Source organism: Rattus norvegicus, chromosome Y (assembly GCF_036323735.1).
Source record: "Rattus norvegicus strain BN/NHsdMcwi chromosome Y, GRCr8, whole genome shotgun sequence".
Taxonomy (NCBI): domain Eukaryota; kingdom Metazoa; phylum Chordata; class Mammalia; order Rodentia; family Muridae; genus Rattus; species Rattus norvegicus.
The window spans coordinates 4,921,821-4,993,909 of record NC_086040.1 but is presented as its reverse complement, the minus strand read 5'-3'; the positions used below and the strand labels follow the sequence as shown (position 1 = coordinate 4,993,909).

Below are 72,089 nucleotides of genomic sequence, written 5' to 3'. Positions count from 1 at the left end.
CAGGTATAATAGCTTATTAGATCTATTAGATCAGATCTGACCCATTCATGCAAAGGTTATAAAAATCTAAATGTAGAGATCATAGGATAGACTTAAAGCTCTGACAATAATGAAGCAGGAGTTCTGTTGTACATATTTGACCAATCAGTGGACTCTGCTCTTGTAGAAAAAATGCTGGAATGCATAGGATTCTATTGTTATGCATTTCACACTTATTTTGATGTGCTGTAAATATTTCTCCATATTAAATTAAAACAAACAAACAAAAACAAATAAATGACCTACCCAGACCCAACACAGAAAATGACTACATTTTTAATTTGAAATATTTTTAAAACAACATCCTTTTCATTAGTAGTTTCTGTATTTATATAGGTAGCTCTCTAGAGAGTGAGGCCTTGCCTCTTTCAGTTAAATTTCCAGAATATCAACTCAAGAACCAGAATGTTATATTTACATTTGAATTTGTGCAATAAAAAAATGATTCTCAAGAAATCCTGAGGTTTCATATAAACCTTACTAAAGCTAAAAGCACACATTGTACCTGACATGATAATAGTAGGAGATTTCAACACCCCATCCTAATCACTGGAGAGATCTTAGAAACAGAAATTAAACAGAGATATAGAGAACATAATAGAAGTTATGAACAAAATGGATTTAACAGATATATATATATATATATATATATATATATATATATATATATATATAACATTTCATCCAAAAATAAGGCTATACATTCTTCTCATAACCTCAGGGAACCTTCTACAAAATTGACCACATAATTGATCCCTCAACACACCTTAACAGATACAGGAAAATAGAAATAATCCCACGCATTCTATCAGATCACCACACACTAAGACTGATCTTCAACAATAACAATAATGACAGAAAGCACACATATACATGAAAGTTGAAAAATGATTTACTCCATGACAACTTGGTCAAGGAAGAAATAAAGAAAGAAATTAAGGACTTCTTAGAACTTAATGAAAATGAAGATACAACATTCCAAAACATATTTGACACAATGAAAGCAGTTCTAAGAGGAAAACTTATTGCTCTGAGTGCTTCCGAAAGAAACAGGAAAGAGCATATGTCAGGAGCTTGATAGCACACGTAAAAGCTCTGGAACAAATAGAAATAAGTAAACCCAAGGGTGGTAGAAAGCAGAAAATTATCAAACTCAGAGGTGGAATCAACGAAGTAGAAATGAAAAGAACGATGCAAAGAATCAACAAAACCAGGAGCTGTTTCTTTGAGAAAAACAATAAGATATATAAACTCTTAGCCAAACAAAACAGCAGTCAAAGAGACTGTATCCAAATTAACAAAATCAGAAATGAAATGGGAGACATAGCAACAGAAACTGAAGAAATAAAAAAAAAAACAACAGATTCTACTATAAAAGCCTACATTCAACAAAACTGCAAAATCTGGAGGAAATGGGCAATTTTGTAGACAGATACCAGGCAGCAAAATTAAATCAGGAACAAATAAACTATGCAAACAACCCCATAACTCCTAAACAAATAGAAGCGGAAAGTAAAAGTCTCCCAACCAAACAGAGCCCAGGTCAAGATGGATTCAGTGCAAAATTCTATCAGACCTTCTCAGAAGATCTCATACTAGAATAATCCAAACTATTCCACAAAATTGAAACAGATGGAGCACTTCCTTATATGAATCCACAATTACTCTTATGCCTAACCCACACAAAGATTCAGCACAGAAAGAAAACTTCAGATCAATTTCCCTTATGAATATTGATGAAAAAATACTCAACAATATTCTTGCAAACAGAATCTAAGAACACATCAAAAAATCATCCATCAGGATCAAGTAGACTTGAACACAGGGATGAAAGGATGGTTTAATATAGGAAAATTCATAAATGTAATCCATCATGAAATCAAACTCAGAAATAAAAAGCACATGGTCATTTCATTAGATGTGAGAAAACATTTGACAAAATTCAACAACCCTTGTGGATAAAAGTCCTGGAAAATCACGAATTGAAGGCTCATATCAAAACATAGTGTAAGAAATATACAGCAAACTTTAGCTAACATCAAACTAAATGGAAAGAAACTTGAAGCAATCCCACTAAAATCAGGCACTAGACAAGGCTGCCCAACTCTCTCCCTACTTATTCAAAACAGGACTCCTTGTCATAGCCAGAGAAACCAGACAGCAAAAGGGGGTCAGAGGGATACAAATTGGAAGGGAAGATATCAAAATATCACTATTTGCAGATGATATGATAGTATATACTTAAGTGACCCCAAAAGTTCCACCCGAGAACTTCTTAACCTGATAAATAACTTCAGCAATGTATCAGGGTATAAAATTAACTCAAACATATCAGTAGCGTTCCTCTCCTCAATGGATAAACAGGCTGAGAAAGAAAATAATGAAATCACACACTTCACAATAGTCCCAAGTAATATAAAGTAACTTGGTGTAAGTTTAACTAAGCAAGTGAGTGATCTGTATGACAAGAAGTTCAAGTATCTGAAGAAAGAAATTGAGGAAGATCTTAGAAGATAGAATGAGCTTCCATGCTTTTGGATTGACATTAATTATTAGTAAAGATGATCATTTTGCCAAAGCAATGTACACATTCAATGCAATCTACATCAAAATTCCTGCTCACTTCTTTAATAGAGATAGAAAGAGCAATTTGCAAATTTGTCAATGTCCAATTTTCTGAGGAACCTCCAGACTGATTTCCAGAATGGTTGTACCAGTCTGCAATCCCACCAACAATGGAGGAGTGTTCCTCTTTCTCCACATCCTCGCCGGCATTTGCTGTCCCCTGAGTTTTTGATCTTAGCCATTCTCACTGGTGTGAGGTGAAATCTCAGGGTTGTTTTGATTTGCATTTCCCTTATGACTATAGATGTTGAATATTTCGTTAGGTATTTCTCTGCCATTCGATATTCTTCAGCTGTGAATTCTCTGTTTTGGTCTGAACCCCATTTCTCAATAGGGTTATTACTCTCCCTGCAGTCTAACTTCTTGAGTTCTTTGTATGTTTTGGATATAAGGCCTCTATCAGTTGTAGGATTGGTAAAGATCTTTTTCCAATCTGTTGGTTTCCATTTTGCCCTAACAACAGTGTCCTCTGCCTTACAGAATTTTTGCAGTTTTATGAGATTGCATTTGTCTATTCTTGATCTTAGAGCATGAGCCTTTGGTGTTTTGTTTTGGAAATTTTCTCCAGTGCCATGTGTTCATTTAGCAAAACAGGAATAGTAAGATCCTGTCTATTGCCATGTGAGTCATGGGAAAACTGTGACCATCTTTGTAATAGTACATCTGACTTTCCTACTATAGAAGAGGCTTCAAAGTCAAACAAACAGCAGTTGCGAACTTTCATAAGATTAAGGTAATTGTCTTCATACTTCTTAATTTTCAACTGGCACAATGATATCTAGTTTCATCAATATCCATGCCAATGATATAATTTTGATCTTTTGATGATTAAATAATGGTCTAGAGCCTATATAATTTATTTTTCCAACTTTGTACCACGAGTATTGTGAACAGCGAGAAGATAGACATTCATGAAGTTATAACTGGAATAGACAGACTCCGTCAGGTACATATTCCTTCAGTGGTACTATTGAATCACAAATAATTTCAGTTTTCAGTTTTATATTAATTTCTTTAGTAGCTATATTAAGTTTAAGACCCAACAAACATATACCAGGGTTCATTGTTCCAGCAACACTATACAAACACTGTCATTTGTATTTGTACTTCACCAACGATTTGTGGGTTTAGTATTTTTTATGTAATTTTTGATAATTACTGTGCCATTATTTTAAGCATTTATTCAAATATATAGCATATTTAATTGCATTACTTTATTTCTGAAGAATGAGGTATCTTGTGTCTTAATAGATATCATTCATACATCAGATAAAGTGACAGTAAAGTTTTCTTTTCTTCATCGTTATTAACTTGGTATCTCTTAATTACACTCGATTGTGTAGATGTGCCATATTTCCTATATACATTCCTCTGTTGAAGAGCATCTGGGTTCTTTCCAGCTTCTGGCTATTATAAATAAGGCTGCGATGAACATAGTGGAGCATGTGTCTTTTTCATTTGGAATAAGAAAATCTAAAACTATCATCAACAATAAAAGAACTTCTGGGGGAATCATCACCCCTGAAGTTAAGCAGTATTACAGAGCAATAGTGATATATGGGTTAAATTAATGTCTGATAATGAAGGCCTTGGTGTAAAAGACCATTCTCTCACTAAGGGACTCTCAAACCCTGTTGTATAGGGCACTAGCATTTCAATCTATCATCTGAAGCAACTTTGGCAATGCCTTTATAACACTAAAATGACTACAGTCATTACAGGACTTAGTGTTCATCAATATCTCTTTTTCAAACAGTATACTTCTCATTTCATTCTTTGGTGTAACAAAATTCCAAATTCAATTTCATGTAAATTAGATGACGGTGGTGATGATGATGTTGATCATGGTTGTCGTGGTGGTGGTGGTTGTGAAGATGATGAAGAAGAAGTCAAAAACGATCTTTTGGGACAGAGATCAAAGCCCATACTATTTTCAATGTTTTTCCTTTCTTTAGTGTGTCTAGGATCGACAGTGAAAAATAATCGATTGTAAGTGCTAGGTGGGGTAGGAAGAGGTTAATCTCATCAATAGCTCACAAAATACCAGAAGAGAAAGCAAATTTCCAATGTACCAAGTATTTCTTCCTTTTTTATACAAATACAGAAGGCCAGCTTCCTTCTCCCCGTCTCTATTCTCTTTACTCTCTTTCTTCTACCTCCCAAATGGCTGTTTACTCTGAATTAGAAGCCAATTAGTCAACCGTAGAGGTACTGAAAGAATATCAGAAAGGCAGTTGCTGTCAGGACAACACTAGTACCATCACAGAAGAAGCTAGGACTCTCCAGATTACAAAAAATTTTCAGGCAGGGCCTAACGATGGTGTCACTGTGAACTTCCATGGCCTACCTGTTAAATAGCTTTCCTTACATTGACCAATTTCAAGAGGGCCCTTTCCAGGAGTGTCTCCTGTAACACAGTGGAGACCTTTACATACTACATCTCTCTAAACTTAAGTACATCAATTTATTTCATTATTGGTTAAATGTTCTGAATGGAGAAAGTTAATCAGGTTCCTGTCATGGGTAGAAAATATCTAGGAACACGGAGTGGAGGATATTCTTCTGGATAATAGTTTTATTCCCACGAATATTCCTGTGCCATACCCTTCAATATCTTAACTTTTCTCCGTTTCTCAAAGCAACTATTTTCCTTACAGACATTCAATAGAATGAATACTGTATTAAATTTTTCTACATTCCTTGAGAGGGGACATTATATATATATTCCTGAATGTGTAATCAAAAATTTCATTTTCCAATTCAATTTTTGCAATGATTTTTGCAGCAAAGGGGGCACAGCTATAGAGTGAATATAAAAGTGTAAATATTGTGTACCTTCTTCAAATGATAAACTCCCAAATTCTTATTTTCTCCAAAAATTAAAAGACATCATTAAAGTAAAGGACAGCATGTATTATAGAATGTATTGCTGTAGTCCCATTAGATATCACTTCTCTAATATTTACCTTCCTGTGTTCCCAGGAAGACACTTCAAGGTTTTGGATGTTTTACCATGATACTTTCTCCAGGGAAAACATAAGATTCAGAAGGATGTGCAGTATAAGGAATGGCTTGAGGTCAAGTGAAACCTCAGCTTCATTGGGTTCATAAGAACAGGAGAGAGCCTATTTGGCACTATCATTTGTGGTTTCTACTTTCTTGACTTTATTTCCCTGAATCCCTGTTAAAATTCCATCTAACTTGATAGCTGTAGGTTACATATATATATATATATATATATATATATAGACATACACATAGACATACACATAGACATACATATAGATATAGATATACATATACATATACATATAGATGACATAGATATAGATATACATATACATATACATATAGATGACATAGATATAGATATACATATACATATAGATGATATAGATAGATATAGATATAGATATAGATATAAATATAGATATAGAGATAGAGATAGAGATAGAGATAGATATAGATATAGATAGATATAGATAGATATGATATAGATATAGATGATATAGATATAGATATAGAGATATATATGATATAGATATAGATATACATATACATATAGATATAGATATATAGATATAGAGATAGAGATAGAGATAGAGATAGAGATAGAGATAGAGATAGAGATAGAGATAGAGATAGAGATAGAGATAGATATATGAGACACCAAAACTGGATTAGAATGATGAAGCTTAAAAATGGATGATTAAAAGAAATGGATATAGGTCTTTCCTGAGAGACTCACCTAGAGCATGTCAAATGGAGAAGTGAATGGTAGTGGCAAACGAGGGAACTGAAAACAGATATTTGATGGTAGATTTTGAGAAAGGATTATGAGAGCTGAAGGAGCTTTCAATCCAATAACAAAAACAATGCCAATGAACCAGAGTTTTCTGGTACTATACGGATATTCAGAGTGTACATGGATAGACCTATGGCACCAACTGCATATGTAGCAGAGAATGGCCTTGTTGGGCACCAATGGAAGGAGATGTCCTTGGTCTACAATAGGTTTTATTACCAAATCAAGAGAATGACAAAGGGCAGTAAGGGGGATTATACAAGAAGAGTGAGACCAGATACGGATCTTATGGGCAGGAAACTGGGAAAGGCAAAAATATTTGAAATGTAAATATAGAAAAATCAAATTAAGAAGGCAAAAAAAATTGCTAAAAAATAAAAATATATATTTAATAATTTAAATATAAGGAAACTGCCATCTAATCACACACATTGAGTGAGAAATCTAAAGGGTCACTATCAGGCAATGGGAGTCAGAGTAGTACTAGTGGAAAGACTGATATGATGAACTAGAAACACGTCTCACTCCCAAATTCCAGTATCAGACACAAACTGCACTATAGGTATCCAAATAACCGAGAAGTTTATCTCTGAGTTGAGGACACAATTCTTGTCTTTCACTTCTCCCTTAGGACCTTTTACTTCTGGGCAAAAAAATAAAAGCCATGAGATCTAAGAAAAAGAACAGTGCGATTCGTAACACCTGGATTTGGGATAAAGATATTAATGATATAAAATCTTTGACTTACAGGAAACACTAGAAGCAGGGAGGTCCAGATTCTTCTGACAGGCTATGAGGTCCTGATCCCATGTGTGGAAGGCTCAGATCAATTATTTCTCTTCAACGTACATACTCCTACAAACGACACAGTGAGATTTTCACAGGGTCGACATATTTTGTCCTTTTTTTTATACAAAGACAAAAGGCCATCTTCATTCTCCCCATCTCTGAGCTTTTCATCCTCTTTGTTCTCACTCCCAAATTGATGCTTCCTCTGAATTAGAGGCCAATTAGTAAATCCTAGAGGTACTTAAGGAATATCCGAAAGGCATTTGCAGACACGACAACACTTGTGACATCACAAGAGAAGCTAGGGCTCTACAGGATACAAGAGATATTTCATAAATGGCCTAATGATGATGTAACTAAGAACTGCTATGGCCTACGTATAAATAGCTTTTCTTACATTTACCAGTTTTGAGAGTGCCTTTTCCAGGTATGTCTCCTGTGACACAGGGTAAACCTTTAGGTACTCCATCTCTCTAAAGCTGGAGACTTCTCTTTGCTTCAATAGTGGTTACATGCTCTGATAGGAGAAAGTTATTGAGGGTCCTGGCATAGGTAGAAATGATCTAGTAACTTGGAGTGTAGGAGATTCTTCTGGATAATATTTTTATTCCCAGGTCCATTCCTGTGACATACAGTTCAATTTTCTAGGTTTTTCTCTGTTTTTTAAAGGCCAGTATTTTTCCTACAGACCTTTATGTGACTGAATATTGTATTTCACTTTCTTATTGTACATTCCTTGATGGGGTACTTTATTAAAAATTCCTGAATGTGTATTCAAAAATTATGTTTTCCAATTCCATTTTCTGCTATGATTTTGGCAAGAAAGTGGGCAGAGCTACAGATTGAGTATAACAGTGGAAATACTGTGTAACTATTTCAAATGATAAATTCCCAAATCCTTATTTTATCCAAAGATTACCAGTCATCAGTAAAGTGAAAAACCACATGGACTATATATTTCGTTTCTCTAGTCACATTTGATATCTGTTATACACTATCTATCTTCCTGTGTTCCCATGGCCAGACTTGAAAGTTTTAGATGTGTTACCATGATTCTTTCTTTACGCCAAATATAAGAAACAGAAGTAGGGGCATGGAGAAGGAAGGATTGAGGAACAGTGAAACCTCAACTTCAATACCTTCATAAGCACAGGAGAGATAATATTTGATATTGTCATTTGTAAATTCTACATTCTTTACATAGTTGTGCAATATCCATGTTAACATTCCACCTAACCACCTAACCAAAAAGCTGTAGGAGGCACCAAAAGTATATAAATACATATATATATATATGTAAATATATATATATGTAAATATATATATATGTTTGTATGTATTCATACACACACATATATGTATATATCAGCCACCATAATTAGATAAGAGTGATGAAGCTAAGAAGTGTATTCTGCCAGGAAACAAATATAGATATCACCTGAGAGACACAGCTAGAGCATGTCAAATAAAGAACTGAATGCTAGTTGCAAACCAGTTATCTGAAATGGATCTCTTGTTGTTAGATTCTGAGAAAGGATAACATGAGCTGATGGAGCTTTCAACCCTTTAAGAAAAACAATGCCAATGAACCAGAGCTTTCTGGTACTAAATCAATATTCAAAGACTGTACTTTGACAGGCCTATGCATCCAACTGCATATGTAGCAGAAGATGACCTTGTTGGGCACCAATGGACTTAGGAGGCCTTGGTCCTTCCTAGGTTTGACTTGCAGTTAAAGGAAATGTGAAGGGACAGTAAAGTGGTTTATAGAAGTGGAGAGGGACCAGTTAGGGATCTTATGGGAGGAATCTCTTAAAGGAAATTATATTTTAAATGTAATAATAGAAATTTGTTTCAAGAATACAAAAAGCATATATATATATATATATATATATATATATATATATATATATATATATATATATATGACATAAAAGGAAAGAAAACTGCCAGGTAACCACACCTGTTGATTCAGAAATCTACTGGTTCCCTGTCATGGAATGGTAGTCAGAGATTAATAGTCAAAGACTGAGATGGTGAACTCTCAACTAGAAGGACTTCTCTCTCCCAGAAATCAGTCTCAGACACAAACTTCACAATAGATATCTAAAGCATGGAGGAGTTTCCTTGAGCTACGGACACAATACTTGTTCTTCCTTTCTTCCTTAGGTCCTTTTTCTTCTTGTCAAAGAGAATAAAGGCCATGTGCTCTCAGGAAAACAACAGTGCCCTTCTCATCACTTGGCTTTTGGAATAATGAAATGAATGGTATAAACTTTCTGACTTCCAGGAACCATAAGAACAGTGAAGTCCAGATTATTCTGAGAGGACAGCAGCTCCTGATTCCCATATGTGGAAGGCTCAGATCAGTGCTATCAGTTCAGGAATACCACTCAACCCCTACCAAGGTGTCACTGAGCTTTCCCGAGCACACATATTTCTTCCTTTTTATAGACCAAGGCAGAAGGGCAGCTTCCTTCTCCCCATTTCTGATCTCTTCATTCTCTTTGTTCTCACTCCCAAAGAGCTGTTTACTCTGAATTAGATGCCAATTACTAAAACCTAAAGGTACTGAAGGAATACCTGAGAGGCAGATGCAGTCATGACAACACTTGTGACATCACAGAAGAAGATAAAGATCTCCAGGTTATAACATATTTTTCAGACAGGTCCTACTTATGATGTCACTGAGAACTGCCATGACCTACCTTCTAAACAGTTTTCCTTACATTGTCCAGATTTGTGTCTGCCTTTTCCTGGTATGACTCCTGTGATTCAGTGGAAACCTTTATGTACTCCATCACTCTGAAGCTAGAGAATTCTCTTTGCTTTATTAGTGGTTACATGTTCTGAATGGCATAAGTTAGTCAAGGGCTTGGAATAGGTAGATAAGATCTTGTAACATGTAGTGGAGGAGATACTTCTGGATAATAATTTTATTCCCAGTTACATTTCATGAAATACAGTTCAATTTTGGATGTTTTCTCCCTTTCCCATAGGCCAGTATTTTCCGTACAGGCCTTCAATTGAATGAATATTGTCTTTCACTTTCTTATTGTACATTCCTAGATATGGGACTTTATAAATATTGCTGAGTGTGTACTCAAAAATACTGTTTTCCAATTCCATTTTTTGCAATGATTTTGGCAACAAATGTGGGCCAGCTATAGAATGAGTATAACAGTATAAATATTGTGTACCTACTTGAAATGATAAGTCCCAAATCCTTATTTTATCCCCAAATTACCAGACATCTGTAAAGCAAAGGACAACATGGACTATAGAATTCGGTTCTCTGGTCCCATTTGATATCATTTCTGCAGTATCTTCCTTACTGTGTTCCATGAAGAGACTTGAGGGTTTTGGATATTTTACCATAATTCTTTCTTAAGGCCAAACATAAGATTCAGGAGGCTGTGCAGGATGTGCAGGAATGGCTTGAGGTCCAGTGAAATCTCAGCTTAATAAGGTTCATAAGAACATGAGAGAATGTATTTGGCCATGTCATTTGTGGATTCTACTTTCTTGACCTTGTTTCCCAGAATCCATGTAGAAATTCCATCTAACTTCCTAGCTGTAGGTTCCATATATATATATATATATATATATGTGTGTGTGTGTGTGTATGTGTATGTGTATGTGTATGTGTATGTGTGTGTGTGTGTGTATGTATATGTGTATGTGTATGTGTATGTGTATGTGTATGTGTATGTGTATGTGTATATGTATATGTATATGTGTATGTGTATGTGTATGTGTATGTGTATGTGTATGTGTATGTGTATGTGTATGTGTATATGTATATGTATATGTATATGTATATGTATATGTATATGTATATGTATATGTTTATGTATATACTAGATAGATATAGATATAGATATAGATATAGATATAGATATAGATGTAGATATAGATATAGATATAGATATAGATATAGATATAGATATAGATATAGATATAGATATAGATATAGATATAGATATAATCGATATATCAGCCAACCAAACTAGATAAGATTGGTGAATCTCAGAATTGCATGATTTGAGGAAACGGACGTAGGTCTTTCCTGAGAGACACAGTTAGAGAATGTCAAATAGAGAAGTGAATGGTCGTGGCAGTCCAGTGAACTGAAAAAGTATCTCTTGTTCGTAGATTTTGAGATAGGATTACAAGAGATGAAGGAGCTTTCAATCCGATAAGAGAAACAATGCCAATGAACTAGAGTTTTCTGGTACTATATGAATATTCAAAGATTGTACATGGATAGACCTATGGCTCCAACTACATATGTAGCAGAGAATGGCCTTGTTGGGCACCAATGGAGGAGATGTCCTTGGTCTAAACTAGGTTTCAGTACCAATTCAAGAGAATGAAAAAGGGCAGTAAGGGGGAATACACAAGAAGGGTAGGGGAACAGCTTAGGGATCTTATGGGCAGGAAACTGGGAAAGGCAAAAATATTTAAAATGGAAGTATGGAAAAACCAAATTAAAAAAGCAAAAAAAAATTTCCTAAAAAATAAAAAATTAAATAAGTTAAAGATAAAAAGCGGCCATCTAATCACACATATGGACTGAAAAATCTAAAGGGTCACTATCAGGCAGTGGGAGTCAGAGTAATACTAGTGGAAAGAATGATATGATGAACTAGAAACATGTCTTTGTCCCAAATACCAGTATCAGACACAAACTGCACTACAGGTATCCAAATAATTGAGGAGTTTACTCTGAGCTGAGGACACAATTCTTGTCTTTCACTTCTTCCTTAGGAACTGTTTCTTCTGGGGAAAAAATAAAGCCATGTGCTCTAAGGAAAAGAACAGTGACCATCCCAACACCTGGCTTTTGGGATAAAGATATTGATATTAACCCTTTGACTTACAGGAAGCACTAGAAACAGGTCAGTCCAGATGCTTCTGACAGTCTCCGAACTCCTGATCCCATGTGAGGAAGGCTCAGATCAATTCTATCTCTTGAACATATCTACTCAACTCCTTGCAATGACTAATGGCGATTTCCCTTGGTCGACATATGTCTTTCTTATTTTTATACCAAGACTGTAGGTCATCTTCGTTCTCCCCATCTCTGAGCTTTACATCCTCTTTGTTCTCACTCCCAAATTGATGTTTCCTCTAAACTAGAGGCCAATTAGTAAACCCTATAGGTACTTAAGGAATATCTGAGAAGTACTTGCAGACACGAAACACTTTTGACATCACAAGAGAAGCTAGGGCTCTACAGGATACGAGAGATTTTTTTAAGGAGGGCCTAATTATGATGTAACTGAGAACTGCCATGGCTACCTTTAAACAGCTTTCCTTACATTGACCAGTTTTGAGAGTGCCTTTTCCAGGTATGTTTCCTGTGACACAGGGGAAACCATTATGTACTCCATCTCTCTAAAGCTAGAGACTTCTCTTTGCTTCAATAGTGGTTACATGCACTGAATGGAGAAAGTTATTCAGGGTCCTGGCATGGGTAGAAATGATCTAGTAACTTGGAGTGGAGGAGATTCTTCTGGATAATATTTTTATTCCCAGGTCCATTCCTGTGACATACAGTTCAATTTTCTAGGTTTTCTCTGTTTTTTAAAGATCAGTGTTTTCCCTACAGACCTTTATGTGCCTGAATATTGTATTTCACTTTCTTATTGTACATTCATTGATAGTGGAGTTTATAAATATTCCTGAATGTTTGCTCAAAAGTTCTGTTTTTCAATTAAATTTTCTGATATGATTTTGGCAAAAAAGAGTGCCCAGCAACACAGTGAGTATAACAGTGTAAATACTGTGTACCTACTCAAATGATAAACTCCCAAATCCTAATTTTATCCAAATATTACCAGACATCAATAAAGCAAAGGACCACATGGACTAAATATTTCGTTTCTCTAGTTCAATTTGATATCTGTACTACACTACCTACCTTCCTGTGTTCCCATGATGAGACTTGAATGTTTTAGATGTGTTACCATGATTCTTTCTTAAGGCCAAATATAAGAAAAAGGAGGATGTGCAGGGAGAGCAAAGGCTTGAGGAACAGTGAAACCTCAACTTCAATACATTCATTAGTACAGGAGGAATTCTATTTGACATTTTCATTTGTAAATTCTACATTCTTTACCTAGTTGCACAAAATCCATGTTAACATTCCACATAACCACCTAATGAAATAGCTGTAGGAGGCACTATATATATATATATATATATATATATATATATATATATATATATATATATATATATGCCACCAAAACTAGATAAGAGTGATGAAGCTAAGAAGTGCATTCTGCCAGGAAACTGATATAGATATATCCTGAGAAACACAGCTAGAGCATGTCAAATAAAGAAGTGAATGCTAGTGGCAAACCAGTGAACTGAAATGAACCTTTGTTGGTAGATTCTGAGAAAGGATAACAAGAGCTGAAGGAACTTTAAACCCCATAAGAATAACAATGCTAATGAACCAAAGCTTTCTGGTACGAGACCAATACTGAAAGACAACATGAACAGAACAATGGCTCCAACAGCATATGTAGCATAGTATGGCCTTGTTGGACACCAATGGATGAAGAAGCCCTTGGTCCTCCCGTGGTTTGATTAACAGTTATTGAGAATATGAAGGGACAGAAAGGGGGGTTATAGAAGAAATGGAGAGGGACCTGTTAGGGGTGTTATGGAAGGAAACTCTTAAAGGGAATAATATTTTATATGTAAATATAGAAACTCAATTAGAAACAATTCCCTCTCCCAGATATCAGTGTCAGACTCAAACTGTACAATAGATATCTAAAGCATGGAGGAGTTTACTCTGAGCTACATACACAATACTTGTCCTTCCTTTATTCATTAGGTCCTTTTTCTTCTTGTCAAAGAGAATAAAGTCCATGTGTTCTCAGTAATAAAACTGTGCCCTTCCTATCACTTGGGTTTTGAATAAAGAAATGAGTCAAATAAACTCTTTGACTATCTACCTTACTGTGTTCCCATGGCCAGATTTGAGTGTTGTGGATGTTTTACCATGATACATTCTTCAGGAATAATAAGATACAAGAAGAAGGACAGGGAGAGGAATGGCTTGAGGTCCAGGGAAACCTTAACTTAAATATGTTCATAAGAACAGGAGGGACTCTATTTGGCATTGTCCTTTGTGGATTCTACATTCTTGACTTAGTTTCGCAGAATCCATGTGAAAATTCTCCCTAACCAAGTAGTGGTAGGAGCGGTAGCATATATATATATCACCAAAATTAGATAAGATTGATGAAGCTAAGAAGTGCATTCTGCAAGGAACCAGATATAGATATTTCCTGAGAGACATAACTAGAGCATATTATATACAGAAGTGAATGTGTTCTTGTAAAAATATAGAAATGAAAAAGGAAAATTTTCTTTTAACATGCTAACTCTGGCAAAAAAGTGTCTGAAATTCTCTGCTAGATATCTTGGTAGAAACACCTTCCCACTCCTCGGCTGCACAGTGTTTCGAGCCACCACACACTTTCCTATACTGAAACCCTCACATAAAAAACACACAAGACAATAAACTTTGACGCAGTTGATTAGATATTATTGCCGAAATAAACATACAACGCCGGGTACCATTAGGATTATTAATAATGACATGTAAATACACAGAGCAGAATCTTAAGTTCACCTACCATGGCTTCTCACTCTGTCATCTTTCTTTCTCTCTTTTTTCATCTAGTATCCTCCTCTTCTTTCAAACATCTCTCCTAGCCATTCTTCCTTCTCCTCCCATGATAACCCTACTTCTATCCTCTTCCTGCCACCCACATATACTTTACAAATTCAATGGGGAGGTGGATCTGGTGAAGTAACCTGAGTTCTGAGTACAGGACTATACAGCTGACCTTGGGGCAGCGGAATTAACATCAAACACAGATAACTTCATGGCAAACCACAACATGAATCCTAACGGAAACCAGTGAACTGAAAATGGACTTCTTGTTGGTAGATTTTGAGAAAGTATTAGAAGAGGTGAAGGTGCTTTCAACCCAATAAGAACAACAATGCCAAAAAAACAGAGCTTTCTGGTACTAGACCAATATTCAAAGAATATACATGAACAGATCTATGTCTCCAACTGCATATGTTGCACAGGATGGCCTTGTTGGGCAACAATGGAAGGAGAACCCTTGGTCCTGACTAGGTTTGACTCCCAGTTCAAGTGAATGTCCAGGGGCAGAAAGGGGGGTAAAAGGAGAAGGGTAAGTGGACCTGTAAGGGATCTTATAGTCAGGAAACTGGGAAAGGAAACAATATTTTAAATGTGAATTTAGGAATATCCATTTAAAAAAGCAATACAATTGGCTAAAAAAATTTTAAAAAATGAAAGAAATAGAAGAAAAGAAATCTGCCAGCCAATCACACCTATAGACTCAGAATTTTAAAGGGTCAATCTCAGGGAATGGTAGTCAAAGTAATACTAGTGGAAAGACTGATATGATGAAGTATCTTCTAGAATCACTTCTCCCTCCCAGATATCAGTGCCAGACACAAACTGCATTATTAGAATCCAATGCATGGAGGAGTTTTCTCTGTGCTGAGCACACAATACTTGCCTTAACTTTCTTCCTTAGGACCTTTTCCATCTTGGTAAAAGGATAAAAGCTATGAGCTCTCAGGAAAAACTTTAGTGACCTTCCCAAAACCTGGCTGTTGGGATAAAGCTATGAATTATATAAACTATCTGACTTCCAAGAAAAATAACAAGCAGGGAAGTCCAGATGCTTCTGAGAGGATCCCAGCTCCTAATTCCCATATGAGGAAGTCTCCGATCAAGACTCTCTCTTCAGAGAACCTATGCAACCCCTACCCAAGACTCAAGGAGCTTTCCCATTGTTCATGTACTTCTTTTTTTTATACCAAGATAGAAGGCCATCTTCCTACTCCCCATGTCTGATCACTTCATCCTCTGTGTTCTCCCTCCCAAATGGCTGTTTACAATGCATTAGAGGCCAATTATTAAACCCTAGATGTACTGAAGTAATATCTGAGGGGCATTTGCAGTCAGGACAACACTTGTGATATCACAGAAGAAGCTAGGTCTCTCCAGATTACAAGAGATTTTTCAGGGAGTCTTAGTGATGATGATACTGAGAACTGAAATGGCCTACCTGCTAAACATCTTTCCTTACATTGACCAGATTTCAGGGTGCCCTTTCCAGGACTGTCTCTTGTGAAACAGTGGAAACCTTTGCATACTCCATCTCTCTAAATCTAGAGACTTCTCTTTGCTTCTTTAGTGGTTACATACTCTGAATGGACAAAGTTAGTCTGGGGCTTAGCATGGCTAGAAAGGATTTTGGAACATAGTGTGGAGGAGATTCTTCTAGATACTATGTTATTCCCAGGTTCATTCCTGTGACATACAGTTCAATATCCCAGGTTTTCTCTATTTCCCAAAGGCCAGTATTTTGCCTACAGACCTTAATTGAATGAATACTGTATTTCACTTTCTCATTGTACATTCCTTGATAAGAGTCTTTATTAATATTCCTGTATGTGTACTCAAAAATTCTGTTTCAAATTCCATTTTCAGAAAAGCAAAGGACAAAATGACTACAGAATTCAGTTGTCTAGTTCTATTTGATATTAGTACTAAACTATCTACCTTCCTGTGTTCCCATTGCTAGACTTGAGGGTCCAATGCTTTACCATGAATCTCTCTGAAGGCCAAACCTAAGATACCGGAGGATGGGCAGAAAGAAGAATGTCTTGAGGACCAGTGAAATCTCAACATCAATAGGTTCATAAGAACAGGAGGGAGTGTATTTGGCATTGTCATTTCTGAACTCTACATTCTTGACCTAGTTGCTCAGAATTCATGTTAGCATTCCACCTAAACAAAAATCTGTAGAAGCCACCAAAATTATATATACCAGCCACCAAAACTAGATAAGATTGATGTAGATAAAAAGAGCATTCTGCTATCAACCAGATATAGATATTTCCTGAGAGATCCAGAGGTGGATCGTGTCAACTACAGAAGTGAATGCTAGAGCAAACCAGTGAACTGAAACCGACCTCTTGTTGACAGATTTTGAGAAAGGATTATAAGAGCTGAAGGAGCTTTCAATCACATAAGAACAACAGTGTCAATGAACCAGAGCTTTCTGGTACTAGACCAATATTCAATGAAGGTACACAGACAGAGCTATGGCTCAAACTGCATGTGGCAGAGGATGACATTGTTCATCACGAAAGGAAGCAGAAGATATTGGTCCTCTCTAGGTTTGACTCCCAGTTCAAGGGAATGTGAAGGGGCAGTCAGGGGGCTTAGAGAAGCAGGGGAAGGATACGGGTAGGAATCTTATGGGCAGGAAACTGGTGAATGAAATAACATTAAATGTAAATATAAAACATCAAGTTAACAAAAGCAATAAAAATTGCTAAAACATAAAAAAATGAAAAAAATAGAAGAAGAGAAAACTTACAACTAATCATACTTAATGATTCAGAAAAGTAAAGTGGTAGTCAGTGGAAATATTAGTGGAAAGACTGAGATTATGAAGTCTCAACTAAAAGCACTGCTGCTTCCCTGACTGCACTATAGATATCCAAAACATGGAGTTTACGGTGAGCTAGGGAAACAATACCTGTCTCTCCCTTTTTCCTTAGGACCTGTTTCTTCTTTTCAAAAAGAGTAAATGCCATGAGCTCTCAGGAAAACAACTCTTCCCTTCCGTACATTTGGCTTTTTGAATAAAGAAATGAATGATATAAACTCTCTGATTTCCAGGAACCATAAGAACAGGGAAATCAAGATGCGTCTGAGAGGCTCCCAGCTCCTGATTCCCATATGTGGGAGGGTCAGTTCAAAGCTATCTCTTTAGCAATCCCACTAAATCCCTACCAAGCACTAACTGAATTGTACTAAGGACCACGTATTTCTTCCTTTTTATATACCAAGACAGAAGGCCAGCTTCCTTTGTTCTCCCCATATCTGATCTTTACATTATCTTTGTTCTCCCTCCCAAATTGATGTTTACTCTGAATTAGAGGACAATTAGTAAACCCTAGATGTGCTGAAGGAATATATAAGAGGTATTTGCAGTCATGACAACACTTGTGACATCACAGAAAAAGATAGGGATCTCCAGGTTACAAGAGTTTTTCAGGGAGGGCCTAATGATGATGTCTCTGAGAATTACCATGGCCTACATGCTGAACAGCTTTCCTTACATTGACCAGATTCGAGAGTGCCTTTTCCTAGTATATCTCTTGTGACGCAGGGGAGACCTTTATGTACTCCATCTCTCTAAAGCTAGTGACTTCTTTTTCCTTCATTTGTGGTTTCATGCTCTGAATGGAGAAAGTTAGTCAGGCACATGGCATGGGTAGAAAAGATCTAGGAACATGGGGTGGAGGAGTTTATTCTGGATAATAATTCTATTCCCAGATCCATTCCTGTGACATACACTTCAATTTCCTAGGATTTCTGTGTTTCCCAAAGGCCAGTATTTTACCTACAAATCTTTAATTGATTGAATATTTATCTCATTTACATATTGTACTTTCCTTTGTAGGAGAATATATATATATATATATATATATATATATATATATATATATATATATATATTCCTGAATGTGCACTCAAAAATTCTGTTTTGCTGTTCCATTTTTTGCAATTAATTAGCAATAAAGTGTGCCTAGCTATAGAGTGAATATAACAGTGTAAATCTTGTGTACTTATTTTAAATGATAAAGTCCCAAATCCTTATTTTATCCGAAAATTGTGAGACATCAGTAAAGCAAAGGACATCATGGACTGTAGAATGTGGATCTCTAGTCCCATTAGATATCTGTTCAATAATATCAACCTTCCTGTTCCCAGGGCCAGACATAAGGGTTTTGGAGGTTTTACCATGACTCTTTCTTCACGCCAAACACAAGACTCAGAAGGATGGTGAGGAAGAGGCATGTCTTCATGTCCAGAGAAACCTCAACTTCAATAGGTTCATAATAACAGGGGAAGTCTGATTGTCATAGGTCTTTGCTGATTCTCCATTTTTTAACTAGTTGCACAGAATCCATCCTAAAATTCCACCTAACCACATAGCTGTAGGAGCCACCAAAACACACACACACACACACACACACACACACACACACACACACACACACACACATATATATGAGAGATAGAGATAGAGATAGAGATATAGATAGATAGATAGATAGATAGATAGATAGATAGATAGATCTGCCACAAAAATACATAAGATTGATGACGCTAAGAAGTGCATACTTGCTTCCTGGTTGCTGCTGCCACAGAGAGCTCATAGGCAACACCGCACGAGCAAACTTGAGCCTTGGGACCACAGGTAAAACCAACTTTTCTGTTGCACGTGACATGCTTGGTGAACTCAAGGCACACAGAGTCAAAATTCCTCTAGGACAGGGCACTTCCAGTGTTTAGCAGGAGTCCCCAAACTGGCGGATCCATGCCCGCAGCAGCTCTCTGGTCCCAAACCGTGTGGGAGAGAGACCTCACTGCCTGGACATGTGGGCACTCCTGAGGCTGCAGAGCAGAAGAGACCACCAACACTGCCCACCCCTCCCCACATCCCTGGCCCAGGAGGAAACTGTATATGGCCTCTGGGTTCTCTTGGATAAGGGCACAGCAGCAGCGGGTCCCCTGCATCTGAGACACCTCCAGAACCTGAAGGGACCGACCGGAAAACAGTTCTATGCAACCAAATCCCATGGGAGGGCGAGCTAAACCTTCAGAGAGGCAGACACTCCTGGGAAACCAGAAGGGGCTGCACTCTGCACACATTACTGATTCCAGAGGAAAACAACAAACGCCATATGGATCCCTGGTGCACGGAAGCTCCTGGAAAGGGTGGCGTAGATCTTCCTGGTTGTGGCCACCATGGAGAACTCATAAGTAACACCCCACGAGTGAACTTCAGCCTCCGGACCAAAGGTAAGACCAACTTTTCTGCTGCAAATTACCTGCCTGGTAAACTCAAGACAGAGGCCACAGGAACAGATAAAGACCTATAGATAGAAAAACTACACGCCCAAAAGCAGAACACTCTGTCGCTATAACTAGCTGAAAGAAAACAGGAAAACAGGTCTACAGTACTCCTGACACACAGGCTTATAAGACAGTCTACCCACTGTCAGAAATATCAGAACAAAGTAACACTAGAGATAATCTGATGGCGAGAGGCTAGAGCAGGAACCCAAGCAACAGAAACCAAGACTATATGGAATCATCAGAGCCCAATTCTCCCACCTAAGCAAACCCGAAATATCCAAACACACCAGAAAAGCAAGCCTAGATTTAAAATCACATTTGATCATGATGCTGGAGGACTTCAAGAATGACGTGAAGAACTCACTTAGAGAAACACAGGAAAAAAATTAATAAACAAGTAGAAGCCTACAGAGAAGAATCCCAAAAATCCCTGAAAGAATCCCAGGAAAACATAAATAAACAACTAGAAGACCATAGAGAGGAGTCACAAAAATCCCTGAAAGAATTCCAGGAAAACACAAACAAACAGTTGAAGGAATGAAAATGGAAATAGAAGCAATCAAGAAAGAACACATGGAAACAACCCTGGATTTAGAAAACCAAAAGAAGAGACAAGGAGCTGTAGATACAAGCATCACCAACAGAATACAGGAGATGGAAGAGAGAATCTTAGGAGCAGAAGATTCCATAGAAATCATTGACTCAACTGTCAAAGACAATGTAAGGCGGAAAAAGCTACTGGTCCAAAACATACAGGAAATCCAGGACACAATGAGAAAATCAAACCTAAGGATAATAGGTATAGAAGAGAGTGAAGTCTCCCAGCTCAAAGGACCAGTAAATAACTTCAACAAAATCATAGAAGAAAACTTCCCTAACCTAAAGAAAGAGATACCCATAAGCACACAAGAAGCCTACAGAACTCCAAATAGATTGGACCAGAATAGAAACTCCTCCCATCACATAATAGTCAAAACACCAGACGCCCAACATAACGAATGAATATTAAAAGCAGTAAGGGAAAAAGGTCAAGTAACATATAAAGGCAGACCTATCAGAATCACACTAGACTTTTCGCCAGAGACTAGGAAAGCCAGAAGATCCAGGACAGATGTCATACAGACCCTAAGAGACCACAAGTGCCAGCCCAGGTACTGTATCCTGCAAAACTCTCAATTAACATAGATGGAGAAACCAAGATATTCCATGACAAAACCAATTTTACACAATATCTTTCTACAAATCCAGCACTACAAAGGATAATCTATGGTAAAGCCCAACATAAGGAGGCAAGCTATACCCTAGAAGAAGCAAGAAACTAATCGTCTTGGCAACAAAACAAAGAGAAGAAAAGGCCACAAACAAAACCTCATATGCAAATATGAATGTAACAGGAAGAAATAATCAATATTCCTTAATATCTCTCAACATCAATGGCCTCAACTCCCAAATAAAATGAAGTAGATTAACAAACTGGATATGCAACGAGGACGCTGCATTCTGCTGCCTACAGGAAACACTTCAGAGACAAAGACAGACACTACCTCAGAGTGAATGGCTTGAAAACAACTTCCCAAGCAAATGGTCAGAAGAAGCCAGCTGGAGTAGCCATTCTAATATCAAATAAAATCAATTTTCAACTAAAATTCATCGAAAAAGATAAGGAAGGACACTTCATATCCATCAAAGGAAAAATCCACCAAGATGAACTCTCAATCCTAAATATCTATGCCCCAAATACAAGGGCACCTACATATGTAAAAGAAACCTTACTAAAGCTCAAAACACATATTGCACATCACACAATACTAGTAGGAGATTTCAACACCCCACTCTCATCAATGGACAGATCATGGAAACAGAAATTAAACAGAGACGTACACAGACTAAGAGAAGTCATGAGCCAAATGGACTTAACAGATATTCATAGAACATTCTATCCTAAAGCAAGAGGATATACCTTCTTCTCAGATCCTCATGGTATTTTCTCCAAAATTGACCTTATAACTGGTCAAGAAAAAGAGCCTCAACAGGTACAGAAAGATAGAAATAATCCCATGAGTGCTATCAGACCATGATGGCCTAAAGCTGGTCTTCAATAACAATAAGGGAAGAATGCCCAAATATACGAGGAAATTGAACAATGTTCTACTCAATGATAACCTGGTCGAGGATGAAATGAAGAAAGAAATTAAAGACTTTTTAGAATTTAATGAAAATGAAGGTACAACATACCTAAACTTATGGGACACAATGAAAGATGTGCGAAGAGGAAAATTCATAGCGCTGAGTGCTTGCACAAAGAAACTGGAAAGAGCATATGTCACCAGCTTGACAGCACAACCAAAAGCTCCAGAACAAAAAGAAGCAAATACACCCAGGAGGAGTAGAAGGCAGAAAATATTCAAACTCAGAGCTGAAATCTACCAAGTAGAAACAAACGGACCATAGAAAGAATCAAGAGAACCAAAAGTTGATTCTTTGAGAAAACAAACAAGATAGATACACCCTTAGCAGACTAATGAGAGGACTTAGAGATTGTATCCAAATTATCAAAATCAGAAATGAAAAGGGAGACATAACTACAGATTCAGAGGAAATTCAAAAAATCATCAGATCTTAATATAAAAGCCTATATTCAACAAAACTTGAAAATCTGCAGGAAATGGACAATTTCCTAGACAGATACCAGGTACTGAAGTTAAATCAGGAACAGATAAACCAGCTAAACAACCCCACAACTCCTAAATAAATAGAAGCAGTCATTAAAGGTCTCCCAACTAAAAAGAGCCCAAGTCCAGACGGGTTTAGTGCAGAATTCTATCAGACCTTCATAGAAGACCTCATAACAATATTATCCAAAATATTCCATAAAATTGAAACAAATAGAGCATTACCGAATTCCTTCTATGAAGCTACAACTACTCTTATGCCTAAAGCACACAAAGACCCAACAAAGAAAGAGAACTTCAGACCAATTTCCCTTATGAATATCGATGCAAAAATACTCAATAAAATTCTGGCAAACCGAATCCAAGAGCACATCAAAACAATCATCCACCATGATCAAGTAGGCTTCATCCCAGGCATGCATTGATGGTTTAATATATGGAAAACCATCAATGTGATCCATTATATAAACAATCTGAAAGAACAAAACCACATGATCATTTCATTAGATGCTGAGAAAGCATTTGACAAAATTCAACACCCCTTCATGATAAAAGCCCTGGAAAGAATAGGAATTCAAGTCCCATACCTAAACACAGTAAAAGTCATATACAGCAAACCAGTTGCTAACATTAAACTAAATGGAGAGAAACTTGATGCAATCCAACTAAAATCAGGGACTAGACAAGGCTGCCCACTCTCTCCCTACTTATTCAATACAGTTATTGAAGTTCTAGCCAGAGCAATCAGACAACAAAAGGAGGTAAGGGGATACATATCTGAAAAGTCAAAATATCACTATGTGCACAAGATATGATAGTATAGTTAAGTAATCCCAAAAGTTGCACCACAGAACTACTAAAGCTGATAAACAACTTCATCCAAGTGACTGGGTATAAAATTAACTCAAATAAATCAGTAGCCTTCCTCTACAAAAAAAGAGAAACAAGCCGAGAAAGAAATTAGAGAAACAACACCCTTCATAATAGACCCAAATAATATAAATTAGATCGGTGTGATTTTAACCAAGCAAGTAAAAGATCTGTGCAATAAGAACTTCAAGACTCTGAAGAAAGAAATTGAAGAAAACTGTAGAAGATGGAAAGATCTCCCATGCTCATGGATTGGCAGGATTAATATAGTAAAAATGACCATTTTACCAAAAGCGATCGATGATTTCAATATAAACCCAACAAAATACCAATCCAATTCTTCAAAGAGTTAGACAGAACAATTTGCAAATTCATCTAGAATAACAAAAAACCCAGGATTGCTAAAACTATCCTCAAGAATAAAAAGGACTGCAGGGGGAGTCACTATCCCTGAACTCAAGCAGTATTACCGAGCAGTAGTGATAAAAACTGCATGATATTGGTACAGAGACAGACAGATAGACCAATGGAACAGAATTGAAGACCCAGAAATGAACCCACATACCTATGGGCACTTGATTTTTGACATAGGATACAAAACCATCAAATGGAAAAAAGATAGCATTTTCAGCAAATGGTGCTGGTTCAACTGGAGGTGAACATGTAGAAGAATGAAGATCGATCCATTTTTATCACCCTGTACAAAGCTTAATTCCAAGTGGATCAAGGACCTGCACATCAAACCAGATACACTCAAACTAATAGAAGAAAAACTAGGGTAGCATCTGGATCATATGGTCACTGGAAAAAATTTCCCTAACAAAACACCAATGGCTTATGGTCTAAGATCAAGAATCGACAATTGGGATCTCATAAAACTGCAAAGCTTCTGTAAGGCAAAGGACACTGTGATTATGACAAAACGGCAACCAACAGATTGGGAAAAGATCTTTACCAATCCTAAAACAGATAGAGGCCTTATATCCAAAATACACAAAGAATTCAAGAAGTTAGAATGCGGGGAGTCAAATAACCCTATTAAAAATGGGTTTCAGAGCTAAAGAAAGAATTCACAGCTGAGGAATACCAAATGGCTGAAAAACACCTAAAGAAATATTCAACATCTTTAGTAATAAAGGATATGCATATCAAAACAACTCTGAGATTTCACCTCACACCAGTGAGAATGGCTAAGATCAAAAACTCCGGTGACAGCAGATGTTGGCAAGGATTGGGAGAAAGAGGAACACTCATCCATTGTTGGTGGGATTGCAGACTGGTACGACCATTCTGGAAATCAGTCTGGAGGTTCCTCAGAAAATTGGACATTGAACTGCCTGAGCGTTAAGCTATACCTCTCTTGGGCATATACAAAAAAGATTCCCCAACATAGAAAAAAAGACACGTGCTCCACTACACAATGGAATATTACTCAGCTATCAGAAAAAATGCCTTTATGAAATTTGAAGGCAAATGGTTGGAATTGGAAAATATCATTCTGAGTGAGGTAACCCAGTCACAGAAAGACATACATGGTATGCACTCATTGATAAGTGGCTATTAGCCCAAATGCTTGAATTACCCTAGATCCCTAGAACAAACAAAACTCAAGACGGATGATCAAAATGTGAATGCTTCACTCCTTCTTTAAATGAGGAAAAAGAATACCCTTGGCAGGGAAGGGAGAGGCAAAGATTAAAACAGAGACTGAAGGAACACCCATTCAGAGCCTGCCCCACAGGTGGCCCATACATATACAGCCACCAAATTAGACAAGATGGATGAAGCAAAGAATTGCAGGCCGACAAGAGCGAGATGTAGATCGCTCCTGAGTGACACAGCCAGAATACAGCAAATACAGAGGCGAATGCCAGCAGCAAACCACTGAATTGAGAATAGGATCCCCGTTGAAGGAATCAGAGAAAGAAATGGAAGAGCTTGAAGGAGCTCGAAACCCCATCTGTGCAACAATGCCAAGCAACCAGAGCTTTCGGGGACTAAGGCACTACCTAAAGACTATACATGGACTGACCCTGGACTCTGACCTCATATGTAGCAATGAATATCCTAGTAAGAGCACCAGTGGAAGGGGAAGCCCTGGGTCCTGCTAAGACTGAACCCCCAGTGAACTAGACTGTTGGGGGGAGGGTGGCAATGGGGCAAGGATGGGGAGGGGAACACCCATAAAGGAGGAGAGGGGGTGGGATTAGGGGGATGTTTGCCCAGAAACTGGGAAAGGGAATAACACTCTAAATGAAAATAAGACATAGTCAAGTTAATTAAAAAAAAAAAAAAAAGAAGTGCATGGTGCCAGGAAACAGATATAGTTCTTTCCTGAGAGACCCAGGTAGAGCATGCCAATTATATAAGTGAGGGTTATTGTCAAACCAGTGGAATGCAAACGAACCTATTGTTAGTAAATTTGGAAAAAAGAATTACCTGGGCTGAATGGGATTTCAAGCCCATAAGAAAAACTATGCCTCTGAACCAAAGCTTTCTGGTACTAAACCAATATACAAAGACTGTACATGGACAGAACTATGGCTCCAACTGCATATGTAGCCAAGAATGGCCTTCTTGGACATCAATGGGAGGAGAAGCTCTTAGGCCTACCAAAGCTGTAAACTCCAGTGAAGGGGAATGTCACGGGGTGCTGGGAAATGGATTGGTTGGTGAGGGGGAACACCTTCATAGAAGAACTCTTCGGGAAAGTGATAGGAGTCTTATGACTATAAAATTGGGAAAGTGTATAATATTTGAAATGTAAACAAAAATCCAGTTTCTATAAAACGAAAAATAAAAGTTTAACAAGCTGAACAGCCAACGTGAGGAATCTCAATCTTACTTGAGAGGGAGGAGAAATGAACCTCAGGAGGGAAGAGTGTGGGACCTGGGTGAGAATGAAGACAGTAAGGGAAAGAGGGTAACATGATCAGGTATTGGTGCAGAGTAGGACTGAAGCCCCGAGTGCCAGCAGAATGATTGGACAGGCAACCTCAGGAACTAAAAGGTTGGTGGTGGGGCATGGCTGTAGAATATTCCAGAGACCTGAGAGGTAAGAGACTATCAGAACTCAGTGAAATGTCCAGGAGTGTGTAGAGGGAACTTGTAGAGACTACCTCCATGAGAAAGAGAGAAAATCAAGTGAGGGATAAGGTTGCCATCCACAAATCAAAACTCTGACCCATATTTGCTGCTGTCTGAAAGAACTTCAAGGACAAAACCAGAGAATATCCAGAGTAAATGGAATTCCAGTTGCCCGCCATATCTGGGAACAAGATTAAGTAGAGGCCCCCAAGGCCTGACACTATTACTCATGCTTTGTCAAGTTCACCAAACGGACCTGACATGACTGCCTTCTGAAAGACCCACCAAGCAGCTGAAAGAGTCAGATGCAGAAAATTATACTCAGTCAATGAACAGAAGCTGCTAATCCCTTTGGTGGAACTAGGGAAAAAATGAGGAAAGCTGAGTAGGGGAGCAAACTCATAGGAGGACCAACAGTGTTAACTAACCTGGACCTCAGTATTTTTTTCAGACACTGAGCCATCAATACGGCATCATGCACCACCTAATATGAGTCCTCTGAGACTGGAGGGCTGGTTCTGGACACAACAAGATAAGATGTACTTAACCGTCAAGAGACTTGAGTCCCCAGGCAGTGGAGAGGTCTGGTAGACTGGGGGTGTAGTGGGAGACAGCTTCATTCAGATGAGCATAAGGGGAGAAGGTGTGGGATGTAGAACAGTCAGAGTATGGGCTGGGAGAGGAATGATATCTGGATTGTAAAATTCTATTATAAAAAATTTAAAAAAGAAAATGTAAACTAATATAAACACTTTCTTCTCCAACTTAGTTTTTTCTCCATTGGTCATGGTATTTCATAGCAGCAATATAAACTCTGGCTAAGACACAGTATTATGGACAAAATTGTGTAAATGCTAATTAGAGAAGGATGACATATCTGTGAAGTCAAGTTGCATGATCTGATTCAAACTTCCTTATTCAGAGGTAGCAACAAAAAGGTAATTTCTAAAACTAAGTTTATTGTCATGGTATAGTGAAAACTTTTTAATCCAACCCTTACGGGATCTCTGGTATCCAGAAAAAAATCAGGAGACTGGGAATATTAAAAGGGAAGAATCATGTATAAACATTCACAGAAGAAATGAAATTCATATCTATTAGATTACCACAAAGAGGTTGACGCTTCTGATTGCTTCCTACTACCCAACACAATCCATATTCTCTTTTATTCCTTCCAAAGTAATCACAGATTAATTAATAAGACTCTATATCTGGTGAGAAATTTGAATTTAAAGTGATCTTAACTCCAAAGATATTGCTGTTTGTATGGGAGTATTTTGTTTACTACATTTATTATAAAAATAATTTGTGTAAGAATGTCAATTGGAATTGCTTGGAAAAGTTCCTAAAGCTTGCAAATATGGTTGTACTTTAAAGAGATTTTACTGTAGCAGTGAATTCCATTTCATTATATCTAGTTTCTTCTACATCTACTGATGGAAAAGACAATAGTTAGATTAATTCTGAAACACCTGGATAAAATTACACTTACCAAAGGAAATGATTATTGAAGAACTGCAGAAATTATCTTCTCACTACTGATGGATTTTCTTCATGTACATTGGTATTGGCTTTTGGAAAAAGAAAGCAAAATTCATTTTTGAATGTCTCAAGTTAGCAAAAGTACTTTAGAAAAAAGTCATTCTTCTCTTATTAAAGGAGATATTTATCTAATGTAAAATAAATTTTAAAAGAATTTAAAAGGATAGCTTTTGGCTTCCTTTTTAACTGTCCTATAAGAAATAAAATGCAGTTTGTATATTTTGCTTTTTAATATACCAAGGAGTACTAATGTAAGGGTATAATTAAATAATCAAAACTCTGACCCATATTTGCTGCTGTCTGAAAGAACTTCAAGGACAAAACCAGAGAATATCCAGAGTAAATGGAATTCCAGTTGCCCGCCATATCTGGGAACCAGATTAAGTAGAGGCCCCCAAGGCCTGACACTATTACTCATGCTTTGTCAAGTTCACCAAACGGACCTGACATGACTGCCTTCTGAAAGACCCACCAAGCAGCTGAAAGAGTCAGATGCAGAAAATTATACTCAGTCAATGAACAGAAGCTGCTAATCCCTTTGGTGGAACTAGGGAAAAATTGAGGAAAGCTGAGTAGGGGAGCAAACTCATAGGAGGACCAACAGTGTTAACTAACCTGGACCTCAGTATTTTTTTCAGACACTGAGCCATCAATACGGCATCATGCACCACCTAATATTATAAATAAGGCTGATATGAACATTTTGTAACATGCATGTATGCGTGTCAAATGCTGGAAACAATCATGATATACGTCAAATCAACTGGGGAATAAATACAGAAAGTGTGCTATATTTAAACAAAGATATACTACTCAGGTATTAAAAATGAGGAAACCGAGAACTTTGTAGGCAAAGGAATGGACCTGGAAAGTAGTGAAGTAACAGAGATAGAAAGGGACATAACATGGGATGTACCTAGTGAGAAGTGGATGTTAGCCCCAAAGAACAGTATACCCAATACACAAATCATTTAACACATGGAGGGTAAATTTTAGAAGGCCAGACTGTGGATTCATGCAACCGACTTAGAAGTGAGACCAAAATGATAATGGAAGACAAATGGATGGAGGGACCTTGCTAGAAGTAGAGAAGGATGGAAAAAATGGGGGGAGTAAGAATAATATAAAGAGAAAAGAGAGAAATCTAGAGGAAAATTGGAATAAATAGCAATAAGCATCAGTGGTGGGTGGTGAACTTGGGTATACCCTGGAAAGTAACAGATGCCAGGGATGTAAGAGAGTCCCATAAATTTACTGGGATGGTGGTAGTTGAAATACTAAGCAGCAAAGTGATAGAACCACAAGAATCTGCCTCTTGTAGCTAGACATGCCCACCTGTGAAGAGCAGGTGATGACCACACAGTTCAAAATCTTTAACCTATAAATGTCCAAAGTCTAAAAAAATGCAAAGACAAAAAAGGAGCAGAGACTGAAGGAAAGGCAATCCAGAGACCACCCGACCAGAAGAACAATTTCATCCACAAACTCTAAGTCCTCAGACTATTCCTAATGTCAAGATGTGCTTGCAGATAAGACCCTAATAAGCCTATCCTCTACGGGGTTCTGCTATCAGCTGTCGGTGACAGATTCAAATACAGATAACCATTTGACAGAAACTGAGAGCCAGAAAAAATGTTTAGGGAATTGCCTGAAGGATTTGAATGGGATTGGAGCCCAATATGAAGAACAATACTATCATTTAAGTTTACCCTTCAGAGGCTCATGAAATTTACCACAAATAAGTGTATACTTGAGCCAGTCCATGGATTCTGCTACATAGATCATAGAGCATATGGAGAAGACAACTTCCTCATCTTTCATCTCTGGGAAGGGACTCAAATGGTCCTGTGGATACGTCATATCCCAGAGAAAGGGGACGTTAGAGGACTAAAGTGGAAGTGGGCATGTAGATGGGGGAGCACCATCTTAGAAACAAAGAGGATCAGAACGCCTTGGGTGATGCCAGGATGAAAGGAAAATTGGGGAAATGACATTTGAAAGGAAGAGTTCAATTGTGGAAACTATTAACAAGATTGTCATAACCTCTGGCCAAGTTAGTTAAAGAAAGGGTAGAATTAACAAAATAAAGAGAAGAGAGGAGATGTGAAGAAAACACTTTTTATATTTACAGTCCAAATCTTGAATAATTTTAAACCATTAATGATTTACTGGATGTATTGAATATACCAATATTAAATCACCTCAATATGCACAATTTTAAAGCACTATATTGAATAATGACACAGCGTCCGGCATTTAATATCTCCCTCCTAAAATATCATAGGACCACATGTATTCAGTTTAAATTTTTGATTATACACTTAAAGAGCATTGAAAGTTTCTTAGAGTACTCAATAAAGGATACAAAAGGATTGAATACATTAAAATTCTATTTTGAATCTCGTATTATACAACAATTGACAGAGAACAAGAGAGAGAGAGTGAGGCAGGGGGAAAATGAGGTAAACAGAAAGGTACAGAGGGAGGGAAAAAGAATTACAGATGACTGACAGAAAGAGAGGAAGAATGAGTATTACAGACTAATTTTCACTGATACACACATATTCTCAATCAAATCCTTGTGAACCGATTCAAGATGACATTAAAAATAATCTTCAATCAGGTAAGCTTTCTTAAAATACCAGATATACAAGTCTGATTTAACACACACACACACACACACACACACACACACACACACACACACACACACACACTCTGACTGGAGACCAGAGAAGAGACCAGCAGTTCCATGATTAATAAACGTCATTGCAAGACATCAAAGCAAAATGTAAAAATGTGAATGGAATAAATATTTTAGGACAGTGTTTTGCAAGCAACTTCTTTCATAGTTACCCTTTGAAGGAGAGCTCTGAAATTTTGCATTTCATATTTGACTTTTTTGGGACTCTGACTAGAATCAACTCACAACTGGGATTTTCTTGGCAATTAACCAGTGTGTGAACAGAGCAGAATTCATCATATGCTCTGCCATCTACGTTAATATTTCTACAGTGAGGAACAACTATGCTAAAACTCTTCATCTGAGTTTTCAAACAGCATCCTCATACCATTGTGGACTTCTGTACTTGTGAGAAGAAAAGTTTGAGAACACCATGTGAGAGCTGTAAATGGAGAAGTGGGAAAGGCCTATGTGTAGATCATAAACAACATCACAGTATTCATTGTTTTAATATTCATTAGGAAGTGGACTTCTGCAAAATGACTTCAGCAGAACAGCATGGTAGATAAACAGTAATTGATTCACTGGAGATATACATGCACTGGACTGTTAAACATGGGCTTAGAGGTAGAGACAGGTCAGCATATATGAAGTATGGATAATCAATCCTGTGTGATCTGTTAAGTTTCCCTACTCAAGGGTTTCATGCAAACGGCATTATATTTAAGCACTGAGGAATAGAATAAAAGCCAATTTTTTGAAAATCCAAGTCACAAGAATATACTGTCCTCCTCCATAATGAACATCAACTCTCAGGTGCGCTGGCCTTCAGCATGCCTTGATGAAAGCTGTCAGCATGGGATTTACTGCCACCCTTTTTATAACAGCAGAGCTCCAATCTGCTTCAGCCACATCATCAGCTACCCATTCTGTTGCAGGGAGATTAGATCACTGAGTCTACCTATGAAGTCTTTGATTACGTATAAAGTCCCAAAAAACTAGTCTCAATCCAGTGAGCTGTTGTAAGTAATCTTTAATTGAATTGGTGTTGTTAGTGGCTGTGATGTCTACAAATCCCAGAAGACCATGTTTGAAAGGGAGTTGATATCTTCGGTATTTCTGCAATACTGGAAGGTGGGCTCAATGAACAGGAACATCTTCCCAGACTGGGTCTTGCAGTTCATATACTCCTGAGCTGTGCTGTGATGCTGTAGCTTCCCTGAAGAGAACGATCAGTTTAAGGTACTGGTCTATTGAAAAATGACAATCTCGATGTATTCTTAACAATGCATTATACTTGAAGCCCATAGAAATCATGGAAGAAGGAAGCTTTTAGTTTTTCTAGCTTGCACCCACATTGCTACTAAACCCTCACAGACAACAGAACCTGCTTACTGAAGATTTAACCATATAATAATGACCAGATGAGACATCTAGGCTTGTGGACTGATCAACTACTGAATTCTTGGACTTTCCAAATATCCATCCATTGTTAAATTATGGGGTCCACAGCCTCTGATCATTGTGATAAATCTCTTTTCTCTGTACAGAGAGATTAATCCTCTACTCTCTGTTAGGTAACACTGGCTTCTAGACCAGGAATCTAGAGACCTTTTACAGCAGTTTGTGTCTAGTAAGAATTTCAGCTCAGTTACAAATTACCAATGGCCCCATTCCCTTAGCATGATTTTCATATGATGCTTTGACTTACTGCTTCTTATTTCCTATAGTTATTGGCAACAGAATTCAAATAGCAGAAATAGTCTATCAATGAAATGCACAGTAATATATTTGCCTGAGTGCATCAGGAAGTATTATAGGATAAACAAGAATTGGAAAGCTAGATTTATTTCCTTCTGTGGACCAAGACCAGGAAACTATATACAAATCTGAGACAAGTTGTTGAAGTTTCTTCTTTTCTTCAATCATGGGGCTCTTAGGGAAGGAGCTCAGGTCTCAAGAGTTGGCACAAATTTCCTTAATTACTGAGCCAGGTCAACTGCTGAATACCTCATTCATTGATCTGAAGAAACTCTGTATCCATCCTGCTATAATGTGTATATATCTATGTATCATTCTTAATTTGGACACTTTTGACTGTTGCTTTGAAAGGAACAGTCTGGAGATACACAGAATTTCTTCTTTCACACATTAATTCTCAGGCTGATGGTTGGTTTCAGAAGTTCATTCCAGGAGTTATTTTACAAGAATCATTCACTGATCTGAGAGAAACAGTTTAAATGTTGGGAGATCTTCTAGAACAATATCAACCATCCTTCTCCCTTCCCAGTTTTGAACTTAATCATTCTTCACCAAAGATCAGTGGTCTCTGCTGCAGGCTGCATCCCCCCAGACTAGTTTGAATCCTGCTTTTAGCACTGCATTTATGATACATCAGCATGATTTCCTTACCATTTCCAACCGCAGGAGAGTTTTTCAATCTTAATTTAATCTGATGAGTCTAATCTACATTGTAACAGAGGATGAGATTTGACAGTTCTGCTCCAACCCTTACAATAAGAGATGCTGAGGTATGATGCTGTATCCACTAATGCCCTCATGGATGACTGGCAGTTTAGACAATAAGCATTCCTATCCCATATATGTATTCCTGTTGTTCTCACCAATCTTCTCTCTTTGGTTGAGTTTGATCCAGTTCAACTAATACAGTACAAAAGGAAGGATAAAAGCCATGGGCAGGTACTGGAGAGATAGTTCATCCATTTTGAGCATTCGCTTAACATAGAATCAAAAGGATAACCCAGTTCCAGGTGGAATTCATGGGCTCTAACTGGATTCTGTGGGAATATCATGTATGTGGTACATAGCACTTACATCAAGTGAAACACTGACGTATAAAAGAAATAATAGCAATAATAATGGTAATGATAATAATCTGAACCAAACAACTATCCAATATAGGCACCAAATACATATTCAAGGCCAACAACATAAAAACTAAGTATAAAAAAGATTTTTAAAAACATGGAATTCATTATCTCTTCTATGTGGTTCCCACTGAGACTATATTTCAAGAAACCAGAGACAGATTGGGTCTGATTTTCCTGATTTTTATTTCTAATCCATTGGTGAATATTTTCATTTCCTGAGAGTCATTAAAGCAATACTTTTGATTTTCTCATTAATTTGTTCTATGTGATCATTCTTGAAGTACTATATTTTAGGAGTAGCTAAATATATGACCACAAGTATAGAGTATGGATATTTTTCCATCATGAAATTGGTATATAGAGTAGGCCACACTAGCCACATCGAAAGACCAATCCACATGTGTAACTCTGATTTTCTGGGAACAATTGTGAATCCCAAGGCCCCTGCAACTTCCAGTGATCTATCTCTGCATATGGTTTCTGTGATTACAGGATACAACACTACACAAGAAAAAACATGTTTCTTAATGAGTTGAAAAACACATTTTATTCTGAAAAATATATGTGAAATTTTTTCAATAAGGGCTTAAATGATACAATCATAATGTAATGTGCATGACATTAACACAACTGCAAATTCACCAAAACAACAATAATTAATAAAGAATGAATAAGAAAACTTCCAAACAAACCAACAGTACTAATACCTGAAGCGGACACAACTCAAACGAAAAACAAAACACAGTAATTAAGCTAAGCAGAATTTTCTTGCTGAAGATTTAGCACCACAGTCGTACCCTGTGGCTGGCCTTGGGAACATAGTGGAAAGGCAGTCAGTCACCAATTTTAACACATTTTAAAAGGTCAATCTAGATATGCATTTTTGGGGCCTTTACAGGTCACGGTCTTACAAAGATGATATGAGACTTGTACAGAATTTGGTTTCTAGACTATGAAATACTCGTGACTTATTTCCATTAATAAACTTGAAAATTCCTCATAAGAAAACAAAGCAAAAAAAAGAAAAAAAGAACTGCAGCAATTATCTTTCTCACTACTGGTGGACTTTCTTCATGTACATTGGTCTTGGCATTTGGAAAAAGAAAGAAAAATTCATTTTTAAATGTCTCAAGTTAACAAAAGTACTTTAGAAAAAAGTCATTCTACTCTTATTAAAGGAGATATTTATCTAATGCAAAATAAGTTTTAAAATAATTTAAAAGGATAGCTTTTGGGTTCTTTTTTAACTGTCCTATAAGAAATAAAATGTAGTTTGGTCATTTTGCTTTTTAATGTACAAAGGAGTACTAATTTAAGGGTATAATTCTGTGACGTAGAAATATTGTATATACAATAGCCATCCCATCAAATTACTCTTGTTAATTTTGATTTTGCATTCCCTTGAAATCAAAATAAGTATCTTATATTTTCTGGCATTTTAGCAATTGGGTATTCTCATTTTCTCTAATAACATACTTTAACATTTTTATTTCAAAATATTTACAAACAAATTTGCAAAAAAAGTACTACTGAGATTCCTTTATGAGTGAACTTATATATCCTGTAAACTTTAGCTATTGTTGGAATTCCATTCACCCTGACACATCAGATTTATTCTGGCTCTACATGTTTGACAAATACAACTGCACACAAATGGTTGTTGCTATCACAGAGTAGACAAAAATTTGGCAAGTTAGAAGGTTGCAATAAAAATCAGTCAATTAGAATTAAAGCGGTAATTCAGGTAGAAGATTAATGCATGCCAGCTGGAAAACAGTTCAGACCAAAAAGCTTCTCACGTGTGATCTTTAAATTTTAAATAAAATATATATTGTATGGCAATATGAACCCATTCTAAAATGGTCATCATTACATCCTATTAGAAGATCTAAAATATTTATATTTTTCTTTTGAATGTATAAGGGTTCTTTATGTTTTATAGTGAGAGTTTTCTTAGAGGCACTTGTGTCTTTAAATTCTTATTTGGTTTATGATTAGATAATGGAGAGCCAGTATTCCATCCCAGACAGTAAGACTTAAGGTGCTGTATTCCACCAATATACCACAGCACTTTTAACAATTTTTTAAATGAATTCATCTCCTAATATTATTCTAAGTGCGAAAGTCTTATACACAGACAGTACTGCTTCATGTAAGGAATTATATTCTTAGGATTGCACTCAATCAATTAATAATTTTATATCTTCACAGTTTAAAAGGATGTTTGTATGTGACTGAAAATATATTGAAGATACCTGTATCCCAACACTTACCCAATACTCTTTATTGCTGTCTTATCCCATAAAAATCTTTCTGAGAGTGGTTTAAGCTCTGTTGGAAGATATGCCAATGATTCTTTAACCAATAAAACCAGTAAAATCCACTGTCTATTTTTCTTTCCAATGATTTTGTGTGTTCATATAAGAAAATGGAACTATTATTTCAAATACTTTTCTTCAATAACATGAAATGCTATAGTCTGCTGACCATTGCCTTTTATACATAACAAAGATTCTTTAATCTTTTAACTTAAACCAGCATCTAGAAGCTCTGTCAATCCTTTGAGGTTAGCCTCTTGTTCCTTTCTTCCACATTTCCTTCTTTTTTAATTGGATATTTTATGTATTTACACTTCAACTGTTAAAACATTTCCTGGTTCCCCTCTCTCCCATCAACCCTCCCCATGCTTCTGTGAGTTTGCTACCAATCCTGCCTGCCCACTCACACCTCAACACTTTGGCATTCCCTTATACTAGGGAAACCAGACTTCATAGGACCAAGGCCTTTCATCCTACTGATGGTGGACAAGGCCATCCTCTTCTATATATGAGGCTGAAGGCATGGATGCCTCCATGTGTACTCTTTGATTGGTATTTAGTCCCTCACTTCCTTCTTCGTTCACTGGACAACAGATAATGATGATTCACCACTGTCAGTGTTGTCCTTGCAGCAGGAATAAATGGTCAGTGAGCCTGGACCTCAGGAAGGTGAATATTCACACAAATGCATGAAAACATGTAACCAGAGCTTGGTTCCCACTGAAAAAAAAGTATCAAAATATTTACAACATATTGTGCAATGAACACTTGCCATAGGATTCAATGCTGTTTCAAAATACTATTGCCAATATTACTTGGTGACCAGCTCCATGAGTGAATGGGTCAGCATTTGCTTTAGATTATTTATTTAATGTTGAATATTGAGAGCCTCAGACAAAGTTCTTCCTGCAGATCTTTATATACAATCATGGTTCTTTATTTGTGTTTTGCTTTCTTTGGTATGGTTTGGTATCAAAATATATACAGCACAAAATTTAGCACTTTACCATTTTTGGTATAGTGCTCAGCATCTCTGGTGTGTGCCTGTCACTCCCTCTCTGACCCAGATCTCTTTGAATTTATGGAGCTGAGATGCCAAGCATTTTACACATAGTAACCGTCTTCCTTCTTTCTCCTCCCAGACCCCAAACCGCCTTCTTCTTACCATTGTTGTTAAAAACTTTATATACACTTATATATGCTGGACCAGAAAATACCTGTCTTTTTGCTATTAACTTTGCATCCTCAGGGTCCTTCCATGCAGCATATGTTAAATGCCTGAGTGATATTACACCCCAAGGAGAGTCCACAGTTGATAACTCTTCAAACTAAAACTTTGTGTTTTCCAAATGTCAATATTTGCTGATGACTCTTAAAAGCCTGTAGCTCTCCAGGTACCAGAGGTAAAAGAAAGGATGGATGGTATTGTGGGGTGGGGGTGGTGGCCCTGTTTAGAAATGTTCATTGGAGCAATTCCCATCTGTGTTGTCTGGAAAGCAGAATTTCAGTTCTCAATTTGGAATAGGCAGCTTCTTCCATTAGCAAACATTTCATATTACTCTAGTACTTCAGTTCTGTAGAGTTGTCATAACAAACAGGAACCAGCACCAGTGGCACAAACTAGTAGAACAGCCAGGCTTCTGTCAGTAACCTGGACAGAGAGAAGTTCTATGCTGTGCTTCTCTCAGGGAATTGAAAATCAGCAGTGTAGTGCGCCCTCCAGTGGTGACCAACTGTACTGCACATATGTGGTTTTTGCACCTGGTGTCAGTTGGCTGTTAATATGCTAATGAGTGGGCGGTACCATGCTAGTGAGGTGATTCATTCTCTGCCAATCCCTGGAGGACATGTAGTGGGGTGACAGTGGGGTGATGGTGTGGTGCCTCGTGCCCCACCAATTCCTGAGAGATTATTAGCATACTGTTGTGTATATAAGGCGTGTGAATTTGCCGCTCGTGGTCCCAGTGTCATCAATGAAGGTGTCCTGCACTAAAGGCTGTTGAGTAGAATCCAACTGTGTAGCGTTTTCCTTGACAGCTGTGGTGGGCATGACAAATGATGGCCTTGTATGGGGACCCGAGGACATCCTCGTGGATTTCAGAACCCTTCAGTTCCAGGATGGTGACGTCAGAAAGTTCCTGGTAGGGGACAATAAAGTTCTCTGGAGGTAAACAGAGACGATGAAAGCCTTGGTATAGAGGCAGAAAGTTTTGGGAACTATGGCAATGTTTTTTCCAATTGATCCTTTGTGGGTAGGACTTGTAATTTTTTTTTCTTTGTGTGTGAAGCCATTAGAGCGGATAGAGGGTCCTTGCAGAGCAACAAGAAAGTATGTCGGAGGGAGAAAAGGTCTGGAAAGAAAAAAAAAGAAAAGGAGATAAAAGGAACAGAGAGAAGGCAGACATAAAAAAAAAGAAGATAATCAGAACCAGGAGATAAATAAAATATATTCTTCTTTAAAAGCCTTTACCTTAGAAATGTCAGACAATCTAGAAAGCATCACTGACAGCTTAGAGAAAGTGAAACTAAAGATAGAACCATTGGGTCCCGGGCCTCCAGCAGAGCAAGAAAAGGAAGCACAAGACTCGAACTCAGTTCCACCACCAGACTCGTATTGACCCCTCGAATGGGAACTCAGGTGGTGGATACAGATTTTAAAGGCCCCAGTAAGCAGAATTCAGAAGGATCACAGAAATTGAAAGCATATGCAAAGATAAAAATTTGGGGTAGTGGTCGTGGTCAAAACGGGACAAGGTAATAATGGTAAAATGTTTTTGTGTATGGGTTCTTTTAGAGTTATGTTAAAATCTAGAGAAACAAAGTCGATTCTCATACATGCTTTTAGTCTTTGGACCCTGACTAGAGACAGTTTACACCCTAGACAAGAGAGAGAATGGGGTTGAGAAAAACACTCCTCCTGAACCTCCACAGATGCTTTGGCAAAAGAAGGAAATGAGCTTAAACTTTTTGGAGCTCTCCTGGGAACAGAAGGAGATGGGAGACGTCTTGCCTCCTTGCTGGCTCCTATTGGAAAAGTGCTTATTTCTGCTTCTGGGTTCTTTAGGTAGGATGTCTGATTCCCTGTGGCGGAACACCATCTAGTTCTTTTCCTCTGTGTCTATTGTCTGTCCTTGGTGAATCAAGCTGTCCATGTATGTCAATTTATGTCTGCGTTTTGCTTCTCATTGCTTGAATGTTTTGTATTTCATGTTTAAAAGAAAAGGTTAAAATTTTAAAGGCTGGTTGATTCACCCATTGATGTAGCTTTAACTCCTTTCAAAAAAGGAACAAATAAATAAAAAGTTTCAATTGGCTTTTGGAACCTGCATCTGGAAGCCTAAGTCCCCTGGGCAAGCTCCCCAGGGGCTGGCTAAATGTTTATACTAACCGATCCTAAAGACACCAGGAGCTTCACAGCTTCTAAGGTAACAGAACTGATGGCTGTTTCTCTTAGAAAAATCTTTGACTGTGATTATTGGACTCAACAGGTAACAAGGTGTTTCTCTTAAACTACAGCTAGAAAAAGTAAAAATGGTGATTGATTTAAATATTAAAGGTATGTGTAGTCAATTCAATTTTGTTTTCTGATTGGTTTTAAATGTATGAATATTCTCTACATGCCTTGGTTATGGATTTTAAGTTATTGGATATGGTTAAAAAAATGTAACATTGGTAACAGAAAGTTGACATAAAACTGGTAAATTTGGACGGAGTCATTCTAGACAACATGTGGCATGAGCCAATCTAGGGAAACAGGTCTAAATTGGGATGATATTTTTATGGAAATCTTATCCTAGAACCCAGGCTTCTAAAAGATTTTAAGGCAATGTCTCTTTAGTTATGTATTGGAGACCGCACCATCATGTGTTCATATGTGGGAATTGGCAGTCAAACCTTGTAGCATGAAGGATAGACTCGGTGTTTTGGAGACTGGATTTTGGGATGATGAGGCTGATCTCGAGGAAGTGGCTGCTCAGTGTGAGAGGGAGAGATATGAAGATTGTGGCACCCTAGAAGTGGCTTATATGAAAGTGGTTAAGGTGCTTGAAAACAATCAATTGTTCATAGCACCTGAAAAGGTTCAAATGGGCCAAATGGGAGAATATTTAGGAACTAAAATCACTCCTCATAGTATTTCCCCTCAAAAAATTGAATTATGAAAAGATCATTTAAAAACATTAAATGATTTTCAAAAATTACTAGGAAGCATTAATTGGATTAGACCTTATATTAAAATGCCCAATGTAGATTTACAACCACTTTATGAGATCCTGAAAGGGGATTCTCAGCTTACTTCACCCCATGCTTTAACCAACGAAGCATGATTATCCTTGAGGAAAGTAGAAGAAAGACTGGAAAAGGCAATGCTAAAAAGGTACAATGTAAAGGAGGATCTCCTTTTGTGTATACTGAGAACCTTTTGACAGCCTATAGGAGTGCTATGGCAACAGGAACCACTTCTTTGGATTTATCCCCATACTTCTCCAAATAAGACACTTGAAAATTACCCTTCTGCTGTTGCACAGCTTGCTGTGTTAGGCGTTAAAACTTGTATTCAGCATTTTGGTATTTTACCCAAAAAAATATTATACCATATACAACTGCTCAGATAGAAACATTGTGTGCCTTGATAGATGATTGGGTCATATTACGCTGTAGTTTTGATGGAGAGTTTGACAATCATTATCCTAAGGATCCTTTGCTACAATTTTTTACTGAACACCCAGTGACCTTTCCTAAGATCACTGCCTCAGATCCTTTGAAGGGAGCGTTAAATATTTATACAGATGTCTCCAAAACAGGTGTAGTTGCCTATTTGGTTAATTCTCAAGAACCAGTTTTAATTCGGTACAGTCTGGGCACCCCCCAAATTACAGAATGTAAAATTGTATTGGAAGTTTTCAAAAGATTTCATGATTCTTTTAATTTATTTTCTGACTCTGCTTATGTAGTTAATGCGGTGCGCTCACTTGAAATTGCAGGGGCAAGTCGGTCGACTAGTACTATATGTCAAATTCTTTTAGAATTACAAAATTGGTTTGGGCCAGAAAAAATAAATTTTTCACACAACATATTCGAGCCCATACTAATTTGCCTGGTCCCTGACCAGTAATAACGTTCTGGTGGTTGCTAGTACTCGTAGAGAGTTTATTTTTCATGCTTCTCCGGTTGATCTCGCTAGAGAATTTCATCAAAAGTTTCCTGTTCCTGCCTTTAGTCTTTAACAAAAATTTAAAATTTCTAGAGCTGCAGCTCATGATGTGGTGTTATATTGCCAAAATTGTGTTCAATTTCACCACCCTCCTCATGTGGGTTTTAACCCTCATGATCTGATCCCACTAAACTTTGACAGACTGATGTCACACATATATCTCAATTTGGAAATATAAATATATGCTCATGTTTCGGTTGATACCTGTTCTGGTATTATACATGCTACTCTGATGACTGGTGAAAAGGCTCATAATGCCATTAGCCATTGCTTAGAGGCATGGGCAGCCTGGGGAAAGCCTGATAGTCTCAAGACAGACAACAGGCCTGCCTACACTGCAAAGTACTTTCAGGCATTTTGCCAGACAATGCAGGTCAAACATACTACAGGATTGCCATACAATTCCCAAGGTCAAGGAATTGTGGAAAGGGTACATCGTACCTTAAAAGAGCTTATAAAAAAACAAAAAGAGGAAATTGCCAGCGGCCAAACACCAAAAGAACAACTTTCTTTAGCTCTTTTTACTCTAAATTTCTGAATTTTGGATGTGCATGGCCGCTCTGCAACGGATCGCCATGCTACTACTACACCTATAACTAATGCAGAGGTAAAGTGGAAGGATGTCTTAACTGATGAATAGCATGGACCAGATCCCAAGATTTCAAGATCTAGGGGAGCGATTTGTGTTTTTCCGCAGAGTCAAGAAAATCCAATTTGTGTTCCCGAGCGCTTGACTCGAAAATTGCCTTCTGCTCTTCCTGAAGATGAGACTACAAACCCTACTATTACTACTGGGAATGGTAATACAGGTTAATTCGCTCACCCTGTGGGCTATTGCCAGATCTTGGCCAGCACCCATGCCAGTTCATAGCAATTCTACTGTTTTGAGAATAAGACTGGCAAGCATAATCTCTGGCCTTGGTTTCAATGGGTGCTGTCCAATGAGCAAGGGGCATATACATCCCTGACCCCCTTTGCTAGGTTGGTGGGTGGGAACTTCCTGCTGTATAATGTTTCAGCTACCAGAAAAAATGATACCAGGTTGACCAATATTCAATATAATAACCTCATGGCAAATAATACTGCCACTAGTACTTCAGTATGTGTTAGATAACATTTTTGCTTTCTGATAAGCACTAATGTAAGCAGTGGTGCTTTAAATTGTAATAACTCTGATGTAGTCTGATATTTAGCTGAATGCTGGGATGGCACCAATGACACCGCAGTGATGGTTAAGATTCCCTCCTTTGTGCCAATCCCAGTGGAGGCAAACCCAGATAGCTTTCCTATTCTTAATTTACTGAGAGCCAAAAGTGATTTTGGAATTACGGCAGTCATAATTTCAGCCATTGTGCTGTCTGCTGCTGCAGCTACCTTAGCTGCAATCACTATGAACAATCAAAAACAGACAGCTGGGGGGACTGGAGAGATGGCTCAGCGGTTAAGAGCACTGACTGCTCTTCCAGAGGTTGCTGAGTTCAAATCCCAGCAACCACATGGTGGCTCACAACCATCTGTAATGAAACCTGATGCCCTCCTCTGGTGTGTCTGAAGCTACAGTGTACTCAAATACATAAAATAAATAAATATAAAAAAATACAGACAGCTGAGACTGTCAATCAGATAATAGAAAGAACTGTAGTGGCGCTAGAGATACAAGAAGAATTTAATACCCATTTGACATCTGGCCTTCTATTAGTCAATCAAAGGATAGATTTAGTTCAAGAACAAATTGAAGCACTGTATCATATGACACAGCTGTCTTTCGTTTCCTCCCTTAGAGGTTTATGCATTACTCATTTGCGAGCTAACTTTTCTCAGCAAGCTCAACAGAGCAAAGAAATCTCGAATTATCTGAAAGGAAACTGGTTCACGAAAGCAGAGCAACTATCAAGACAAGTGTTGTGTATATAAGATGTGGGAATTTGCCGCTCGTGGTCCCAGTGTCAACAATGAAGGTATCCTGCAGTAAAGGCTGTTGAGAAGAATCCAACCTTGTTGCATCTTCAGTGCCGGCTGAGGTGACACAGCAGAGACACAAGATGTACAAATATTGTTGCTGCTGCTTTATTTGTTTGTCATCGTCTGTATAGCCAAATTTCCCTAGGGAAAATATACGATGTTTGAAATATTTGCTGCTGCTACAAATATATTACTGAAACTGTGTAATCCTGTACATCATTTTCTCCTCAGAGGGATAGAGATTATTCCAATCATTTACAGCTATTGCGGCTAATGTTGAAATGGGTAATCCAATATGTGATCAGAGGACAAAAATCAAGACAGTGTAGATCCTTTGACCATGTTTCCAATATAATAAGTTTAAAAGCACTTACAACCTATTAGCTGTAATGGTACTGCAAACGCTTAAAACCACTTCAATAGCAGTTACTTATTCCTACTCTTGTATGAAATAAAATAACGTTAGTTAAAATAAAAGGTGATAACATGGTGTTTTGAATGTGTAAACCTGATGGTGCCTTTGGTCAAAGATGTTAATTATCAAAACTATGATTTCAAGCAAGTTTATAAAATAATGTTTGTAAGACATGAAGCTCTTCTGTTAATTTTCCTATTATGTTTGGGTAAAGGCACATGCCATCTAGTTGTAGGGATAAGGAATCACTTATTTTTGGAGAAAGTGTATGAGTGAGTTAGAGAAGCAAAGGGCTTCATATCAATCCCCCAGTACATAGAAGTCAGATTGGTAGAACCATCATCATGTTAAAAAAGCAGAAATGACTACTCAAAAAGAGCCATTTAGCAATAACATCATTTTTTCTGTTATTTGGCTAAACCATATACATCATGCCTAGGCAAATTTTTTTTTAAAGCAAGGATTTTGCTTTGTAAAAGCCTGTATGTATGTATGTATGTATGTATGTATGTATGTATGTATGTATGTTTAAATATTTCTATATGTGTATGTGTACATAAGGACATATGTTTATATGTTGTGTATATGTTTATATATGTGTATATGTATATATGTTTATGTGGCCACATATATATAAATATATATATATATATATATATATATATATATTTGTATGTGTATATATGTGTATATATATATATATTTGTATGTGTGTATGTGTACATATATGTAACATACAAATGCACTCCATTTTCTAATTTTATGAAAATTTTCTCATATACAAATTAGTACTCAAGAATTTTAAAATCTGCTACACAAATTTTATTCATTGTAAAGTTGCAGTTCACAAAATAGATTCAATATAGGTAATTAATTTTTATACTATCAAATTTCTCATCTATTTCATAAAACACAAATATTACTTTTGTTATGTGACTATATATATGTTTTAGCCTGAGACATAACTGGCTTTTCCAGCATGTGATATAATTTCAGGATACTACTGGACCTATATGAGGTAGAAAATATATCAAAGGACTGGTATATGTGATAGATCAGAGTGATAGATAGATAGATAGATAGATAGATAGATAGATAGATAGATAAATAGATAGATACATACAAACATACATACATGCATGCATAGTTACATTGATGAAAGATCACAGATGATAAGTAGACAAATATCACATACTGAGAATCATCAATCATGGAATGATTAGTATTGAAAGGTAAAATATCTTCTAATATGGAGCAAAATTTTAAATGTGTATTGTATTCAAATTTTAATACCTAAAGGGAGATTTATCTTCCATAATCTTTAAAATAAAATGTCTATTTGACACTTCCACACAGGTAGATAACAGACATGAAATACTTAACTATCTTTTCATTAATCTGTCAAATTGTTTCATTATCTTGACTTTGTTACTTAAATGCACAACATCATAATTTGTCTGCACGTTCAAATCTTCCATCACTTTCCACCCTGCTCTGCATTCTACCTCAAATCCAATTACTATATTTAAGTATACAACGGATCCTCATGTGCTATCATGAAAATAAGTTCATCATTTTTTATCTTTAATAACATTGCTCTCATACAATTAGCTATATTTCTCTGTTTCAAATGTGATCACTACCCCATCTGTGTTTTCAATACTCTTTTCAGAATCAACCATCTTATAACTGCTCTTTATATGAGATAATAAAATGATCTATTGTTCCCCCAATAAATTATCTACCAACAATTTGTTCCATTGAAATTTTAGACAGGAAAAACAAAGTTGATACAAAGTGCTAGTTCTACTCAGGCCTAAAACTGAAATCTGTCTATGTGACAGGAAGCATAGGTAGAACACTTCTGGAAGAGAAAGCAGAGCTTGTAGAAGACGTCATGCAGGGAAGTGCTTCATGCAATTGTAAACAAAAAGTGTAAAAGACCTGAACTTTCATAATGAGGGAAAGTTATGGAAGACTATTTACAAGTGATTCTGAGTCGTTTATTTACAAATCCATAGTAAATACTAGAAAAATGGCATCAAATTGTAATAGGGCAGAAAAGGAAATAAAGTTAAAAGTTGGTACAGGTTTCAATATGGATGTTGTCAATTAGAACATGCTGAAGGTTAGTGGATGATTTAATGTGATGAATGACTCAGATATACTAACAATATTGCTTGACCCTATAGTGAAATTACACAGAGTAAACCTGTGACAAAAATCTGTTCAGGTATTTTTGTATTCTTTAATATTTCTTTTTGAAAACATTCATTTAATTAAATAAAATTAAATAAGGAACCAAAGAAAACCATTCTCATCTCTGACATATCCAATCTCTAAACAGGGATATAGTGGATGGAACTTCATACAGAATTTGCCTACTCCAGGTATTATTAATTTAAAATAATAAGCGTAGCAGTGTATCATATTTGTGGGCATTGGTTACTAAGGACCAATTATATCCTCAAAAGGACGTCCATTAGAAGCAATCTAACATAATTTTGTACAGCTAAAAGTGAGAGAAATTTCAGTCATAGAATGGAAACCTAATGGAGTAGAAACACCTTTTTTGAAATTTTTATCAAGGTTAATAACGATTTATTCTAGTTACAGAGACAGAAGATAAAATATTGATTGGTTTTATCTATGTAAATTTTCTATAACAAGTACATCTCAAAAATTATTGATTCCAGCTTTCAGTAAACCTGTAGTACAGATGACTGTATAGTCCTGAAGGAGTGAGATGTGAATGTATCTGTAATTTTGTTTCCTAGAAATATTAAATATCTTAAATATTGAGCTTGCTTATCATTTTCACAGCATAGGACACCATATGTAATTACTTCGTTTTTACTTATCAATATCAGTCACTCTACCTTTCTGATTTTGATACATACGAAGCTTAACAAAGAAGAGACTACTCATTTCAGCAATCCTTACATTTCTCCCATGGTCCACTACATGTAGGCCATATTACAATCAATTAAATACATATTTTAAGTAAATGATAATGGCGTGCAAATATAGATTTTGATATTTCATTCAACAAAAAAATCAAAGATCCAATAAATAAATAGCTACTGAATTTACTTTTATAGGAAGAGAGTAGGTTAATAATACCTTATAATGTCCAACCTAATTCATATTGAGTCAGTGCTAGAATATGTGTAACAATATTTGTAAAAAGAATAAGCAACTTTTCTGTATCTTTTTAACAGCAATTGGACATAGTCAATAAGGAAGTGTCAGATAAATGTAGAAATAATTAAAAAACTTTTTTTTCTTTTTTCTTTTTTTGGAGCTGGAGTCCGAACCCAGGGCTCCCCATTCTGTTGCAGGGAAATTAGATCACTGTGTCTGCCTATGAAGTCTTTGATTACCTATAAAGACCCAAGAAACTATTCTCACTCCATTACTTACTGTTGTAAGTAATCTTTAATTGAATTGGTGTTGTTAGTGGCTGTGATTTCTACGAATCCCAGAAGACCATGTTTGAAAGGGAGTTGATTTAGGATTTCTTCGGTATTTCTGAAATACTGGAAGGTGGGCTCGATGAACAGGAACATCTTCCCAGACTGGGTCTAGCAGTTCCCATACTCATGAACTGTGATGTGAGGCTGCAGCTTCCCTGAAAAGAACGTTCAGTTGAAGTTACTGGTCTATTGAAAAACGGCAATCTCGGTGTATTCTTAACAATGCATTATACTTGAAGCCCATAGAAAACATGGAAGAAAGAAGCTTTTACTTTTTCTAGCTTGCAATCACATTGCTACCAAACCCTCACAGACAGTAGAGCCTCCTTACTGAAGATTTAACAATATAATAATGACCAGATGAGACATCTAGGCTTGTGAACTGATCAACTACTGGATTCTTGGACTTTCCAAATATCCATCCATTATTAAATTATGTGGTCAACAGCCTGTGATCACTGTACTAAATCCCTTTTCTGTGAACAGAAAGATTTATCCTCTCCTGTCTGTTAGGGAACACCAGCTTCTACACCAGTAATCTAGAGAAGACCTTTTACAGCAGTTTGTGTCTAGTAAGAGTTTCAGCTCAGTTACAAAATACCAATGGCCACATTCCCTCTGTTTGTTTTTCATATGATGCTTTGATACAGTGCTTCTTATTTTCTATAATTATTTTGAACAGAATTCAAATAGCAAACGTAATCTATCAATGAAATGCACAGTAATATATTTGCATGAGTTCATCAGGAAGAATTATTATAGGATAAACAGGAAATGGAAAACTAGATTTCCATCCTTCTGTAGACCAAGACCAGGAAACCACAACTACATAAAAATCTGAGACAAGTTGTCTGAAGTTTGTTTTTTTCTTCAATCATGGGTCTCATAGGAAAGGAACTCAGGTCTCAAGAGTTGGCAAAAATTTCCTTAATTGCTGAGCCAGGTCTACTGCTGAATACCTCATTCATGGACCTGAAGAAACTCTGTATCCATCCTGCTATATTGTGTATATATATCTATGTATTATTCATAGGATGGACACTTTTGGCTGTTGCTTTGAAAGCAAAAGTCTGGAGAGACACAGGATTTCTTCTTTCACACATTAATTCTCTGGCTGATCGTTGGTCTCAGAAGTTCATTCCAGGAGTTGCTTTACAAGAATCATTCACTGATTTGAAAGAAACACTTTTTAAATATTGCAAGATCTTCTAGAACAATATCAACCATCCTTCTTCTCCCTTTCCAGTTTTGACCTGAACCATTCTCCACCAAAGGTCTGTGGTCTCAGCTGCAGGCTGCATTCCGCTAGACCAGTTAGATTCCTGCTCTTAGCACTGCATTTATGATACATCAGCATGATTTCCTTACCACTTTCAACCGCAGGAGCATTTTTCAGTTCTTAATTTAATCTGATGAGGTAATCTACTTGTAACACAGGATGAGATTAGATAGTTCTGCTCCAACCCTTGCAATAAGAAATGCTGAGGTATGATGCTGTATCTATTAATGCCCTCATGGATGATTGGCAGTTTAGTAAATAAGCATTCTTATCCCAGATATGTATTCCTGTAGTTCTCACAAAACTTCTCTCATTGGTTGAATTCGATCCAGTTCAAATAATACAGTACAAAAGGAAGGATAAAAGTCATGGTCAGGGCCTGGACAGATAGTTCATTCATTTTGAGCATTCGCTTAACATAGAATCAAAAGGATAACCCAGTTCCAGTTGGAATTCATGGAACCTGACTGGACTCTGTGGGAATTCCATGTATGTGGTACATAGCACTTACATCAAGTGAAACACGACGTATAAAAGAAATAATAGCAATAGTAATGGTAATGATAATAATCTGAACAAAACAACTATCCAAAATAGGCACCAAATACATATTCAAGGCCAACAACATAAATACTAAGTATAAAAAAGATTTTTAAAAACATGGAATTCACTATCTCTTCTATGTGGTTCCCACTGAGATTATTTTTTAAGAAACCAGAGACAGAAAATCCCTCATAGCAAGACCTAATCAATCATCTGAGATTCCTCCAGGATGCTCAGAAGCTCTTGATGTGTTTCAACATTTCTTTGAAACCCTCCCATGTTCATGTGCAACTTAAAGAATTCCAATGTCTGAATGGAAAATCACTTCCCTTTCCTACCTAGGCTACAGCATTTACTTATCTCAACTGTTTACACTCCTAGGGAGATAAACATTAAAAATTCATCCTCTCAAATATGTAGCACTAAATTTATAGCATATAATTTCTACCATTAAAAGTCTTCCTCAGGCATGTTTCCTGAAGCCCTTAGCTTTCTTCATTTTAGTAACAGGTTCCGTACTCAGTAGTCCTGGTTTACATGCAATGTTTCAGCTGCTCAGTCTTAGGTACAGGCCTTACCCAAGCACAAATTTCTCCGTTTTGAATTAAGCTGTTGCTAATATGGTTCTTAGGTTTTTAACTTGAAGAATTCTCCAAGCCCTTACTGTCCCTAGAGATTTATGTCTAGTAATGACTTGGTTCAATACTACAATCATGAGACCTGAGCAACTACAGTTTCATAAAATCAAAACTGAATCACTACACATCTCTAAAATGTTGTTTTAAAGTGGATTTAGTAGTTACTGTTTTCACGTCATCCCTCCTAAAATTTAAAATGTAACATTACTCATGCACAGAATGCTTTCTCAAGAAAGGAGGAGGAATTCTAAATTTTTCATTGACATTGGGTTTAACTTACTTGTGGACAATTCACTTCATATCTTGTATAAATCCAACCTGCAACACAAAACACAGAGGAAGTCAATTATTTTAGGCTTATGTGTTTGTTTGTGTGTGTGTTTGTGTGTCTCTCTGTGTGTGTGTTTGTGTGTGTGTGTTTGTGTGTCTCTGTGTGTGTGTGTTTGTGTGTGTGTGTGTGTGTGTGTGTGTCTAGTGTCTAGGTCACTCCACAGTAAATCGTGCTACGTTTTGGAGAACCACACTTGTTCAAAGATACTATGGCCTCCTTTGTTTTGCATGCCTCTTTAGCATATCTAATCACTTCAAATTGTAACATTTATTTATACATCTGGGGCACAGACTAAATTCATGATATCCACTAATCTCCATAGGGATTCAGAACTGATTGATAATTAATTTTTGAATTCTTTAGATTCAAATTTTGTCCCAAAACTCATTAAGTATTTACTGTCCTCAAAAGGTCCAAACAGATCCATGGGGAGACGCCCCGACTAAAAATGTCTACTCCTACTCAGATGTCTTCTATGTATACAGACTGAGGAACAGTCACTTCAGTTCAGGTGTGGAACTGAAGGATAGTCAGCAAATTTCCAAATTAAAAAACAAAACAAAACAAAACAAATTACTAAGGCAAGGATTGAGATAATGCTTTTGTCTCCATAGAACATTAATTTCAGCCTCATATACAAACGTGTGATGTGAATTAATTTCAACCCAGTACTGCAGAAAGAATAATATACTTTTTTGTATGGTCTCTCTGGATTAGAGAATGATATCAATACAGTCTTCCGTGACAGATTTTCAAGCACATATGAACATCTGATGACTCCAGGAGAGTCACTCTTGCTCAAAAAATAAACTTCATGATTTGTAACCCTGCCCGGGACCACTTTTTGTTATGTATCACAGATCTGACTCATTTTTGATTCTTCTTTGTACCTCATGCTAATTTTTATGCTGCACGATCAGAGGTTGGTTGTAATTTTCCTCCTTGCTGAATTCACAGATACAAGAAAGTTTTTCTTATAAGAAGGCCTTGATATTCTAGAATGCAGAATGTTGTTGGCTGTCGCTTTCCTTGGCTCCCTCCATTCTCTCAAGGTTCATATCAGTGAAGAAACAACATTCAGAATGGGAAACATTGTTTTTCCAACACAGGTCAGACAAAATCCACCAAACTTTCTTTGCATGGGATTAGAACACAGTGGACAGGAGATACAGTGAATGAAATGCTCCCCCTGTATACCCAACTGACAAATGTTTACCCATCTGGTTTGGCTTGTTAGCCATGCTTGCTTAACCTGCTTACCCAGTCCTCAAACTGTGAAGAGGAGACTTTGTTCTCACCAAGGGATAAGGTGGTGGAACAACATCTTACTTTTGCTCACTGTTTCTCCATTCCTCCAAGGTAAGCAGCTTCCTACAAAAGGAGCTCTCATTTCCATAGTCTTCCTGTTTCAGATCTGAAACTATGAGTGCAGTCAACAAGAAAATCTCCATAACTAAGACAAAGCAAAACTTTCTTTAGTGCTGGGGAGGATAGGCAGCTGCAATGGTGTCTTCTTTACTGTAGGTTCTTCTTGAGACAGGAGAGGGAGAAGAGCTTTGGAGGAGGGTAAATCTTGATCCATTTAGAGTTGCAGTATAATAATAATAATAATAATAATAATAATAATAATAATAATAATAATATAATCATCATCATCATCATCATCTGTAATCATCATCAACATCATCATCATCACCATCACCATCACCATCACGATCATCATAAAAGTAGTTTAGGCTGGTTAGATGATTCAGTATTTAAGAGCACTAACTGTTTTTCCAACTGTCCTTAGTTCAATTCCCAACAAAATCATCGTGGCATACAACCATGTATAATGGCATCAAACTCCAGCTTCTGTTGTGTGTGACAGTTACAGAATACTCATACAAAACAAAATAAATCTTTAAAAAAAATAAAAGTTTATTTATCTAAGTTTAAGTTACTGTGCTTCTGTAGCTGACCATTTTTCTGTATTCCTGTATGTCCTGTATTCTGAGGACAGAAAATGCATTCACTGTCTATTAAAATCCATGATGAGGGCTCACACACTACTTGCCATATCCCGTGACAGTTATTCAAACCACAGCTTCTGCTTTTCTGAGAAATGAAATAGCTTCCTATCACACTCCTATCCTTTCTTCATGTCCTTCCTCTGAGAGGCACATAAGAAAATTAGTTTTGGGGTTGGGGATTTAGCTCAGTGGTAGAGCGCTTGCCTAGGAAGCACAAGGCCCTGGGTTCAGTCCCCAGCTCCGAAAAAAAGAAAAAAAAAGAAAATTAGTTTGTACATGAGGATATTACAGTTGCATTTTCCTTTGGTGTGAGAAAACTGAGATTAACACAGAGGTGTCATGACTGTCTATAAAGAAGTGGGCATAATGATTAACTTCTCTCCAAATGCTGTTGGTTTAGTCGTTCAGTATACATGGTAGTTTTCCAACTCACAGGTCATCTTCTGGAGCTCAATAGTCACTTTCTCCATCTTCTTAATCTGTTGTACTTGCTCATTGATGGTGGAAGGTTGGGATGATGGCTTTCCAGCAGGTCTTGTAGATAAACACAAGTGAACATGCAGAGCAATGGCCCAGGCACAGGAGAGAATATGCTGAGTCCCCCAATGAAGCCTGATGAAAGAGGAAATCTACAGACACTTTGAAGCACTGAAAAAAAAGGAAAGCTCTCTTCAAGCTGGAACTATTAGCTGCTTTCTTTCTCCCAACTATGATTCCTAGACCTATGCCTCACTCCATTCTGCAGTCCCTGTGGCCCTAAACAACAAATCTGGCCAAGACATGAAGAAATGGAGGACATTTTCAGTTCATATATGATGGGATGCATATAAGTCCTGAAGTCCATAGTGCTTAGGACAACCAAGCCTTAATCATGTATTTTCAAGACAAAAAGAGTCAGAGACCTTGATACGTGTCCAGGGGAGTAGCCCTCTGTCCATTCTTGGGATAACATTCCAATGATATGTACAGGAATCATCTCAAGATGAAGTTCAATACTCTACCCTGAGAGTCAAAGTTTTTTACCTCTGTGGACCTTATTGGTATTCTTTCTCATGCAAAATGATATTAAGAATCTTGTAGTAGACCAGCTGCATGTTTGTAAATTGCTGGCTCCCTGCCAAAAATTCATCAGTTTTTCTTGATTCTGGGTCTCTTCTTTAGGAATCCAGAGGCTTCAGATAGGAATTCCTACACCTAGAAGACCTGAGCCAAGACCACCTCCTCCAGGAAGCTTCTAAGCACCAGCCCAGGGCTCACACTCTGCTTTCCACCAGATAATTTTTGCTTTTCACTTTTATAACAAGAAATAATCTTAAGTTCTTCTTCCTCCCTCTCTTGTCTCTCCATGCTCTCTGTTTTCTCTGTAAATAGCTTGATAATCCTGAAAAACATGTCTGTGCGTAAACCTATAAGTACTAACGAGATGCCACAATGGCAGTTTCTCTTTCCATAACACTAGTGACATCACAGAGAATATCATGGAAATTCCAGCATACATTAGAGTATCCTGTAAAGGTTCTCCTTTAACAGCACATAACTACCTATTAACTAGCTCTTCTCCCAATCAACAAGGCAAGTTGCCCTTACTTGGAGATTTGCCAGAGACACAAGGGAAGACTTTCAATCACTTTCCATTCTAACCAAGAGATATCACTGTTTTATTGAAAATTTTGCCACCTTCATCCATGAATAGTGAAGACTTATTTTTCAAACACAGGCTAGAAAAGGTCCTCCCCACCTTAGGTAAGACACTCATAATGACAAAGAAGAAAGGAAGCTGAGAAATTAGCTCAGGCTGATTGTAAGTGAAGTAATGATCCACACAGTTATTCCCTCTCAGGGGGCATCTTCTTTAGCTAAATGATCAGTTTTTCCAAATTCCTCATTTACAGCTCCAGCTAAGTAAAGGTGGAGGTGTGGAATGATGCCTTCCCAGGAGACCAGATACATAGATTAAAGACAAGTAAGCAAAGACTTGCAGAATATCCACAGAGTACTACAGTGAGAGTAGGGGAGTAAAAAATAAAGAAAACTTACATGAATCCTGATCACAACTTCCCTCAGAGCCTCAAAAATAACTTAATTTAGCCATGAGTCTGTTACTGATATGATCAGCTTTTCAGAGGTCTGGCTACAGATGCATTGGTTAACATAGGTGTACTTTGAGACAACAAAAGCATTCTCTCAGAGAAAGCATGATGGGTAAACCTGGGAATGAACAATGAATTAGTCAAGCTCAACTATGTAGAGGTATCATGTGGAGGAAATTGACAGAGAGATATACTTAGACAGACAGACACATACATACATACACACCCACACCCACACCCACCCACCACACACACACTCACACACACAAACCAAAGCAGCAGTCAAAGGGAAAATGATGTTCTAGATCACTGATAAGGAGCTGCAACCAGGGAAGAAAAGTCAAATTCTTCACTTGTGTGCCACATGTGACATCTATACACTTGAAAGTGAGTCACTACTACATTTATGTACCACATCCATTAGGAACATACAGAAAGGGAAGGATAACATAAGGGAAGAGACTAGGTATTTCCAAAATATACATATTTATTAAAGCCCCAAGCTACCTCTCTCCTGATGCTGGCAGTCCCTGCAAAGATAAGCCAGCCCATGGTCAGACTGCAATGCATTTCTTGGTTCTCTCAAATTTTTCATTCCATACATGCTCCTAGGAACCTAAACTTGTTGGGAGTTGTTGAATATTCTACATCTTCTCAGTTCTTAAAATTCTAGTCTAGTAGATTTGGATGTCAACTTTATTTCTAACTGTGGTTCTCCAGAGGACAGTAAGTTCAAATCACACTGGTGTTTATGAGAGAAGCGAGTGCATAAACTGCCATGAAATGTGCTTTCATTAGTAAAGACTGTTGCAGGAAAGAGGAAAAATAGGAAAGAGTGTCAGATAGACACAGACAGAGATAAGACAGAGAGACAGAGAAAGACACAACACAGAGAGAGCATGAAAGATTATGCCTTATGAACATGAAGCCATAATAGAATTTGTGAATCTAGAATAAAAGTTATAAATATCTGCTTGTAAATCCCAGTAACTAAGAAAGAAGCCTGGAGCCAGTTTTGCCATTGAGACTCCAAACAGATTGGCCTATACCAATGTGAGACACTAGACTTCCATGAGCAAATCCTTAGCCTGGATAATGCAGTTATGGTGGCCCAGAAAAACAAACACTGATTTGTCCCCTCTGTTTGCCTCTCATTACTCTGATCTTCCATGTCACAGGAGGCTGAATGGTCTTCCACATACCCTAAGATGCAGCTCACAGGAGACAGAATCTATCTTCAATGGTGCTTCATCTGAGCCTACCCTTGGCTTGTGGATGGTATTCAGGAAGCTAACTGGTAGGTTACACTTTGCCTAGTTGCATGTCAAAGTTCAGACTTGAGACTCCCACTCTGTGATGGTCAACACTTCCAGGTTTTCATGGGGAAGGCAGTGTCAAAATGGACTGTTACTCTCTTCTCATTCTTTTCACATGCTTCATGTGACCCAGTTGACAGCCTCCTCAAGCTTATTCACAGATCCACAGGATGCAACTTAGTTTCAGAGCCCTCACGTCTGGCCACGGACTCCAAGAAAACTACAGTTCACAGGAAACCATAAAAGCAAAATGGAAACTTAACTAAAGGAAGATAAGAGTGCCCCTTTATGAATGGAATTTGAGGTCAAAAGTGAAGTTCTATGTGAGGAAGAAATTAGAAGGAATTATGCCAGAAATCACACTTTATTTAAAATAAATGTGACAACAAGACAAAGCCACAAATAAGATATTGTTAAGTTTGACATTTTGAAACAAACATGGCAGACGTTTACCTATGCATGGTATCGGTTGTGAAATAAATCATATTCTATCTACAATCCACAAATGCAGAGAGGACAAAGGAAAGGAGAAGGCTTGTGAGGGGAAAAGCATCGATCTCTCTGAAAGAAAACTGGAACAGATTCTGTGTGTGAGTGAGGTCAGCGGGGTACACTGAGTACAGGAGTGGAGGGTCAGCGGGGAAGATGGAGGGATAGCAAGGTGCAGACTGAACCAGCCAGAAATAGGGGACATATGGGTTAATGTGGAACCTCGATGGAAGCACTGGTTAACTGATGGTGTCTAGAGGGCCACGTTCCTGAGGATTTAATCTGACAGAGAATGCAGAGTACAAACCTGCAATCCTTTGAAATCGAGAAAGTAGGACGTCAGGGTTGGGGATGGGGCACAATCAGTGGAGTCGATTTCTGAGAAGGTAAAATGGAGATCCCTGAACAACAGACCGATGCTGGGACATAGATTATAAAGATATAGCAAATGAGGACTTCCTGGTACCTTAAGCCTGCAACTCTTGTAAATGCACACGAAAACCCCTTCCTACTCTCCAAGGTTCATTTAACCCTTGTTCACCCTGAGTAAAATATATGCACACAATCATAGCGTGTTCCTGAATACGTTCTAACAGAGATGTGACACTGAAATCCTTGGAAGAAACCAAAATTCCCTTGCAGGCAGACCAATATTCTGCTGACTGACTGTTTCCTGGGTACACCTCATCCTTTCACACCTGTTGTGCCCGTGGATACTCTAGGAAGGAGACAAGAGATGACTGTGTGTGTGTGTGTGTTTGTGTGTGTGTGTGTGTGTCTGTGTGTGTCTGTGTGTGTATCAGTATATTGGTTATCATCTGTGTGTCTGTATTTGTGTATATGTGTGTGTATGTGGGTGTGTGTATGTGTTTGTGTCTGTATGTATTTATGTGTCTCTCTGTGTGTGTATAAGTGTCTGTGACTGTGTGTTTGTCTGTGTTTGTCTGTCTGTGTCTAACTATCTATGTCTCTTTGTGTGTGTGTCTCTGTGTGTCTGTGTGTGTTTGTGTGTGTACATATGTGTGTGTGTGTGTGTGTGTGTGTGTGCTAGTCATGCATAAGCTAACCATCCTCACACAGACTGTCTGGATTCCTTTTCTTTTTAGAAGGTGGGTGAATCTTTCTCTTGTCCTAAAAGACCATTCTGGTTATCAACTCTCTCTGTGAAGCCATGACAGGTTGAGTGATTTTCATTTGTGAGGAGTCTGTCCTTTTGAAAATTGCTTTACGGGATATTATTATTATTATTATTATTATTATTATTATTATTATTATTACTATTACAGGATTATTCCATTATTTTGTTATCTGCTTTGTTACTAGTGTGCTAAAGTTCATTGACGGCAGGAAGAAAGATTTTGTTTCATGTGGGTCCCATTGGACGGCCATGTTTTTGTTCTTGGAACTCAAAGATTTATTTGCAAGCACCCAAGAGCAAATACATGCATGTACAGAAAGTTCCTTGGTCTTCTACATGAAAATGACACCCTCACATAGTCCTCTGATCTACTTGAGAAACAGAGAATTTAGATGGGAAATAAAAAGTATGCTTACCAAAGACCAAATTAGGGAGAAATAACAATGTTTCAGGCATTGGGGATTGGTAGACATTAAATAACTGTCTTTTTATTCATAGCAGGAATAGTCAAAATTATTAATAAAAGGTAGAAAATTTTAACTACATATTTATGCTGGCTAATTTAAATTCCCATATTTCATCTCTGGAACATTATATATTCTCCTTCAGTTTCTTCTTGAAATTCTTTGAAGAAGTGAAAACTGGTATGTGTTTATCTGTGCACATTCATAAAGCATGGCCGTTGCTCTGGTGATGGACAGACTCCACAACAGTCAAGAGACAAACTGATTTTCTTGCCAAAGAAATAAATCTTCACCTTCATGGAGGCAGTTTCGTTTTTAGGTGCAGAAGTTTAAAATACCCTGTGAATGCTTCCTATAGCTACCATTTCCTGTACATTGTAATATCCTAGGAAATGGGTTTTCTCTTTGCATTTTTTCAAGTGTTAAGATATACAAGAAAGTTTTGACTGTGTGTACTATTTGGAGATGTTGTCTTTTATCTTTCCAAAGATGGATTCTGGATTGTAAACTCTCAGGCATTTTCTGATCCATCTCTGACAGTAGGGGCTACAAATGAGATGAGTCTTCATCAGAAATAAAGGAAAGAAGACAGGTAAGGTAATAGATGACTCCCTAATGTACTTATCACCTCTGAGTGATTTGACTGTTGTCAACAACCTGTATATCTAAACTTTAACTTTGAAACAAAGTACACTCACATGAGTTTTAGCCTATGTAGTTTTCATTGTGTAAATATTTGTAATAAAGTGAGATTTCAAAGTAATAAAGTTGTGTGATGTGTGTAACTCATTTTATAGATTCCCTTGTATAACTTAATAGAATATATAAATGGTTTTCCTTCATGTTGAATGTAATGAAGACAGTGTCTCTTCTAACAATAAATGTAGTAATTTTGACCTCTATAAAATTTAATATGTTCATATATTGCCTAAACATCAAACACAATTACTTATGAAATACCTCCTATACTTACTCAGTATTTTTTCCTAAATATTGACTTAAAAATGCATTTAGCAGAATAGATATTGAGAAGGATGGAGGGAGGGAAGAAACTGAATGGTGGGGGGGAGGTAGGGAAGGGAGTGGGCTTTGCAGGAATAAGGTATAGGGAAAGCAGGGAAAAGAGAATGGAAATCACAAGTGTCGGGTGCACATCTCTAGGAAGTGCCAGAGACCTGGGAAAGCCGAGCCTCGAGGGTGTCTATTGGAGTGACTCTAGCAGTGGTGGTACAGATCCTTAATTGGCCATTTCTGTATCCAGGCATGACACCCACTGACGTGAAAAGGAAAAAACCCACCCACAAAACCTTAAAACTAAAATGACCAAAGACTACAAGTCCTTCAGAGACAAAGATAGATAGAGTAGACATGGAAGGAACGTGCAACCAATGGTTAGTGCAGATTGAGCCCTACCCCAGGTAAGCACCAATCTCTGACACTAGTAAAGAAACTCTATCATGGTTACAGATAGAATCCTAGCATAACTGTCCTCTGACTGACTCCACCAAACAGCTGAGAGAAACAAGTGTAAAGATTCACCACCAAACATTAACTTAAGCTTGGAGAGTCTTTTGAAAGAAAAAAAGGTGAAGAATCAAGGCCCAGATGATATGAGGGACTCCACAGGACGACCAACAGTGTTAACTCACAGCCACTCTTGGCATTTGCCAAAGACTGAACCACCAATCAGAGAGTGAACGTGGACTGAACCTGAGCCCCCAGGATATATGTTGCAAATGTGTAGCTTTGTCTTTTTACAGGTGCCACCGAAAATGGGTGTTGGCATCCCATGAAGATGGAGCACTGATTTTGTGATGTAAAGTGAGTAAATAAATAAATGAATGTTAAAGATACAGATATCCCATTAACAGACAACATGTTTTGGGAAAGCCCAATTCTAATTGTTCGGTTCCCGCAAGAAGACAAAGCCTGTGGAGTGCCGATATCCTTATAGGCCATAATCCTTTTCATTCTGTTCTTCCATCAGAGTCCCCAAGCTCCACCCGTGGTTTGACTAGTTGGTTTCTGCATCTATCTGAGTGAACGGCTTAGTGGAGTCTCTCAGAGGGAAGCCAGGGTAGACTTCTGTTTGCAAGCATAACAGAGTGCCATTAATAGTGCCAGGGATTGGTGCTGATCCACGGGGGATGTCTCAATCTGTACTCACCATTGGTTGACCATTTCTCACTCTCTGCTGTATCAATGGACCCTGCATTTCTTGCGGTTAGAATAAATTTTGGGTCAAAAGTTAGTGTCTTTATCACTCCATTTTGGTTGCTCTCTGGCTACAGGAGGAGGGATCTTCAGGTAGATATCACTGAGGCTGTGAGTCTCAGTTAAGGAAAACCCAATGATTCTTGGGCATCTCTCTTACCCGAGCTCTATGCCTCTTTCTGGATATGAACTCTACCTCCCCACCCCTATCCATGTAGGCTGCTTTGTCTGGACTCAGTAGCAGAGGATGTGATTAGCATCACAGAGACTGGATATTCCTCATGAGGGGATTACCCTGTGGGGTCTGAAACTCCTCAGAGGAGAAAGGGGTAGGAGAAAGATTGTGAGAAGGGTGAACTCGAGGGGGGCAGTGTGCAGCATGTAAAGTGAATAAATAAACAAATAACTATGAAAATAACTAAGTCTACTTGAAGGTAAGAAGCAGTTTTGGGTGTTTAATATTAAATTATCACATTTGAGAAAACAGTGGTCTATGCAGAAGACAGGTCAGCTTAGGCACTATATTTACAAAAAAATGGCGTTTGCTGAAGATGAAGAAATGATTCGGTGATTAATAGCATTATCTGTTCTTCCAGAGAACCCGGGGCCAATCCCTAGCTCCTGAGTGACAGCTCACTGGTGGCTGTAATTTCAGCATCACAGAATCTCACACCTTTTTCAACCTCCTGGGCATTAGGCATGCATGTGTTCCACATGTAGATAAGCAGGTAAAACACTTACATATGTACAACAAAAAGTACAAAGCAGTTCCTGGTTGACATAATTTGATTTACATGAATATTCAAAGTGATAATCAGAGTCAAACAAACATTGTATTGATCCATAATACAATGAAAGCCAGAAAAAGTTAACAATCACCTGAGTCACTTAAAATCTACTTATTTAGAAAAATTGCAATAAATATTTGCAGTAATAAAATTTAAATTTTATTAATATACAAATTAAGAAACATTAGTACACTCATATATAGCTGAAAAATTATACTTTCGACATATTTGTTTAGCTTTTATAAAGATTGCACTTTGTGGTTAGTTGGTTGTTGGATTTTGTACGTGTTCATTTCCAGGTATTAACCCATAAACTCTGTAAACTCATGCATAATACATTACAGGAACTGAGGATCTCTTCTGTTAAATCCAGGAAAGTTGCTATCTGTTTTTCTTCTTGTCTGATCATTTTTCTCTAAGTATATATGAACAAGGATATTCAGGTTCTGGGATTCTTCCAGTTTTGTCAAGCTGATAGCTGATAGCTGATAGCTGATAACTGGAGAATATATAATTTTTGAAGATCATTTTTGGAACTATTTCCTGATGTCTGCACTAACAGTGTTGTAGATTTTCAAATGCATGTCCAAATGAATAGCTATTCAGCGGCTAAATATGCCTTAGTTACTGTTGTTTGGTCTTTTTAAAAGAAGAAATCAGAAAGGGATGGGGGTTGAGTTAAGGGACTCTGAGGAAGAAAACAGGAAGGAGGGCAGTATTTGAGATATAAATAAATTAATAAAATGAATAAATACAAAAAATAAAGCAGAAGTCAAAATATACAGTAATATTAGATTTAATTGATAAGAAAGAGTGCTCTTTTACATCGTACCCCACTCCTGAATTTTATATTCCATAATCCATCTAATAACTAATTCTCAAAAATCAGATAATTGAAAAAATTAACATATTACATTTACCACAGTAGGATGACCAAATCATAAAAGCAATGTTTGTACTACTGTACACTTTCTATGTTCTATGCCCATATCCAATCCAGAAATCAATTGACATTTAATTATTACATATTGTACGCTATTCTATTCTGTGATAATTCATTACTATTTTTATCTTCTGTGACAAGACCTTTTAACAGAAATAATTACTTTGCTAGAATGTCTCTGAATTTGGATTACCCTAGTGTTTTTTTTTTCTCTTTTAGATTGAGATTTTATGTACTTGGCACAGATACCAATAAGTGTTTCCTGCTTTGTTTGTCTTAGTTCAGCATTAGGTCGATGCCTGGCATCTTAATAACACCCAATTAAGGACCAATGGAATTATTTTAAATTATTTTCCTTTTGTAGTTAAAAATATTTCAATGTATTTTTCTATTGGATTTCCTTTTAAAGTAATAGAAGTTATAGAAGAATTACTTAAAGACTATGGAAAGACTGTGTGTCTCTTCAAAACTTTAGGCTTTGTTTTCAGTTTCTTGGTCACTTTTTTCCAACACTTTGGCCTTAAGGGTCCTTACTACTTGTAAGTAGACTCAAAACAATGAGTCTGAGGAGAATATAATCATTCTCTTAATGTTTGGGTGACTCATGCCTAAAACAATACTGAAGTTTTAGTGTCATTGTAATTTATATTATAAAGTCTTCCATATTGTATGCACACCTAAATGGAATTCTATTTTTCTTTCATTATAAACATAAAGACCAAAAATTCTAATTTTATTTTATTTTATTTTATTTGGGAATAACAACCAGAATCTAATTATCTGACACTAGCTGACCTTTTATATTAGTCTTCTGTCACTTGTAAACCCACTTATTTTCCTGTATAATGTGTGCATGCATGCATATGTGTGTGTGTGTGTGTGTGTGTGTGTGTGTGTGTGTGTGTGTGTGTGTTTCTGAAACTATGATGCTGATTTTGAAAATCACTTGGCTGAAATTCTTTTCCACCACCCTATTACAAATCATAAAACGGAGGAACGATTACTCCTGTTCCAAAATCATAGGCCGTCGGTGCCCAAATCTGACATGTGGACTGACCTAATGGTACACAAAGCAGAGGCTAACGATTCACTGCCCTGAGAACTACTTATGAGTTCCAGTCCAGTGAAATGAATTTACATGTACTGAGGAATATGGAATGGTAGCATAATGAGCTGAGATCACTTGGAAGTAATTTCTTGGAAGATATCCAAATAGCTAAGAATGGATGCAGAGACTTACAAGGCCCCTGAGACATTAGCATGTGGTTTAAACTCTGCCCAGATCAAAATCTTTAAGTACTGGACTAATCTACTAAAGTTATTTAATAGCAAGCATACTTTACCACTGTTTGCAATTAAGAATGGTGGTGAATGTAGAGAACACTCTAAAACAAAGTTATGTTTGAATAAAGGGAACTCTCTAAAACAAAGTTAGGTTTCTTAAAGTTTGTTTCAAGACAGCCAGAAAGAGCACAGTGGTTTTGTTTTCTTTCTTTCACAGACTATGCACCTTTTTGAAAGAGCACTTTGGGATCCTCAAATACCTATTTATTATCAGAACTTTCTTCAGCCCCTTAGTTTTTTTCAGTGCTGCATTGACTTCTTTGTTATTTAGGCTTTAGATGATGGTGTTCAGCACGGATGACACTGCTGTATAGACCAAGAGAATATCAACTCCTGATGGGTGGTTAAATTTGGGACTCTAGTATTTTTGTCCCAAGCTTACAAGGCAACCCATACCCTATGAAATAATTGCCAAATGGACACATACCCCATGACTCATTTGGATGGCATAGTGAAGCTGAGTCGTATGGTGGGCAAAGGTCATGGTTGCCAATAGGAATTGCTCAGTCATACCAAAAAGTGTGAAGAGAAATATCTGTGTGGTAAATCCCTCCTGAGAGATTCCTCAGATCTCACTTACAAGGGTCTCCCCATCTTGCATATGTCTAAGCCCACGTAACCAATTCCTAGGATACATAAGTTCACCAGAAAGAAGTACATGGGGTGTGTAGAGATGCAGATGTGTAGGGGTGCAGATAGCTAATGAAATGAAAGCAGAATAAGGGTGAACAGGGAGAAGCATTCTCCAGGGACCTCAGAGAACTCGGTAATTGCAAAGCATTTGACAGACAAGCCCTTCTTTTGCCACAAAGAGCAATTGACACAATTGGCAATCATCTCCAGAAACACAGAGCAGTAGCCATTAGTAGGATTCTTGCAGGTGAGAGATATTAATTTTTTTTTAGTATTTTAGAGCCTCAGGTACATCAGAGTAAAATTCTTTGTCTGCAGTCACAAAAATCATTTTTTTTATTAACTTGAGTATTTCTTATTTACATTTCGAGTATTATTCCCTTTCCTGGTTCCCGGGCAAACGTCCGCCTAATCTCCCCCTCCCCTTCTTTATGGGTGTTCCCCTCCCCATCCTCCCCACAATATCCACCATACCCCCAACAATCTAGTTCATTGGGGGTTTAGTCTTAGCAGGACCCAGGGCTTCCATTTCCACTGGTGCTCCTAGTAGGATATTCATTGCTTCCTATGAGGTCAGAGTCCAGGGTCAGTCCATGTATAGTCTTTAGGTAGTGGCTTAGTCCCTGGAAGCTCAGGTTGATTGGAATTGTTGTTCATAAGGGGTATCAAGCCCCTTCAAGCCCTTCCAGTTCTTTCTCTGATTCCTTCAACAGGGATCCTATTCTCAGTTCAGTGGTTTGCTGCTGGCATTCGCCTCTGTATTTGCTGTATTCTGTCTCTGTCTCTCAGGACAGATCTACATCCAGCTCCTGTCGGCCTGCACTTCTCTGCTTCATCCATCTTGTCTAATTGGATGGCTCTATATGTATGGGCCACATGTGGGGCAGGCTCTGAATGGGTGTTCCTTCTGCCTCTGTTCTAAACTTTGCCTCCCTATTCCCTGCCAAGGGTATTCTTGTTCCCCTTTTAAAGAAGCAGTGAAGCATTCGCATTTTGATCATCCATCTTGAATTTCATTTGTTCTAGGCATCTAGGGTAATTCAAGCATTTGGACTAATACCCATTTATCAATGAGTGCATACCATGTGTGTTTTTCTGTGATTGGGTTACCTCACTCAGGATGATATTTTCCATTTCCAACCACTTGCCTATGAATTTCATAGTCATTGGTTTTGATAGCTCAGTAATATTCCATTGTGTAGATGTACCATATTTTCTGTATCCATTCCTCTGTTGAAGGGCATCTGGGTTCTTTCCAGCTTCTGGCTCTTATAAATAAGGCTGCGATAAACATAGTGGAGCACGTGACTTTTTTATATGTTGGGGCATCTTTTGGGTATATGCCTAAGACAGGTATAGCTGGATCCTCATGCAGTTCAATGTCTAATTTTCTGAGCAACCTCCAGACTGATTTCCAGAATGGTTGTACCAGCCTGGAATCCCACCAACAATGGAGGAGTGTTCCTCTTTCTCCACATCCACACTAGCATTTGCTGTCACCTGAGTTTTTGATCTTAGCCATTTCTGACTGGTGTGAGTTGAAATCACAGGATTGTTTTGATTTGCATTTCCCTTATGACTAAAGATGTTGAACATTTCTTTAGGTGTTTCTCAGCCATTTGGCATTCTTCAGCTGTGAATTCTTTGTTTAGCTATGAACCACATTTTTTAATAGGGTTATTTGTCTCCCTGCGGTCTAACTTCTTGAGTTCTTTGCATATTTTGTATATAAGCCCTATATCTATTGTAGGATTGGTAAAGATCTTTTCCCAATCTATTGGTTGGCATTTTGTCCTAACCCCCGTGTCCTTTGCCTTACAGAAGCTTTGAAGTTTCATGAGATCCCATTTGTGGATCCTTCATCTTAGAGCATAAGCCATTGGTGTTTTGTTCAGGAACTTTTTCCAGTGTCCATTTGTTCCAGATGCTTCCCTAGTTTTTCTTCTATTAGTTTCAGTAAACCTGGTTTGATGTGCAGGTCCTTGATCCACTTGGACTTAAGCTATGTACAGGGTGATCAGCATGGATCGATTTGCATTCTTCTACATGTTGACCTCCAGTTGAACCAGCACCATTTGCTGAAAATGCTATCTTTTTCCATTTGACGGTTTTGGCACCTTTGTCAAAAATCAACTGCCCATAGATGTGTGGTTTCATTTCTGGGTCTTCATTTCTGGTCCATTGGTCTATCTGTCTGTCTCTGTACCAAAACCATGCAGTTTTTATCACTATTGCTCTGTAATACTGCTTGAGTTCAGGGATAGTGATTCCCCCTGAAGTCCTTTTATTGTTGAGGATAGCTTTAGCTATCCTGGGTTTTTTGTTATTCCAGATGAATTTGCAAATTGTTCTGCCTAACTCTTTGAAGAAACGGATTGGTATTTTGATGGGGATTGCATTGAATCTGTAGATCGCTTTAGGTAAAATGGCCATTTTTACTATATTAATACTGCCAATCCATGAGCATGGGAGATCTTTCCATCTTCTGAAGTCTTCTTCAATTTCTTTCTTCAGAGTCTTGAAGTTCTTATTGTACAGATATTTTACTTGCTTTGTTAAAGTCACACCGAGTTACTTCTTAATATTTGGGTCTATTACGAAGGGTGTCATTTCCCTAATTTCTTTCTCGGCTTGTTCCTCTTTTGTGTAGAGGAAGGCTACTGATTTATTTGAGTTATTTTTATACCCAGCCACTTGGCTGAAGTTGTTTATCAGCTTTAGTAGTTCTCTGGTGGAACTTTTGGGATCACTTAAATATACTATCATATCTTCTGCAAATAGTGATATTTTGACTTCTTTTCCGATCTGTATCCCCTTGACCTCCTTTGTTGTCTGATTGCTCTGGTTAGAACTTCAAGAATATTGAATAAGTAGGAATAGTGAGCAGCCTTGTTTAGTCGATGATTTTAGTGGGATTGCTTCAAGTTTCTCTCCATTTAGTTTAATGTTAGCAACTGGTTTGCGGTATATGGCTTTTAGTATGTTTAGGTATGGGCCTTGAATTCCTGTTCTTCCCAGGACTTTCATCATGAAGGGTTGTTGAATTTTGTCAAATGATTTCTCAGCAACTAATGAAATGATCATGTTGTTTTGTTCTTTCATTTTTTTCATATAAGAGATCATGTTGATGGTTTTCCATATATTGAACCATCCCTGCATGCCTGGGATGAAACCTACTTGATCATGGTGCATGATTGTTTTGATGTGCTCTTGGATTTGGTTTGCCAGAATTTTATTGATTATTTTTGCGTTGATATGCATAAGGGAAATTGGTCTGAAGTTCTCTTTCTATGTTTTGTCTTTTTGTGGTTTTGCTATAAGAGTAATTGTGGCTTCATAGAAGGAATTCGGTATTGCTCCATCTGTTTCAATTTTGTGGAATAGTTTTTATAATATTGGTATGAGGTCTTCTATGAAGGTCTGATGGAATTCTGCACTAAACCTGTCTGAACCTGGGCTCTTTTTGGTTTGGACACCTTTAATGACTGGTTCTATTTCATTAGGAGTTATGGGGTTGTTTTTATTTGTTACGGATTTGACTATGCTACCTGTTATCTGTCTACAAAATTGCCCATATTTGTATGGGTAGCTCTCTAGGTAGAGACTGAGGCCTTTCCTCTCCCAGTCAAATTTCCAGAAAATCAACTCAAGAACCAGAATGTTGTATTTACATTTAAATTTGTGCAATAAAAATGATTCACAGGAAATCCTGAGGCTGCAGGACAGACTGACACTTCTGCGCACCTCAGCCCACATCCCAGATGCAAGGAGAAATTAAGCAGTTCTTCTGGACACTGGGATATAGGAACAGTCAGCCACCAGTACCCCGGGTTCTGGTCTGCACTGAGAACTGCACTGAATAGCCAAATAGTTCCCTGTACCCAAATCTCATAGGGGAGAGTGCTGGACCCTCAGGAGTGTGGATATTCCTGATAAGTCAGAGGAGAATACCCAACTTCACACCATACAGAACTAAGGGGGTTTTGAATAGTGTCAACTTTGCCCATGGAGGGCAAGAACATACAGGAACAATCAAGGTCATGATATTTTCATTCCTGCCTGTGCCTAGATCTGGAAGAAGGTCTACAAGAGTGCCTACACACATGAGAACAGAACACCTGTTCGCAGGAAAAGCTGAAAGAAAATAGGAAAAAGTTCAACAACAGTACTGACACAGAGAAATACAGCAGGGTCAACTCACTCTCAGAAGCAGCAAGATAAGTGAACACCAAAGACAACCCAATGAATAGGGAGAAGCGTAGAAATCTAAGAAACAAAAACCAATACTACTTGACATCAGCAGAGCCCAGTTATCCCACCAAAGAAAATACTGGATATTTAAACACACCAGAAAAGCAAGATTTAGATTTAAAATCACAATTGTTGATAGTGATGGAAGACTTTGAGAAAAACTTAAAGAGTCCCCTTAGAAAAATGGAGGAAAACACAAGTGAACAAGTAGAAACCCTTAGAGAAGAAACACAAACATCCATGAAAGAATTCTGGGAAACATGACCAAACAGGACAACTTGAAAATAGAAATAGAAATAATAAAGAAAGCAAAAAGTTGACAAAGATGGAGATAGAAAAACAAAGGAATAGATGAGGGGCCATAGATACAAGAATCACCAACAGAATGCAAGAGGTATAAGAGAGAATCTCAGAGGAAGGAGATTCCATAGAAATCATCGACACAACTGATGAAGATAATGGAAAACCAAAAGTTTCTGGCCCAAAACATACAGGAAATGCAGGACAAAATGAAAAGTTCAATCCTTAGATTAATAGGTATAGAAGAAAGATGACTCCCAACTTAAAGGGCCAGTAAGTATCCTCAACCAAATTAAAAAAGTAAACTTCCCTAACCTAAAGAAAGTAATGCCCATAAACAAACAAGAAGCCCACAGAACTCCAAATAGATTGGAGCAGAAGAGGAATTCCTCCCATCACATTATAGTCAAAATACCAAATTTGCAAAACAAAGAAAAAATATTAAAAGCAGAAAGGGAAAAATGGCCAAGTGAGATATATAATCAGACCTATAAGAATTACACCATACTTCTCACCAGAGACTATGAAAGTGAGAATATCCTGGAAAGATCTCAAATAGACCCTAAGAGAGCACAGTTGCCAGACCAAGTTATTGTATCCAGTAAAACTTTCAAGTAACATAGACAGAGAAACCAAGATATTTCATGACAAATTCAAATTTATGAAATGTCTTTCAGCAAATCCAGGCCTACAAAAGATAATAAATGGAAAACTCCAACAAAAGGAGAGAAAATACATCATACTGAAAACAAGAATATAATTTCCTTGCAATGAAAGGAAAAGAGAGACAAATAAACATAATTCTACCTTTAACTAGAATAATAAATATCTCTCAACATCAATGGACTCAATTCCCCAATGAAAAGACACAGACTCACAGAATCGATACATAAAGAGTATCGAGCATTTTGCTGTAGGCAGGAAACACACCTCAGAGACAAAGACGGATACTACCTTAGAGTACATGGCTGGAAAACAAATTTCGAAGAAAATTGCCTGAAGAAGCAAGCTGAAGTTGGATTATAATATCAAAAAAATTTACTTACAACCAAAAGTCTTCAAAAAAAGATAAGGAAGGACATGGCTTTCTAAGGAGGATAAGGAGGATGATGACTTCATAGTCATCAAAGGAAAAATCCACCAAGATGAACTCTCAATCGTTTGTATCTATGCTCCAAATGAAAGGGCACCTGCCTATATAAAAGAAACCTTACTAAAGTACAAAGCATACATTGCACTTCACATGATAGATAATAGTAGGAGATTTCAACACCCTACTCTCATCACTGGAGAGATCATGGAAACAGAAATTGGACAGAGATGTAGAGAAACTAACAAGTTATGAAGCAAATTTATTTAACAGATATTTGCAGAACATTCCATCCTAAAAATAAAAGGATATACATTATTTTCAGAACCTCATGGAACCTTCTCCAAAATTAACCATATAATCAGTCATTAAACAGGCCTCAACATATGCAGGAAGATAGAAATAATCTCATGCATTCTATCAGATGAGCACACACAAAGACTGGACATCTCATTGCCCATATACAGCTTGAAGGATTTATTGTAATTGGGTTGTGAGTGGAAATATTCCTATTGTAATCTGGGTGCCTTGGGTGGAACTCCATCTAGTTCTTTTCCTCTGCTTCTAGTGTCTGTCCTTGTTGCACCAAGCTGTCAATGTATTTCAATTTATGTCTGGGTCTTGCTTCTTGTTGCTTGAATATATTGTGTTTCATGTTTAAAAGAAAAGGTTAAAATTTTAGATACTGGTTGATTCACCCATTGATGTAGCTTTAACTCCTTTCAAGAAAGGATCAAATAAATAAAAAGTTTCAATTGGCTTTTGGAGCCTGCTTCTGTAGCTAGAAGCCTAAGTTGGCTGGGGAAGCTGCCCAGGGGGCTGGCTAAATGTTTATACTAGCTGATCCTAAAGAAACCAGGAGCTTCACAGCTTCTAAGGTAATGGAACTGATGATTTAGAAAAATCTTTGACTGTGATTATTGGACTCAACATGTGACAAGGTGTTTCTCTTAAAACTACATCTAGAATAAGTAAAAATGGTGATTGATTTAAATATTAAAGGTATGTTTAGCCACTTCATTTCTGTTTCTGATTGGTTTTAAATGTATAAATATTCTCTACAAGCCCTGGCTATGGACTATTGGCTTTTTATTTATTGGATATGGTTAAAAAAAATGTAACATTGGTAATAGAAAGTTGACATAAAACTGGTAAATTTGGATTGAGTCGTTCTAGACAACATGTGGCATGAGCCACTCTAGGGAAACTGGTCTAAATTGGGATGATATGTTCATGGAAATCTTATCCTAGAAACCAGGCTTCTGAATGATATTAAGGCAATGTATCTTTGTTGAGGTTTTGGAGACCGCACCATCATACGTTCATATGTAGGAATCGGCAGTCAAACCTTGTAGCATGAAGGATAAAATCAGTGTTTTGGAGACGGGATTTTGGGATGATGAGGCTGAACTCAAGGAAGAGGCTGCTCCGTGTAGGAGGGAGAGATATGATCCAGACTGGCCACACGCTAGTGCCACGTGGCAACGAGGCAGAAAATTAGGCAAGAAAGCGGTTATAGCAACAGCACCTCCATATAACCTCAATATAACTTTCAATTTATCCCCATATCACTCCTAATAAGACCCTTGAATATTACACTTCTGCTGTTGCACAGATTGCTGTGTTAGGCGTTAAATCTTGTATTCAGCATTTTGGTATTTTACCCAAGAAAATTATTATACCATATACAACAGCTCAGATAGAAACATTGTGTGCCTTGATAGATGATTGGGCCATATTACGCTGTAGTTTTGATGGAGAGTTTGACAATCATCCTAAGGATCCTATGCTACAATTTTTCATTGAACATCCAGTGATTTTTCCAAAGGTCACTGCATCAGAGCCTTTGTCTAGAGCATTAAGTATTTATACAGATGGCTCCAAAACAGGTATAGGTGCCTATATGGTTGATTCTCAAGAACCAGTATTAATTCAATACAGTCCAGGCACCTCCCAAAATTACAGAATGTAAAATTGTATTGGAAGTTTTTAAAAGATTTCATGATTTTTTTAATTTAATTTCTGACTCTGCTTATGTCGTTAATGCTGTACGCTCACTTGAAATTGGAGGCCAATTCAGTTGAGTAGTACCGTATGTCAAATTCTTTTAGAATTACAAAATTTGATTTGGGCCAGAAAAAATAATTTTTTCATACAACATCTTTGAGCCCATACTAATTTGCCTGGTAACATGACCAGTAATAACGTGTCGGCACCAGCAACGACAGAGTACCGAGAAACGGGCGAAAGGCTGCAGGATGAAAGAAACACACACACACACACACACACACACACACACACACACACACACACACACAAACACACACACACACACACACACACACAATTTATCGTGTCAAGCCAGGAGAGGAAGAGAGGAAGAGAGAGTGAGAGTCTCCTGTAGCTTTATTCACCACTTATAAACCCAAATTCTCCAGGTAGAAAATATTTGGGAAGCACAGTGGGAAACCCTGGCTCGTGACTACCTGGCTCATGACTTCGGTAACAAATAGACAAATAGAATGAACTAGAAAATATCATCTTGAGTGAGGGTACTCAATCACAAAAAAACACACTTGATATGCAATCATTGATAAGCAGATATTAGCCAAAAAGCTTGAATTACCCATCGTGCAATATACAGACAACATGAAACTCAAGAAGGATGACCAAAATGCAGATGCTTTACTCTTTCTTTAAAAGGGGAACCAAAATACCCATGGGAGCAGATAAGGAGGCAATGTTTATAACAGAGACTGAAGGACCTGTCATTCAGAGCCTGGCTGACATAGCCCATACATGTACAGACACCAAAACTAGATAAG

At 37.4% G+C, this 72,089-nt stretch overlaps 1 pseudogene; it reads right to left on the bottom strand.

Annotated features, from left to right (window-relative positions):
- Positions 32,005-52,673, bottom strand: LOC103694741 (glutaredoxin-1-like; annotated as a pseudogene).